The sequence below is a fragment of the Cannabis sativa genome, chromosome X, assembly GCF_029168945.1.
Source record: "Cannabis sativa cultivar Pink pepper isolate KNU-18-1 chromosome X, ASM2916894v1, whole genome shotgun sequence".
Lineage (NCBI taxonomy): Eukaryota > Viridiplantae > Streptophyta > Magnoliopsida > Rosales > Cannabaceae > Cannabis > Cannabis sativa.
In genome coordinates, this window is record NC_083610.1 from 6,244,248 (window position 1) to 6,316,336 (window position 72,089).

Genomic DNA, 72,089 nt, shown 5'->3' on the forward strand with positions numbered 1-72,089 from the left:
CTATAATTCAATTAAAATAATAATAAAAGAAAATAAAGAAATTTTAAAAGAAGAAGAAGGAAGAAGAAAGAATCACCACTCTACAAAAATATTTAATCAAAAACCATATTTACAAATCTTAATATCAGGAATTGGACAATGAAGTAACATAAGATCATTTAGAATGAAAATTAAAAAACAAGTTTAAATGATATAAACCAAAACCCAAAAAGGATACAATTACAACTCTTTTTGTCCATAATAACTTCAACTCTCATTATTCCTAGCTGCATAAAAGAAAAAACCACTAAATTTTATTTATTAAAAAAAAAAAGGAAAAAGAAAAAAGGTATTTATAGTATAATAATTATACATAAAAAAAAATAAAGGAAGAATAAGAAGAGGAAAGCATCATAATTTCTTTTTTTTTTTAGAGAAAAACATACTAATTAAAAAAAACTTTATACTAGAATTGGCATGATAAATTGACCCAATTTAACATAATATATTTACATATAAATGAGTTCATTTTGTAAAAGGAAAAAAAAACAAATAAATAAAAAAAGGATACAAATACAAATCTTTTTCTCCCATTTGCAACTTCAACTCTCACCATTCCTAGCTGCACAAAACAAAACAAAAAAAACTACAAATTCCAATTATTTATTAAACATCAAACATTAAATAAAAACAAATAATAACAATAACAATAACCACAAAAACTTAAAAATCAAACCAAACCATATTTTAAAAATTTAAATACCAGGAATGGCAAGGCAATTAAGTTGCAAAAATATCATTTTTTTTTCAAAAATAACACTAGAGAAAGAAAAAGACTTCATATTTGGGCCGGGTTTGGGCCGGGCCGGGTCGGGTTAGGGTGTGGACCTTAAATAACCCATTTGATCAACCAATTCTTGCAACTCCTCATCTCCCCACTCATCTGGATCGGCGATCAAATCCTCAACCGCCACCGCCGCCGCCACCTCCTCCTCCGCCTCCGAAACCCCGATTTCGGCTTCTTCAACACTCAAAAACTCATCCCACAACCCATCATTCCTATTCCCAGAGCTAGATTCCTCATAATCATCATCCATAACAGCCGAAAACAGGCTCTCAATCTCAGTCTCCGCCGTCGCCGTCGCCGGAAGCCTCCTCTTTCTTACTCCGGCGCCGGCGCCGGCAAGGTGATTTCTCTTAGAAACGAATTGCTGTATAAAAGTTGGGGTTTTTAGAGCTTTGGCTAGAAAATTCATCATCTGGTGTTGTTTTTTCTCTGTTAAGATTAATCTGTCTTCCATTGCTGTGACTTTTGATAAAGAATCGTTTTGTTGTTGTTTGAGTTTTACTATTTCCGCCATTAAAACAGCTCTGTCTCTTTTGAGTCTTTCTAACTCTGTTTCGATTCCGAATTGACCCAATTCGATTCCTCCGAACTGATTGTGATGATGGGGTTGTTGAGAAGGAACGTTTCTTCTTCTTTTGATTGTTTTAAGGAGGTGTTTTTGTCCTCCTAAGAATCCTTCGTTTGCAAATTCCCATCTGTCTGGATCGACTTTTCTAAACCCCTGAAACAAAATTAAGAACAGAGTTAGAATCTTTGATTAAAGTTTTGATTTCTGTTCTAATTAAGAAGAAATTAGAGTTGGGATTTCAATAAAGTTCTGATTTTTAACTTCTAAAGTTTTGAATTTTGACATAAAAGAGAGTTAAAGTTTGGATTTTTAACAGAGACAAAGAGGAAAAAGAAGAAACATTGTTAGTTAAGTTTTTTCAGAAATACCATTTAGTTTTATTAATTTAGACAATTACAGTTATAATGTGAAAAAAGTTTCAATGTTTAACTAAAACAGAGCTAAATTTCGATTTTTAACACCAAAATTACCATTGAATCTACTAACTAACGATTTTTACCACTTTTTAATTTACTAGTATAGTTTTATCTTTACACTTAAAATGTCAAAAAAATTAAGAAAAATGGTAATAATCATTAAATGTACACTCAAAATGGCAAAAATCAGATTCAATTTTTAACAGAAAATGAAGAAGAAGAAGAAAAAGTAAGAAATGAAAAAACTTACATAAGTATTGAGCTGACGAATGAAGCTGGAAAAGTTACCATGTTTGAAATAACGAGGAAGAAGAGTCATTGAAAACTGATGAGAATCCCAAACAACAAAGCTGTTTCGAGCTATGCTCCAAGAAACAATGGCGTCTGTAGATGGGTCTTCAACCATTTCAAACGTCTTAGTCAAAAATGGAGGTGGACCCACATCGTGTAATCCTTCCATTGGTTGAACCATTATTGGTGGTGGTGACTGGTTATTTGAACTCGAAGAAGACGATGAACCAGTTCCCACAAACGTCGTCGTTTCTTCTTCCTTAATTATAACCACTCCTTCCATTGTTTTAAAGTTTCGATCTTTGACTGTTTTTATGGTTAAAGTTTCGATCTTTGGTGTTTTTTTTAATTGGGGTTTGGAGATTTTTGAGGTTTTGGGTGTTTTTTCTGGTAAAGTTTTGATCTTTGGTGTTTTTTTTGAGAAGATATTTGTGTTTTGCTATAAGTAGAAAGTAAGTAGGAGAGAGAGAGTGAGTGAGGAGTGAGAAAGAAGAATGTTCTAGAGAGAGAGAGTGTCTCAAGTTTATGAGAAGTTTCTTCTGCCACTTGTCTTTAACTGTTGTTTTTTTGTCTCGATTTTCTAGAAAGTTCTTGATTAGTCTTATTGCCATGTGGATATGACTGAAGGTAGATTGGACACGTGGACGGTTTAGGTTTGTTGAAGTTGGATCTATGGTTGTTGGATCTTGGAACTTATTATTATCATTATTTTTTCGATTTATTGTGGGAATTGGATGTTGGAATTTTCTTGTTTTATTAGTTGGAATATTGAATGTTATAACTAACTAGGTGGCAAAGGTGTTATCGTATTTGTATTATATTTTATCTTATTTGTTTTTATACTTTGTGTCATGTTAATTTATTTTTTAACTCATGTTTAATTTTTTTAATTCTAATCTAATTTGTAAAAAATCGTGTTGTGTTTGTCTCGACTACTACAACTCGTTTTGTTATTATTTAAGTTGAAATTATAGAAAAAATAATAAATTTAAATTCTATTAAAAAAACTATATTTATGTATGTGTAATTTGTTATATATATAATTAAAATTTAAAGTATTTTTAATTTTATGTTAAAGAAAATTAAATTTAATTTTTTTTTAACTTAAATCACTAAATATATATTTTTATATAATTATATTATTATTAATAATTTTTTATTTTATTATATTTAAAAAAATTGTGTCAAATGTGTCAAATTCATGTTAAATGGGTCATACTGTGTTTGATCCGTTTTTTTTTTATCAAGTGGTGTCGACCCGTTTTCGACCCGCGTTTAATTTTCCTAACACTAATCCATAAAATTCGTGTCGTGTTCGTATTCGTGTGTCGTGTCAAAAGACTCAAAACTCATTTTGCCACCCTTACTTAAATAGAAAGTTCTTAATTTTTTTTGGAAAATCATAATTATAATAATTTATTAATGTCCAATTATTATTTTATTTTTTTTTGTGCATTTCTCACTATAACGATAATAACAAGGAATTAGATTGAATTGAATTAATTTGTAGAGAGGATTATTCACACTTTAAAAGTATTATTTCTTACTATTTAAGCATTAAAAAAAATAGACCCTTTACAATAAATATCCTAAACCTCTCAATGTAGATAACAAAAAAAAAAATATTTTAAAATCAAATAAAAAATCATATCAAGCTTAAATTATATACATGTTCTTGAATAGGTTCTCCTTAAGAATTCAGTTATGTATTTTTCAAGCCATTTGTAGAATATACTGTTGTAGCCCAGCCCAGCAGCCCTGGCCCAGCCCAAATGAGTTATTAAAATGTAAGTAGAAAAAGAGTTTCATCTATAATTGAAATAACTTTTATTTTTGGATTTTCGGATTAGATGTGAATATAGTTAATTATATATACAAGCTTATTATTTAATATATGTTAGATGTTGTTATAGCTTCAAACTTTTCCCTAAAATATAAATGATGGTGTAATTTTATATAAATAATCAAAGAAGAAACTTCAGAGGCAAAATCCTTTAAAGTATGTTTTTTTTTTTGAATAATTAATAAGCAAAAAATATGGTTTTTGAAAAATTAAAATTAATGTATCATTTTTGTACTATGTTAGAACCTTCACTCCATGTTTATTGCGTATCACCCTTTTTAATTTCATTTGACCCAAAAAAAAAAGAAAAAAAAACTTCGTTTTTTCATTTTGATGTCGTTTTCACTTTTTAATGTAGTTTCTCTAAAGAATTGTGGTGTTAACAGCTTGCATGTCCTTGTTCAATAAAATTGTCGTTTAAACAATTTATTGTCGTTTTTATGTAAATGTCGTTTATATTTGTTATTGTCGTTTTTTGGATTTAATTTTGTATTTCAATTACATGTCTTGTTCACTACTTATCGTCGTTTTTTTCATTGTATACTATTTTGCCATTAAATATCGTTTTTTAATTTTAAAATAATAATAATTATTATTTTTTGTCTCTTATATTTAATTTATTAATAATTAGGGAATTAAGCCGCGCTACGCGCGGTGTTGCCTAACTTTTATAATTTTTATGTATTTATATTAAGTGATATAATTTAAAATATAACATTTTAACGTGTATATTATAAACAAACCCATATAGTGTTGAAACTAAAAATATAGTTTGCTATTTTCAAATATATTAGAAAAGTAAAAATTTCGTAACAAATATTATCGTTATAATTACTAAAAAAATAAAATTTATTTTATGATTATTTTTTTGTATTTTTGATTTCATAAATTTATATTCTAATAAATAATTATAAATATTTTTACTAAATAAGTAAAATATTATAAATTATGATCGTTTGTTATTTTTTAATTATTTTTAAATTTAAATAAAATAATTTTTTAATTCCTATTCTATCACCATAATTTTCTTATTGCTTCATTTAATTATTATAAGATATTATTATTAATTACAATAAAAAAATTGATTATATATTCATTAATTAATCATAATATTTAAATTCTATTATATCATTATTTATACTTTATTGCTGTAAGTATATCAAACGTCACTTAAAACAGAAATGAATAAAAAATATGTAAAAGAAAAAAAGATAAAGAAAAAAGAATCATAGAATAATAGGATGCTGCATTTCAAAAAAAAATAAAAATAAATAATAAGATATTTTGTGGCTTATAAATATATAGATATATTATATATATATATATAAATTAATATAAGAGTACTTTGTTAGAATAATTTATTTATTTTTTGTCCATATATTTTTCGAACAAAAGTTAGTGTAAAAATACTTTATTTATAGTTTAGAAGTATACTAATCATGTAGTTCTTAATCCATGTGAGATTTTATAAATAATAATAAAAAAACTTATTAAGAAGTTATATATCTCAATTCTCAATATCTACAAATATATCAAAAAAATTAAATTCATTAAAATCCTTTTAAAAGTAAAAATGGATCAAAATATTGTAGGATATTACCTCATTCCCCCCCCCCCCCCCCCACAATTTTATGATAGGTAATGGCTATTGGTTTCTGTAATGTATTTAAAAAAATATTATATATATGTATATGTATATAATGAAGATGAAGTGAGTTGAAAAGTCAAATCCAAAATTTATATCTACTTAATAATCAAGTAAATACGTGGATAACTAATGAGATGTATCTGTGAAATATATATTATTTTAAAATAAATACTAAAAATAAAAATAAGGTTTTTTTTTTACAAAATGTGAGTTAATGTTAATGCTAATCAATTTTTATAATAAATATTATATGAAATTTTTGTAGGAGACCTTAAGGATTGTTCTGGTTGATTTTTTTATCTGTTTCGACAATTAAAAAAATATTTTAGTTCAATTATTTTTATGATTGCGTACGGTGTAATATATAAGACCACTTGTAAGTTTTTAAAAAATTTCGAATAGTTTATTTGTCGAAAATAAGGTTTAAATAGTTACATACCACACGTATAAGAAAAAACAGTTGTGCATGTAAATTTTATTTTCGGCATTGTAAGCTACTCAGAAATTTATGAAAAATTACAAGTGATCTTAAATAACTATAACGTACATAATTATGAAAAAAAAATTATATTGAAAAGTTCTTTTGTATACCAAAACAGATAGAAAATTTACTGAAACACTCCATAAAAAAAGCGTACTATAGTCATAGACTTATTCTATATTATTGTATATTCATAAAAAAAGAAAATAAATATAATTATGAGTCTATCATACTAAATAAATAAAATAGTTATAAAAAAAATACATATATAAATTAGGTGTTTCTTATTATTAATTTACCTATATATTATCATCTTTCAACCATTTCATATAGTTTTATTTTTTTTATTTCTTTGTTTAACACTATTCACATTGTTAACCACTGATTATCTTTAAATATACTCTACCATCAATTTAATCATTTATTTTAGATATTGAAATGATATAAAATATTTTCTAGTCAATACATGTTGATAATTAATCTCTTATGAGTCTTATTAATTATTGGATTATTTGATTAATGTATTTTACTTTACTGCTTAAAAATATTAAATAAAATTTTAAATTAATCTAAGTGAATTATATTAGATCACTCATAAATAGTTAGTACCATCCAGTAAGAATGTCGGCCATTAAAATCATTATATATTAAATCTTATCACCGTACACGTGCTTGTGCTATTGGCCCCCCTACAATTCAATCCTGGCTCCGCCCCTGGATATAGATATTGATTTATTTGTTAAAAACTAATTTTTTTTTATTTTAAATATTTTGCAAAAATTGAAAAATGTAAGAATATGTGTAAATAAATAATATCTATCACTCACATATTTGATGAAAAATATATATAACTTAAAAGTTTAACATTTACAATAGTCTCATATCACTGAAGTATATAAAAAAAATATATATTTAAAGTGTCTTATTATTCTAATAAATATTATATATTAATAAATCAATATAGTTTTAATTATTTTATAGTTTTAATTATTTAAATAAAATTAAAATAAAAAATAATAAGAAAATATTTTTTAATATAAAAAATAATTAAATTAATTTTTTTATAATCATTTTAAACTTGAAAAAGATTGAAAAATACAAAAATGTACTTTGCATTCACTTTAAAAAAAATTGTAACTTATTGGGCAAGATTAAGTTCATCAATCACCCATAAAAAAAATATTTTTTAGACAAAGGAAAGTAATATAGTAAGAATATTATTTATAACCTACATATATTAAACCTAAACAATCTTTAAACAATGTGGGACTTTTAGTTTGTACATATGATTTGGTTTTCAAACAAAATAGGAAAATGTGATAAAAAAAAATAGGAAAAATGGAAAGAAAAAATTATAAGAGGACACATAGACACTCCTTATTCTTTCCTTTATATATATATATTGATATTAACTGTTTTAAAAATATGTATACTTTTAAATAAGTTGGTGTGTCACTTAGAACCTATAACTAAGGTTTAGGGTTTGGGAGTTTTTAAAACATGAAGCTTGGTATGGATCCAGAAAAGTCTTAGGCAGAAGTCTTTGTAGAAATTTAAAAGGTGTTTAGAGATAAAGCTTGCGTCTCTCTGGATAGCTTGTCATTTGTTCAAAGATGCCCTTTCGAATAGCTAACTATCAATCTTGGTTGTTCATCTAGGATTATGAGCAATTGTACGTATTCATATAGCTTGTTTATATTATTTCGAATTGAGTGTACTAAAAGCGCGTTATTAAAGCTGAAGTGGATTATTATTGCTGGAGATGAGCTGAATCATTTAAGACGGTATAAATGAGCCACAATATTCACGGAGTTAATTTAGGCAACAATGTAAATTTATAAATGGCTAGCAATCCTTATAATCAGTAGTGAATCATATCAATATAGCTTGAGTGAAAAATGTAATAGTGTAAGGTTGAGAGAAAGAGAGTCTAAACTAAAGAGAAAAATATTTTCTCGTAATTTCTGAGAGTTTGTGAAGATTTTAGTAATCTTGTAAACACTGATATCAATAAAGATATGTTTGTTGTTGTTTTGACCGAGATGTAGAGCATTGTACATGCTTTGAATTCCTTAAATCTGGTGTTATTCTTTTTTTATTTTGTTGCCCCTGATTTTGTCCAAAATATGTGGACCAACTGGACCGAGACACGTAGACTAAAAGGGTTTAACGTTTGAATAATTAGGCTAAGTCCCTTTGATCAAAGGGATCAGCATCTAACATGCCTCCCGGAGAAGGCCTGTGAGTTTCACATACTCCCGGAGAGCAAAGTTACAACAAAGCATCTTCGGGAGGTGTCAAATCCTACCTGAACAGTCACCTCGCATTTAATGCCGCATGGGAGAAGGCGTATTGAAACTGCCATATGTTTTAAAGTCTGACGACGTAACCCCCTCTCTGCAGATACTATGCTATGATTAATGAGTCTAGTGACAGCTACTTTATGAAGAATCACATCAATTAAGAAGGATAAAGGACTGCGTCCATAAAACCCCTAAAAAGCCTAGGGGTTAGACCATGCATTTCCTATGATGTATCCATTGGGAATGTGTGCCTTTACTTAAAATTACAGAAATACATGTACCTCAATTCTAGGGATCACCCCACAAAAAACACTATAAATACCCCCCAAACTCATTAAGGCAGGGGTCGAGAATTCTAGGATTCATAAGAACTAGAGAAAGGAAAACCACCAAGAACATTCTCTGTAATAAATACTTTCATAAATACACAGACTCGTGGACTAAGGCTCATTAATGTCCCAACCACGTAAAAATCTCTCTCATTAATTCCTTATAGCTTTCGTAAATATTATTATTATATTGGTTGCCGAAAACTTCGGTCAACAATTTTATTGCTCAATTCATTACTTGAATTATGTGATCTCTTGATTTATTGTTTCTTGATTGTGTTTCGTGTTTGTTGGTTTAGTATAGTGAATCGTAGGTTATTAATTGTTTTCGTGTCGCACGAGTAAACTTTATACATTTTATCATACACGAGATCTCATGTACTTTCTCCAATACACTTGTGCAGTTAGAAGATTACCGAGAGCAACTTTTGTAATCTTAGTTTGTTGCTTACATGACTCGGTAGGCATGACGAATTCATTTATAGTTAATTTCATTGTATTATTTTTATGAATAAAAATAAATAATGTTGGAAAAGTATATAGTACACATTTTTAAATAAGTGTTTTGAAATATTTAAAAGAGTTTTTATTTTAATTATTTTTCATAGATGTCGCAATTATTTAACATGATATCTAATAATTTAGAAAATTTGAAATTTACAAAACTAGTTGGAACACTAAACAATCCTAGCTAATTAGAGTGTTGTTATTAGATACCAGTGGTACTTAATACCTTCTAGACATGTCGCTTTACAATTAATTAGCGATACTCATTAAAAACTATTATATTAAAATATGTGAGATCAGATACTTAATTAGACCAATAATAATATGAACATATAAAAAAATAATAAACACCATTAATATCTTTTAGCAGATAATTACTATAATCTATAACTACTATAAAAGTGAGAATTAGGGGTGTTCATAAAAACCGAAAAACCGAAACCGACCATCAAACCGACCAGACCGTAACCGAATTTTCGGTTCCACGTCATCACCGAATTTGGCGGTCGGTTTCGGTTTCGGTTTTTTTGACACGGCGGTCGGTTTCGGTTCTTGAAATAAAAAAATAGTTTAACCAAAAAACCGTCAAAACCGCCAAAAACCGCCTAAAACCGCCAAAAACCGCCTAAAACCGCCTAAAACCGCCAAAAACCGCCTAAAACCGCCAAACCGAAAACCGCCAAAAACCGTACGGTCGGTTTTATACGGTTATAATTTCTAAACGGTCGGTTACGGTTTTCGTAAAATAAAAACCGTAACCGAACGGTCGGTTATAAAATTTTAAAAACCGACCATAACCGACCGATTTTCACCCCTAGTGAGAATATTGTTTTGGGCTTCCACATATTAAATTACTAAAAAGTCCTCACTTCTCACCTTTAATTTATTATGTTGAGGTTAATCATATACAAAATATGTGGTGATTAATTGCTTTTTTTATTTTTTATTAATAACTACTATAAAGGTGACAATTTTGTTTTGGGCTTCCACATATTAAATTTATTATGTTGAGGTTAATCATATACAAAATATGTGGTGATTAATTGTTTTTTTTTTTTGACTAAATTATCATTTATATGTGAATGATTGAGTTTAATTGATTAATAAAACTAAATTTTACTCAATATATGTAAAAACATGTTTTATTGTTTTTTTTTTATTCAATATAGTTGCATATATATATACTAGTAAAAAATTACGTGCGAGACACGTACATTAAATTTTAGTTAAGTATTTTTTACTTTATTTAAAAATAATATAATTAATTATTGATAAAAAAATATTATTAGTTATTAGTTATTCAAGGTATGCATTCCAAGCATCCTCTTGCATGATAAGAGCATCAATTGGTTCAAAAGTAGTAAACCAAGTAGAAACCTTACTGGAATGAGAGTACAAACATAAGAGACTCAAATGAAAACTTCGTTACACTGTCTTTGAAGCAATATGGTATAAATAAAACAACAGATAATTTGTGGAGATACAGTCCCAACAGTGGAATTAATTAGCAAACTTTTATTAAAAAAAAAGTTTAACAGCTGAAAACAAAGTTAACAATAAGATTAGAAAACAAAGGAAAAGAGATTAAAACAGCATTGTTCACTTGACATCAACTAATATATAATTCATTAATGACATCAACTTTTCCTTGCCAAATAATTTTAATTTTATAGTGAATATCTTAGTCATATATAAAAATCACACATATAGCACCAGAGAATTAATTCCTTACTTATTATCAATTCCAGCTACAACAATCATGAATTTTCCTAGAATGAATGATATTAAGCATGTGCTAGACTAATTTCACATGCCAATTTTAGCCAATATCAAATCTTTGAATATGTAATGTCTATCCTTAACTTATCTTTGTAGATGATATACTTTACATGTATACCAGCCTTTCCCAAATACATCATCTTCAAATGACTTGTTCTCTAAAACTTCCACTCCTCTACCTGCAGTCATATTTTATTGGTGCATCTTCAAGACCACGTGTATTTAGACTATTTGATGTTACATTTTGAACAATTACTTTGAATTATAGGATATGGAATTTTAAACTAAACTAAACTGAGCTGAAAAACTTTTTTAAGATGAATAGGCATAAACTTGTTAACTGAATTTACCTCTTCTAAATACAAAGGCGTCACAATCTGACTTCAAGAACTTGTCCCATTAAGTTAATAAATGAAAACTCTAAATAAAGGAAAGCAAAAATTTCCTGCGATTAAATTATGAATAATTGAGAGAGATTACAGAGTGACTGATGAGGGAGTGAATGAAGGAGCTACCCACATATTAAAAATTATTCAATAAATAAATTATATATGTATATATACTGCAAATACAGCTGGGGCAGAGTTGGAGAATGGACGATTGAGGGGGTCGACAACGATTGTTGTTGCCGAGGACGATGGCCAATTAGAGTTATTGATGACCCTACAAAGACCCCTTTAGAGATTAATTTTTTCTCCTCCCAATTGTTCAAAACACTCCCAAAACCAAGTTTATGATTCTCCATACAAGAAATTCTCTCGTATATTTGACAGTTTCAAATTTCTCTCAAGAAAAAAAGTTAAGACCGCTCAACGATTAAAACTGAAGAATGATGTAAAGAACATACCTTTTTGCTTGGTTGTAGAAGAAGTTTGGAATAACATCGTCGTTTAAGGGAGTTGAGTCAATAGTGGCGGCGGGGCCAGAATTATTAACTTTTTGCAAGCGAATGGCTCGAATTTGGAGAACACAAATCTGAATTTGGAGAGAGGGTTAAATCTGAATTTAGAGATAAAGTCGTATTTTTTGTTATGTCATTCATTGAAATCGGATTGGGAGTGGGATTGGCTGCAAGACTTTATTTTCAGATTATAAGCGGCACGTTAACTTTACGTTTGGAGAACACAAATCTGAATTTGGAGAGAGGATGAAATCTGAATTTGGAGATAAAGTCGTGTTTAATTTTGTTATGCCATTCACTAAAATCGGCCAAAAATTTATAAATATGATCCTATTATTAAATAGCTAAATAAATTGATTAAGAGAATTTGTTGGAAAAAATTATTATTTTTAATAGAAAACTTAAAAAAAATAAAAAAATTGACCCATGAATTTCTCATAAACCAAGAATTCTGTTATATAGGCACACTTTATATAGAATAGATATATATATATCACATTTTAATTTAAGCTGATTTTTATTTTTAAAGTTATATATATATAAAACAGAACTTAAAAAAAAATTATAACTTATTTTTTATTTCACTGTGTACTTTTTAGTTGTATTAGATATCTCTCATTGAAAATTTTAAAATAATTTATAATGTTAAACAAGATACAAATATAATTGCATACTTACAAATATAATTCATTTTTCGATATCATAAATTATTTAGAATTTTTTTAAAATTAAACGAATATAACACCTACTTTAATTATGATATAGACAGCCATTTAAAAAAAAAAAAACTTAAATTATGATTATTGTTTTTGCTAAATAAATTATAATTTTTTGAAATACTACAAACATAGATATCTCTACCGATAGTACTAAAATTTGTGTCCTTATCAATAGTACTTGTTATATGTTGGATTTTATAGTTTCCTATGTTATAGAAGAGATGCATGTATAATTTATATACTAGCTGATTGTTACGTGCCAAGCCACGTAGTGTTAGTTTTATTTAATATTTTAGTTTTTTATTTTAATTAATAATTAAAATAGTATAATTATTTGAACAATTTGTTTTATAAAAATAAAATATGTGTCAATATGTTTAGTAAGTAAAACATAGTTGTGTTATAATAATGTATGTTATTAATAGTAAAATGTACATTAATCTTCTAATTGAAAAAAAGTTCTATTATCTCATTTCATATCTAATAATAGCTACACAACTATATATTTATAGACTTTTACATTCTTTGCAAATTACTAATAAGTTTCAATAATATTTTCATATTCTAATATTTTTCAACCTTCTCCTCTCGGTGGTAAAATTAAAAATAAAACTAAAAATAAGCACAAACATATAAGGTAAATATTCATATAAAGTCTCACATTTATATTATCTTTTCTAGACATTTTATCTATATTTTTCTTTTTTTAAAAGATAAATAAAAAAAATTATTAATATTCTCCCAAGATAGGTTTGTTAGAGAGAGATGGGGGTAAGATGATTTTTTTAATTTAAAAAGAGATTATTAATATTTAAAAGATTGTTTAATTTTTTGGGTTTAATTATTGGGTTTATTTATTAACGGGAGATCAAACGTAATCGTTAAATTTAACAGAATATTTTTTTAAGTATATTCTGTTAAACCAAGAAATACCGTTAGATAGGCACTTTTAATATATAAAGATACATATTTGTAAGAATAATAGTATGCAAAAATAAATATTTAGAGTTTTTTTTTAGCAAACTTAGCCTTAACTTTATCACCCTATATAATTTACTAAGAATTACATATTATAATTTCACATTAAAAAAATAATTTTAATATTTTTAATTTTCTACTTTTTGTAAAGAATTACATAACATAATTTCACATTAAAAAAATAATTTTAATATTTTTATTTTTTTTACTTTTTATAGTATACATTCTTCTATTTTTTTTTTCTTTTGGTTTTTTTTTTTAAGAAGAGAAAATAAGTGTTTATTAAAGATTTTTTAGGACCACTATTAAATTGTATTTTTTTTTAAGATTATCTTTGAACTAATCCTATTGTTAAATATAAATGAATTATGTTAGATTTTATCGCATATAGTTAATAAAATGTTCAGATCGTATTCAATGAGAAATATTAAAATATTAAAATTGTGTTATATTTTATACAAACATTTAATTTGTACATGACGCATGCTATACTGAATTAAAACTCAACCTTGACAGAAAGTGGAGTTAGAGTCAAATTACTTAGTAGCAGTACAAACTATTAAGGAAGAATCTTATCTTTTAACTGATTTAGCACATTAATAAAAATTATATATTTACTTTCAAAAAGATTACACGTGCGTAGCACGTGTTGTTCCAACTAGTCTAATAAAAAGGATAATAATAATTGAACTATGCTTAGAATCTAGTCCTACTTATATAAATCCATTCAACAACATTGATCACAATAATTTCACAACTGTTCTTCCATCCAACCGTTGATTTAATCCTCATCATCATCACTACCATTCAACCCTACGATTTGCCAGCGTGGACAAGATCAAGGGATGACGTATCAACAATCAATGCATTTATTAATTATCTAGCCTAATACATAATTACCATATTACCCCTCCCATAGCAAAACTCACCCCCGACAAAGATTCAGATCACTACGTCACAGTAAGTGTTTGGGCCCACATCCAATGACACGTGTCTGTCATGTCAGATTACGTCACCCACGTGTTACTATTACTTTAAAATTAAAAACACACTCATCATTATTTCTTACTTAATAGTCTTCTTCACGGTCAACGTAGTACTTCTCTCCTAATTAATTACACGACCCGTTAAATAGGATCCGGGTCGGGTTATGGGATGTGGAAACGGGTTTTAACTTTTAGGAGAAGAAATGAAATGATGACGTGTATCATATTCGGGCATGTGCTTTGCTTACGTGGCATACTTTTAACGTTTATTCCCACGCGATTTATTGTTTGCGTGATTTTCACTCGCCTAATTATTTATCCTACTAATTAAGCACATCATGATTTTCTTGTATAGAATTTTTATGATTAAAATGATAAATTTTTTAATTTTTTTTTTTTTTTATAGATTATGATTTCTTTTTTTAAAAGAGAGATTACATCACTGGTCGTAACAGAGGGAAAATTATTATTATTGTAATAATATTTTCTTGAAAAACAATAATAAATAATAATAATAAAAGGAATAAAACTAAGATACAGTATATATATAGAAATGAAGGCTATATATTATTTCATTCTAATTTACGTTCTACAGATACCAATTAATCTAGGATATATTATATGTATTGTATGTAAATACTAATTAATGGATTTTATCAAAATTTAAAAATTAATAATCATGCTGTAATTAATAACAAAACAAAATATAATCGAAAATTTAGTGAAATTAACATAGCTTTTTTTTTCCCTACTAATTAAACCACAACACTTATACCATTAATAATTAATAAATAAAAAATTATTTATTTTAATATATATAAGATAATTACTGATAAATGAATAACTATATAAGATTAATTATGATCAAAGTAGATTAATTATTTTTTAAAATTATTTTGTTATAGGGTTTCTAAATTAATTAATAATTAATTACTATATATAATACGATAATTAACCAGCAACTATGATCACTACAGAAGATTTATTAATTTTGTAAAAAAATATTTTTGTCTTTATCGCCCAAAATTGTTATAGCTTCTAGCAATATTATAATATTATTCATCCAAGGTTCTTAATTTAATAATTAATTAATCAACTATATCATATTATAAACCAATAAATGAACTAAGATCACAAAAGATTTTCTCTCTAATTTTGTCTTTTATCGCCCACAATTTTTTATTTTTATTTTTATTGCCCACACACGAAAAATTGTTAGCTATACTCTTCTTCCTAAGAAAAAAAAATTAAATATTATTAATTTGTTCTAATCTAGGGTTTTTTTTATTTTTATTAATTAAGTGTGAATGTGATTCTAGAGAGTTAAAATTATTAATGTTCACTAATTAAAATCTCACACAAGATTCAACAAACTATCCCTTCATTAAGCTATATTTTAATAATTTAAAATCTAAAAATTCGCAAGCTATAGCATAAGATAATATACATACGAGAAATGCTAAAGGACACCAGTAGTGCTTAGCATCTTCCTATATGTCAATATCGCTATTGTCTAACTAAGTATCGGGTCCCATATAATTTAATATAATAACTTTTAGGGAGTTTCGTTAGCCAATCGCAACGCGACATATTTAGAAAATGGTAGCACCACTGGTGTCTCATAACAATGTTTTATATATATATAATGAATATTAATTAATCTGTAGCAGTTAGCTTCAATAATAATAATTAATTAATTATATCATTATAATGCGCACGTGAGACACTAAATAAACTTATTAATTACTATTACAACGTTGAAATATTATTACTAGTAATAATAATTGAATTAAGGTTTTTTATTGAACAAATAATTCAATTAAGGTTTATTTCTCTTAAAAAAAAATGTTACTTAGAATTTTTACCTCGAATTATGACATATGTATTATTATTATCTCACTAAATTTTTAGCATGCTATAAATTGTTCCTGAACTATTCACAATATTGTAAATTGGTATCAAATTTTGTCAGGTGATAAACAAAAGGATAACATGACTATTATTTAGCTAATTACTACATCATTGTCACATGTATAATTTTATATTAAAAATTAAAATATATGTATTTTTAAATATCATTAAACTTAAAATCAATCAATAATTGAAAATATTATGTAAAACTAAATTAAAAAATACTACAAGAAATGTCACTTTTGCCAGCACATTTCTGTACTGATAAAAGTTTGGTATTGCGTTGGTAAAATGAAATTTACTTCTATGTGTTGGCAAATCAACGTTGGTATTAAGAACTTTTGCCAGCACAAAATGAAAAGCGCTGACAAAAATAAATTTTTCCAGCGCGTAAATGCACTGGTAAAAGTTAGATTTCAGTCACTGTAAATGTGCGCTGGTAAAACTTTGATCTTTTTGCCAGCGCAGTAGCAAATTGTGCTAGTAAAAGTGACATTTCTTGTAGTGAAAAATTTTAAATTATATATATTTTTTTAAAATTAATTACACACATGACATTGACATGTTGACACTGACGTAGTAAATGGTTAAGCAGATCGTGTCATCATTTTGTTTGCCACTTGTGACAAAATTTAACAAAATTAATGACCAATTTACTGTTGGATATTATTTTACCAGGATCTTAGATCTACTCACAATTATGTTGATTAACACCCTAAATATGAACTTCTAAAACGATTATGAAATAAACACATATAAAGTATCAGAAACCTTACACTGGGTGCAGCGGAATATTATGTCTCCTTCCGTTCAGATCTCTAACCCTTGTATCCTATCTGTCGCAAAGTATTATCAAGATCTGAACATGGATCTCTTTCTCTCCTCCTTTAGTACTGAAACTCCTTCTTGTTGAATGTCTTTCTTCACGATCTTCCTCACTATGATTGAGGTATCACTTGCTGTGTGTGGGCACTACTCTATCACTAAAAGATTTCGAATTTTCAAGGAAGAAGAAGAGAATAGGTGGCGGCTAGGTTAGAGAGAGAAGGCTCAGGTTTTTCTCTGAAGGAAATCAGAAGTAAAAGTGTAATTTTCCTAAAGCCTTCACTATCTATTTATAGCATTCCACTAGGGTTAGGTTTGAATTATTTGGCATTAAAATAATAAAAATATCAGATGATAAACCCTATAAAAGTGGCCGACCTAGGCAATGTGGATTTGGGCCTCACTTTTTGCAATTTTGCAGTTTTATCTTTTCTGCATCTCATTTTCTCAAAAACGCCAATTTTCAAATTCAACCATTTAAATGCCAATTCTAACTATTTAATAACTATAAATAATTATTAAATAATACTGTCATTTATCATATTTATTAATTGAACCATACAAAGTATCATAATTAACAAATATGCCCTAAAAACTCTTTCTTTACAATTTCGCCCTTACTTAGTGAAAAATTCACAAATAGACATAGTCTAATTTGAGAATTATAATTGATTAATCAAAACCAATTATATGAGTCTTACAAGTAATATTGTCTCAACTAGTGGGGGGATCATGGGTCTATATAACCGAGCTTCCAATAAGTAGATCAAGAATTTATAACCTAAATTCACTGACTTATTAATTCTTCGTTGAATATCCACGCATAGAACTTAGAATTGCACTCCCAGTATATAGAATGCTCTATATGTTCCACCATATAGACACATCATTAGTTATCCATTGTTATAATCCTAATTTGATCAATGATCCTCTATATGAATGATCTACACTGTAAAGGGATTAGATTACCGTTACACCCTACAATGTATTTTATCCTTAAAACACTTAACCCCGTATAAATGATATTTCAGCTTATGTGAAATGAGTACTCCACCATTTATTTTCGTTTGGTCAAGCTCGAAGGAGATCATCATTTACTTACTATTCGCCAGATAGAAGCTATAGATTCCATGTTTATGTTAGCGCTCCCACTCAATTGCACTACCGTGTTCCCAAAATGTACGTATCACCCTGACCTAAAAGTAGGCTTAACTAACAAATCAAAGAACACGAATAGCCTCTCGAGATTGAGCCTAATCATAACAGGATTAAGATCATTTGATCTAGGATCAACTAGGCGATATTGACTTGAATAGATATTACGGTAAGTTTAATAAATCTAAGTCAAAGTTCAATATCGGTCCCTTCCGATGCATACTCCATGCATCCAACCTGAGCTTTACTTTAACCAATGCTCTGGAAAGAACATAGCACTTCTCCAAATGCAAGTAAACTCTGTTGTAGATTATCATATCAGTAAAACCCTATGTCTGATAAATCTAGAAAACTTTATTCACACAGTCATGTTTACTTTCCAATGTGTTGACAACACAATAAACAGGATCAAGTATGTGAAAAGGGTTTCAGATGAATTCATACATTATGTACATATAATCATGAAATAAATCATGTGAACCATGCAACATTAAATGTTATTTCTGATCTGTATTAATAAGTAAATCTGATTATATTGAAATAGTTAGAATTGGCATTTAAATGGTTGAATTTGAAAATTGGCATTTTTGAGAAAATCAGATGCAGAAAAGATAAAACTGCAAAATTGTAAAAAGTGAGGCCCAAATCCACTAAGCATGGCCGGCCACTTTTGTAGGGAATTTAAACTGATATTTTTATTATTTTAATGCCAAATAATTCAAACATAACCCTAGTGGAATGCTATAAGTAGATAGTGAAGGCTTCAGGAAAATTACACTTAAATTTTCTATTTTTCCTTCAGAGAAAAACCTGAGCCTTCTCTCTCCCTATCTGGCTGACCACTCCCTCTCTCTTTCTTCCCTCTTGAATTTCGAAATTCTTAGTGTGAGAGTAGTGCCCACACACAGCAAGTGATACCTCAATCATAGTGAGGAAGATCGTGAAGAAAGACTTTCATCAAGAAGGAGTTTCAGCATCAAAGATTCAGAGAAAGAGATCCAGGTTCAGATATTGATAATGCTCTGCTACAGAAAGGAATCAAGGGCTAGATATCTGAACGGAATGAGTCATTATATTCCTCTGCACCCAATGTAAGATTTCTTAAACTTTATATGTGTTTATTTCATCGTTTTAGAAAGTTCATATTTAGGATGTTAATCAACATACTTGTGAGTAGATCTAAGATCCTGGTAAAATAATTTCTAACAGAAAGAGCATAGCATTTCTCAAAATGCAAGTAAACTCTGCTGTAGATTATCATATCAGTAAAACCCTGTGTCTGATAAATCTAGGAATCTTTATTCACATAGTCATATTTACTTTCCAATGTGTTGACAACACAATAAACAGGATCAAGTATGTGAAAAGGGTTTCAGATGAATTTATAAATCAAATAGACAAGCAATTGATAACATGAACCAAAACATACACAAATGAATGAAAAACACTTCTGTTTCTTTATTGATGTTGAATAAAATGGATTACATTGAAATGAAGTTTTATTTAGGGCATAAAACCCAACATTTACAACACTATAAATAGTTTAGAGACTATTTTTAACGGGCTGAAAAATTCAAGGAACACAATAATACATAGGTTATACTATGGAGGACAAAAATCTTAAATAATAAAAAAAAAATAAAACTTCATTCATTCATTCATTCATTATTATTATTATTATTATTATTATTATTATTATTATTATTATTATTATTATTGTATGATGATGTAAAATGAAAAGGACTGAGCTGGAGTACTATTTCCATTTATGAGGGTTTGTAGTGAAAAGACTGAACCTTTTTTTCTAGTTTGAGTAGTATAAATTATATATACATACTACTCTTTATATGTTTAATTATTTAGTTTGATCCAAAATAAATGTATTACTTGTTTCAGTTCATTGAAAGCTTGTTTGGTCTTTTCCATAAATATATGTACATGATCAAAAAAAGCAAATGTTTTATTTTATTTTATTTTAGAAAAAGGAATTTTCTTGTTTAATTAACAATGTTTACTCATCTTCATATCATTACTCTTTAATTAATAAATTGAGTTACTAATAGGATTTAAATTTGATTAAATAGTTGTTGGAGACTTATTTCTTTATATAAATGTGATATAAAGTTAATGTAGAAAGTTTTGAACTGTTAATGCTAAAAAATTGGTAACTGGAAACTTGTTACCAAATTAATTTTGAAATTTTGAAACTTAAAAAGACAGTTTATTTTTCAGCATGTATTTTTTCAATGTTTTATGAACTTTTGTACTCGATTCTATAACTTCCATAACCTCTCAAAAATTACTAATAATAGTCCATAAATGCCCAGTTAAGTAGTTTTTAATAAAATGGTTATTAATTAATTAAGTTAGTATATATACCCGTTAATTATAATTAATAACTCGATTAATTAAAAGGGACCATTTATAGAGTTGCTTTAATAAGCTGAAAATGACAATAATAATAATTGAGTACTTTTAAAATTAGCAAAAGTAACATAAATAATTAACTAAAAGTGTAGATGAACAATTAATTAAAGCTATATATATTTATGCTATCTTACGTACTTTTATTTTAATGCCAAAATATTTCTAGTACGTACGTACGTAATAAATAATTTAATTATATATATATTTTAAAAAAAGTAATTAATAATGAATAAAATGATACTATTTGTTGTTGTTTGTACGTATACAAAAGAATAAATAATTGTCATTATATTTCTTCTTTTGCCATATATATACAGCACACAGTTTTTGCCTCTTCATTTAATGCCACTCAAATATACAAATTAAAAGATTTATAAATATATATTTTTTACATAATAATACTAAGTTTTATTTTTAATATATTACGGTAAATATTTGATCGTTAAGTGTCAATTTATTATTGACGTGTTAATTTATTACTTATTGGTATATTCAAATTACTTTTTAAATAAAAAAATAAAATTTTAATGACGACCAATTAGAGAATTGTCACATGAAAATTTACATAGCATTTTATAATCAAGTACCTACAGAAGTTCCTAGAATTATAACTTAAGTATCACTACAAAAAATTTTATTTTAATAATAATCTTCTAGTCACAACAAATAAAATAATTACTTATGACTAAAACATAGTATTTAAATACAAGTTGTTACTAATTTAATTTTAGTCACAATAAATATTGTAATTTTTGTAACTAATAATATTAGCCAAAGACTTATTTTTAGTCACATATATTTTATAAGTAATCATAAATTTTTTTTTTTTTTTGAGAGGGAAGTAGTCATAAATTTTGTTATAACTAAAAATAATTTTTTATAGTATATTATTACAGTAAAAAATTAAAATTAAATATTTATAACGTAAATTATTCAAATATATAAATATAAAGTGACTTCTTTTTTATTATTTTAGTAATTTTTATTGAGAATGAAATATCTTTATAGAAGAAGAGAAAAAGGATCTACAGCTAGGGCAAAAGAAGGGTTTTTATTAAAGATGCCTTACATATCTGAATGGCTGATGTTGAGCATGACGACATACATTATTATTATTATTAAGTAGTGATTTGATTCTTCTCCATTATTTTACCTACTTTATTTTCTTTTTTTCATTTTTTCCTTTTTTTGATTTTGATTTTTTGTTTTTGGGTGCTTCATGACTAGTACTGCCACATCCTTAACCCTATTCAATAATTTTCAAATTCCACCACCAATCAATCACCCAGGATTGATCAGGGTTTCGAATTGGCAAACGATCATAATTAGGGCCGGACTTCAAGTAGTTTTTAGATATTTATGTATCTGTTTTGGTGATGATGGTGGTGGTTTCAAACTTTTCTTTTCAAGATATTCTCGTATAGTGTAAACAATAATCACAAATTTTTGTTATTAGTTCTAACTGATGTAGCATTGCTATTAGACATCTTAAAGTATCTAGAGATCTATCGATTAGTTGTGTTGTAAGTGTTTAGTGATTTTCTATGTTATTTATTAAATTAAAATGTGTAGAACTCAATATATATTGAATTGAACCAATAATGATATATTTAAAAAGAACCCTCAAATCCTAACATATATAGATATATCTTTATATATTAAAAGTGCCTATTTAACGGCAATTCTTGGTTTGACGGTAATTCTTGGTTTAACGATTCTTTTATTTTTTTTAACCCAAAAATAAATAATTTTTATTTTCTTTAACGGATTCTTTTAACGCCGTTAACTTTTTTTCTTATAAAAATATATAAAAAAAAAAAAAAATCATCTCAATCGTAGCTCTGTTTGCTCTGTTTATTTACATAAATGAATTGTTTCTCTTCTTAGGGCTACCATCGATACCTTCTATGGCTGCTATCTCATTCAACACGCCGAATTTCCCATCTGGGTTTGCTTTTCCAGGTTGAACTAAGCTAATTTTTCACCATTGACATCGTAAATTCAGATTCTGTGTTCGTTTTATAGTTTCAATTCATTCATTTTTGGTCGTTTTGACTTCTTAACCAAGTCGTCTCTCTCTTTCTCTGAAGGTGTTGTGGAAATTGATGATCTGGGTTTTCATCAATCGTTCAACATATTTTGAAATAAATATATTCCGTACATTCAATCTATGAACGTTCCCTTATCGAGATCCATTTTGTCGGGTTTTCATCAATCGTTCAACATATTTTGAAATAAATATATTCCGTACATTCAATCTATGAACGTTCCCTTATCGAGATCCATTTTGTCAAAAATGATTTAGCTTTTCTTTTAAAAACAAATGGAACAGAAACAGCGAAGCTCATCCCTGAGCATATGCTGACGTTCAAGATTGTTGGAGAGCCTGAGGGTCCTCATTACGCTCACTATGGTGTTGTGGGAAGTCATTTGGTATGTGGGCAGTCTATTTCACTTTCCTCTGATTAAACCTATTGGTTATTAGGGCTCATTCTGTTGTTAAATGCATTTCTTTAACTTTGGGTACCAAAAATTGCTGCATTTTTGAAATATTGGTTATAATGGTCACATTTAATTGTGTTATTTATACGCAGGAAAAAGGCCTAGAGATTTACTAAATCCCAAGGCTGTTAAGTATATGCAGTCTGTGTTTAATTTAGCATTATTATTACCTGGCAGGCTTTGAAGTTATTGGGAAGTGAAGTGCTTGTGGGCTAATTTCTATATTCCTTTCAGGAGTTTGACTTCAAAGAGAAGAAAACTTTGGAAGAAAGGAAAATGGCGACCGTCGGTGGAATCAAAGAAGTTGATGGGAATCAGAACAGTCTCGAGATCGAAAGCCTTGCTCGTTTTGCTGTCGATGAACACAACAAGAAACAGGTGCAGATCCTCATTTTCTATCCGATTACAATTTTTTTTCTTATTTAGTTATTCAGATATCGATCGATGACCGATCGTTGTGTAGAGGGAAAGAACTGAGATTGATTTCTTTGTTTTGGGATGCAGAATTCGCTTCTGCAATTTGAGAAGGTTGTAAACACGAAAGTGCAAGTGGTTTCTGGTACGATGCATCATATTACGTTGGAGGCTTTGGATGGGGATAAGAAGAAGGTTTATGAAGCCAAGGTGTGGGAGAAGCCATGGATGCATTTTAAGGAGCTCCAGGAATTCAAATATATTGGTGATGCTCCTTCTGGATCATCCTCTTAATTCTGAGCTATATGGTAAGCTGTAAACGTCTTTGATTTTTTTTTTTCAAATCTATTTATCTAATTCTATATATGATTATGAATACGGGAATATAAGAAAAAGACTCTGTTTTTGCAATCTTACTTTTATTGCAATATTATGAAAATATATATTTCTTTTGAGTAGTATCATTAGACGCTCTGATAAAATTGAACCTCAATTGAGTTGTTTCATATTTCAAAACTGACACAAACAATGATCCTGATCACTTAACTTTGACCCTTGTGCTATTTGGTTACAAGTACTATTGTGTAAACCATTGTTTTCATGTTAGTATTTGCTTAAGTTTCATGAATTGACATCATTAGACTTGATCACTTAGTAGTTAACATGTTATTGATCATTATATAAGAACGATGATGTGTTATTATTATTATTTTCAATTCGTTTGTTAGAGAATTCTTGGTCATGATCTCAGAATCGGTTGATTACGGTAATGGATCCTTATTTAGACATAAACTATAAGATGTCTTTTATCTTGCTATTTTATATCCACACGCCACTTGAGCTATCCTCCAAGTAATTGGGTGTGGGTGCTTGTGGGTAAGAGGTCTGGGGTTGGAGCCCCAGTGACCAGTAGGAACCATCATACTATCGGAGCACTCTGCTAAAATGCTACCTTAAGGCTAATTTTCCCTTTGATTGATATTGAAATGTATCTATATGTTATGTGCCTTACATTATGTCTTCAAATGATTTTAATGAAAATGTCTAATTTAATTCAACTCCTTGCTTTAAGCTTGATTCACCTCCCATAATCTTCACCTCTCTGTTTTGATAGGAAAATGTTGCTGGTAAGTCAGGATTGGCACACTGTATTGACAGATCAAGTTATCAAAAGATCAAGCATTTCTGTGAATTGGAAAACTAATGTTAGAAGATAAATGTTGGGAAAGAATTTATAAACAGAACATAATGTAGGATCTCTTATTATCTTTTTAATACAAGTGGATGTTTTTTTTCTGAACAAAAAAGAAAAAAGGAAAGACAGAAAAGAAAAAGGGAAAAAGACAAAAAGAAGAGGCTGTAGCTACTCAAGGCATTTGATGAACTTATAATAATTTAGTGTATGATCAGAATGTTAACAAAGATGAGGTTATGATTGACAACAATTAGTCACTAACATGGATATGTATTTCAGATTTCCTTAGACTGCTGTGGAACACTCTAATTGTATGAAAATCACAGTGAGTTGCCAGAATTTCTTGGTGGTTCCTGCACCTGTGCTGATGAGGGAGGTTGCCTTCGATCTGATAAGGGTCCGTGGAAGAATCCAGAAATATTGAAGGTTTAAACTGGAATAATAATTTTTCCTGTTGTGTAATATTTTTACAAGCTTTAGCTATGAACCCTTGTATGTCCTTGTTAATTAGAAACCAATGATTGTTATAACCCGTCTTTTTTCACAGATGGTTCACAATGGTGAAGCGCGGCGTGCCAGGCAGATTGTCAAGGTTATAACCAGCGAGGGGAAGGTTACCTATATTAAACCGCACTACCCAGCCAGGCAGATTGTATTCAAATTATTGTTATTTTTTTTATTTTTTTTTTAAGAAACTGAATATTTTTAGTTATGCTCATAAATATCATCGTGAAATAAGGAAGCAGTTTTAATTTGAAAATTGTTAATTTTTTGAATTTGAACTTGGGGATGTGTTTCCTATTTAAAAGTTATTTGAATGTTATTCAAATTATTGTTAATATTTTTTTTTTTTTAAGAAACTGAATATTTTTAGTTATGCTCATAAATATCATCATGAAATAAGGAAGCAGTTTTAATTTGAAAATTGTTAATTTTTTGAATTTGAACTTGGGAATGTGATATTAGGTTAATCATATTTATAATGCAATTTGCTCTCTCCATAGATTTGCTCTCAGGTCTCAATTCCGTCTCTCAGGTTTACATATGTCTATTGTGGCTCTCCTCGTGTTGACTGTAATGCAAACCGAACAATGAGTTCAAAGTACAATCAGTTCACCATTCAAGCAGTTGAACCAATGGAAGATTAGGCAGAAGTTGCCATTTTTCTTTTACAGTAATTTTATTTTATTTAGTGTTAAGACTTTTCTTGGTGCCGAGCTTCTTTCAATTTCTATTGACTTGTTATCTACGGATTTACATGGAGTATTGTATGCAAGTATTTCATATACCCAATTTTCTAGAAGTAAATAATAAGTATCATTTTATTTTGATTTATATATACCTAATTATATTTTACCAACCAATTATAATAGCACAAATATTAATTTGCTAAAACAAATCATTCGTGTAATCATACCTTCACATACAATCTAAATAAGAAGAAAAAAAAATAAACTTTACCTAAAACTAACATTTACGTGCCTCGGCACGTAACTCCTACCTAGTATATAAATAAAAAGCATTGCTTCATCTCTATTATTGTTGTTCATGAGCTATATATAATTACAATTATTTTAGTGTTATATATCATTATGTTAATTTCAAATTCCTTTCTTAAAAAAAAAAAAAATCATTCACAGCATTATCATTTTTATCCTCTGAATATTTTTATTTTGTGAAATGTTTTAAATTATAAAAATTATTGCAAATATCTCCTTTATTTACACACTGCTCATTTTTTAAAAACAATTTACTTATTTACACATTATTATTATGCAAGTATAATTACAGTTCGAGAACTTATGACACTATTTAAAATCTGATTTATTAGTAATATTAGCTCTTCAAGAGTATATAATTTATTATCAAACTGCTACAAATATCATCATCCCATTACATCGATAGAATTAATGTTTAAAGAAATAATTAAGTTAAATATAACTAGAAAATGATATATATTAATCTACAATTTCTTTTTAACTTAGGAAGAATTTTCACAATAAGAAATACTAAAAGAGCAAACTCTATAAATATCATAATTGGAAATAAAAAAATGTTATTATTTTTTCTTATATATGTCAACATCAATTATATATGTAACTATAGGGTATACTATATATGAATGATGATTATAAATGAAATTTATACACATGTATACTATATTGATTTATAGCTAGGTTAGTCCTAGCTAGCAAAAGTGGTCAGTTAAATGTCAATTTCATTAATGTATATATAAATAAAAGAAGAATTAAATAAAACAATTTTTAAAAAAAAGTACAAATATATATATGAGTGGAGTAGCATAAACTATAATGGGATATTCCAAAGAGATTCACTACCAATTCCATCTCTCTCTTTCATCACTTCCACATCATATATCTTTAACCAAAAAGTTAATTAATTAATTAATTAAACATGGTTCACTAATTTAAATATATATATTTATTTATTAAATTTAAGATTAAAAAGGAAAGAAAAAAAAATTGTGGTTTTTTAGCATAAATATATAATTAATTATTTAAATTATCCCATGCAACCCCTCCACTTTTTGAAAGGTTCAATCTCATTGAATGGGGACTTAATTTGTCTATTTTGTCATTGAGATTTCTCAATAATAATAGAGATTTTTACACTAGATACTAAATTTAGCCTTTTTTTTACATTTTTATTCCCGTTAGTTTTTTTAAACTTTTTTATATTTTATGTTTTTCATTTTTATATTTAAAAAAGTTCTTTAATTACAAAATTACCTTTTTGATGATGTCATTCTTCCTCCTCCTCCATTTTCTTTCTCTGTTACATGTTATTTCTCTCTTTCTCTCACTCTTTTTTTTTTCTTTCATTTTTTGTTCATTATTATTTCTATTTTTTCTTCTTCCTTCTATTCACACAGCAGCAACCTTCTCCACCCTTCCATCTCCCATCCAGTCGATCTCGTCTCCAGCCATCTCGTCCCCAGCCCGTGAAACCACTACTCAACCTTCTGTCATGGTCTAGGGAGAAAGAGGCACACTCGAAGCTTATTTCCTTCTTGGTAAGTCATCTCTCTCTTTTTCAAACTTCTTTTTGCTGCTATTAAGTTGTTCTTTTCTTGTTCTTCTTCTTTCTTTTTTTTTTCTTTTCAAATTACATTAATAAAAATTTAAATTTGAAAGTTTAATAAGAATATTGTTTTAGTGTGATTGTTTATTATTGATTCTACTCATTTGTCCTCAAATTTTGTAAATTTTTTCTTCTTCTTTAAGTTGAATTTTTTGTTAATATGTATATAAGGGCACACCTTCTATGTGTTTGAGAAAATGCCTAATATAGTTATTCTTAATCACTAGCCTAAAGAAAGAGAGCATATTTAATTGTGCTATTGTAATTTTTATTCTTCTTTAAACTGGGATTTTCATGTTGTTCCTCTGATGTTATTTATGTTCATTTTGATGTTATGAATTAGTTAATTTATCAATAAATTTGATAGTGTTGTTTATAAGTTGTTTATACGTGTTGTTTTGCTACTGCAGCAGAAAGAAAAAACTTTCATTCCAAATGTTGAAGTACTTCCAAGTTGATTAGGATAGACTTTGTGACAATTTCTATTTCTTTGGTAGAATGAAGTAAGTTGACCACATTGAGAGTTTACAAATGCTCTATAGTTGTGTGTGTGTGTGTGTGTCAAAACACCCATGACATGTGTTTGGTGAAATGCCCGAAAGAATTGAATTTTCACTAACATAAAGAAATAAAACATATTCTTTATATTTTTTCTTCTTCTTTAAGTTGAACTTTTCATATTGTTACTTGTTATTTTTGTTCATTTTAGTTTTATAAATTAGTCAATTTTTATTTATAGATGTTTGATAATTTTGTTGATATAGTGTTGTGTTAATGTTGTTTATAAGTTGTTTATATGTTATTTGTGTAAATGCTTTCAATGATTATGTTGATATAGTGTTGCGTTAGCGTTGTTTATAAGATGTTTATATGTTATTTTATAAATGCTTTCATTTTTTATTTTGTTTGTTTTGCTATTGCAGTTGAATGCAAGAAACTTGATTTTCAGTGATGATGTACTTCAATGTTGATCAGAATAGGTTTGTCGTCCATTTTTATTCCTTTAGTAGAATGAAGTGAGCTGCATACATTGAAAGTGTACAAGAAAAGATTCCAATCTTCCAAGAAAGTTCAAGCTATTGTGTATGAATTAGTGATTGAGAAGTGTGCTTAGTTTTGGTTGTGTGCTGAAGAGCACTATTTTTTTAAGAAACTTTGTTTTTGTATATTTTTTTAAAACTTTTTTAATTAATTTTATATGTATTTTTCACTTGATATTGAACATTATAATTTTATTTAATTTGTTTATATAGTTTAGTACAAAAAAATTATTATTATATTTTTAATTTATACATTAAGTATTTGTATAATTATATTCTTTTTTTTTTTTGAGAAAAAAGACGATAATTGTTAGTAGGTTTTTTTTTAACTGTTGACAATATTTTGCTACGAGTTAAAAGTATAAAAATAATTGTATATGTAATTTAAGTAACCTACAATTTTTAACTACTATAATTTAACGTACAAACAACGTGAAATCAACATATATAAAAAGTAACGAAATTAAACAACGTGTTTAAAACTTGAAAACAACTGTAAAACAACAAACAATGTTATTACTAAATATAAATAATTTTTATTCATATTTACAATCTCTTTCTATCAATGCCCCCACTTGATTAAAAATACACATGATGTATATTCTATTATTTATTTTCTATGTCTGAATATGTAAGAGATAAAATAAATTTTTATTTTAACATGTAAAACTCTATTTGCTTTAATTGTTGAACAACCACTGTAATGTATAAAAAATCCATAACAAACTTTACAACAATATGAAAATAACTTGATTTTATTTTCAATGAGAAATAAGATGTCGCAAAAATAACACAAAAAAACTTCACAGAAGGTTTTCTTTTAGTTGTTTACTTGTTGATGTATGGTTTGATTTAGCTGTCAAAGTATCAATATTAACTAAAATAATATCTTTTGAAATTGATCATCTCCTTAAAGAAGATAAAAGTTGTTTAGTTGTTGTTTCTGTGTTGTTGTTAGGTTGTTGTACATCTGAGTGTACTGAGTGATTGCTATTTTCTTTCATTATCATATTATTGCACACTTTTATTTGGGTAGCTGCCAAAAAAAAATTGTGATTCTGTGTTGCTGAATACGTACACACATAATGGATATTGCGTGAAATTAGTTTCCTTGGTTAATAGCTTTATGTAAAACATCAAACTTTTGTCATCCTTGAATTGGAGTGGTTAGCAACCTTCCTTCAGTTGGTATTTTAGTTGTTTTTGAGTTGTTTCACTACTGTTGCATTGTAGTTTCTCCATTATTATTGGTACTAGTTCAACAAAAGTACAATCTCTTGATACTAGTTCTCCACTTGATTCGTAATCAACATAATGCTTGTTGTTATCTTAATGACTATTGCTCTGTCCAAAATTTGCAGAGGTTTCATAACTGAAACTAATGTATCAATTTTTCAATTTTGTTAAGCAACCATTTTAATACATGAAAACAATGTATAAACAACTAATTTGTGACAGTTTTCAGTAAATAATCTTAAATATATCACTCCTCTCTCTCTCTTATTTTGTCAAAAGCCTATAAAATTAGACTCCTAAGGATCAACCTTAATGTTTCAGCAACACAAAAAAAAGGCCACCAGATTTCTTGCCGCTCTTGCTGAAAAGCAAAAACAAAGAAAAAAGAATAGAAGATAAATTGTTTTTATTTTTTTTTTTTAAAAAAAACTAGTTGTTTCAGATCTGTAATTTTTCTCCTCTTGCTCAATATAAATAAAGGGGCTTGAACTAAAGAAGAAGATAATCGACTTATTGCACACATAAGGGCTCACTACCAACACAAAAAAAAGGCCACCAGATTTCTTGCCGCTCTTGCTGAAAAGCAAAAACAAAGAAAAAAGAATAGAAGATAAATTGTTTTTATTTTTTTTTTTTAAAAAAAACTAGTTGTTTCAGATCTGTAATTTTTCTCCTCTTGCTCAATATAAATAAAGGGGCTTGAACTAAAGAAGAAGATAATCGACTTATTGCACACATAAGGGCTCACTACCTAAGGTGTGCCAAGAATTTTAAGCTTTGTTAGATTAATTACCTACCTGATCTCAAACGTGAAAACATCATCAATCTTGTACGATTTTTGTTTTACGATTGTACCCTTCTCATTAATGATTTTTTTTTTCAGATCTGAAATTGTACCTTGGTTGAGAACAAAAATGGAGGAGATGGGGAAGTTCTGGTGCGGCTGGAAACGAAGGAGAACGAGGGTGAAGGGGACTGTTTTGCTTAGTCCGTATTTTTGAAAAAAAAAGTTTTGTCTTTCCTTTTTTGTTTATTTTTTCATACTAAGATAAAAATGTAAATTTTGGATCTAAAAAGCCTATTAAGGAAAATATCCCATAATAATATTACCCCACAAGGGCACAACCCATCCAATTATTAATTATAAATAATAATGTTTTATTATTTTAATAAATTATTATATTTTTAAAATAATTTTTATATATATATGGTACAAAACAAACAACTAACACCTCCCCCATTGAATTATGGGTGTCCAACCTTGTTTTGACGTTTCTTGCCTTTTTTTAAAAAAATTAAGAGTCCATCGTTTCATTTTATAATTAAAATAAAATATTTTAAATTTGTAATATTTAAATCATATGTATATTAAAAAAAAAAAAGTAAATACCATGTTAGATCCCGTATTTTGTAAAAGTTACCGATTGGACTCTATGTTTTGTTAAATAATAAAATAGACTATATATTTTCTAAAATAGTAAAAATAGAACCATAAGTTTAATTTTCGATAACTTTTTTTTTAATAACCAACTTGAAGACAATTTCTAACACAAACAGATACAAAAAAATATAAATAATTTTATCATAACACTTTTAGATCAGATTATTATTAAATTTTATTTTAACAAAAAATCAATACTTCAAGGTCCTATTTGTGCCATTTTAAAAAATACAGAGTTCAATTAGTAACTTTTACAAAACACATAGTCCAAAATAACACCCTTTAAAAACTTATGAAAGACCTTCATTCATTAATTAGGTGCATTTAGAAAATGGCTTGTCTTGCCTAACGGCTTGACTATATCACAAGAAGGTAAAATCCTAATCTAATTAGCACTCATTTAATTTGTTGACACTAAAAAAAAATTAAATTAAATATTTTTGTTCACACTAACAAATTTAATAATGTTTTGTTAGTTTGATTATTAATGAGTTCTCTAAGTATTTTTCTTTTTAAATTACAAATAGTCTAAGAAAAATGTTAAAGGACATTTATAATACGAGTACTATGGTGCTAATATTCAGAGTCGTCTCTGAGTATTGATGAGTCCAATAATTTTTTTTGTTTTATCTAAAGTGAAGTTTAAGAGTAACTCCAAGGAGATTGCAAATTAGTAGTATGGTGTGTATATATGTTCTAAGGAGGTTGCATATCATATCATTTTATAATTTTATCTACAGTGCACTGTAGTCACGACATCCTTTTTTTTTAATTGTTTTTATAATTTAATTAATATTTATATATATTTATATTATTGTTGTAAAATTAAGAATTATTTTTTGAGAAATTTTACAATACACAATTTTAAAAGTGATGTACGAATCTACTCCTATTTATTTCGGCACCCGACAAACTTTAGTCTATTTTTTTTTTATATAATAGTGTATATTATAATTATTTAAGACAACATCCTGTAAAATTTAGAAAAATTTAAAAAAAAATTAACACGCCGAAAATAATGCACTTCTTTAAAAGTGGTGCACTGATATACTCTTACCTGTTCGGGCATTCGGGAGACTTGTTTAGTCTTTTTTTTTATATGGTCATGTACATTATAGTTATTTAAACATCCTGCAAAATTTTAAAAAATTTAACACGTCAAAAATAAAATTCAAACTTTCTGTCGCGTGACTCTTTTATTGAGAGAGATACATTGTAAAAGCACCTTATTATAATATTTTTTTTTGTGTAAATTTAAATGTGGATACCATAAATTGTGGTAAATTTTGTTAATTAATATGATATTATTTTTTTATTTTATTAAAAAATTAATATAATAATAAAGAATATTTTTTTTAGTGTAATTTTTTGTGTTGTAGTTGGAGTAGAAATACTTTTTGATACCAAATTTAATGTTTCTTTGGAGATGCTCTAAGCATTATTGGACTTATTTTATAAAATTTTACAAAAAATACCCTTTTTTTACTGCATAAAAGTATACTGTATAAAAATTGTAGGTCCTAATTAAGAGTGAACCTTAAATATGGGTCTAATCTACCTTACCTCAGAGCTTGGCCTGTTAATATCTGCTCTTTAATATATAAGATGATTTTGTTTAGAGTTGATTATATTATTATTTCTTAATTAACATATTAGTAATATGCATGGTTTACTAGAAAATTAAAAAAATAATAAAAGTAAAAATGATTACGGAGGAAACTATGGGGCTCGGGTGGCAAAACCCCCAATACTTTCGTTTTGGGGGTTTCATTAAACCCCCAAAACCTAAATTTCTGCGGGTAAACCTTCAAAACCAGAAAACTGTTAGCAATTTAACACTTCCGTCCAAATTTAGCTGTTAAATGCCAAGTTGAATTGTCCACGTGGACACAATATACACATAGCACAATTTTATTGGTCCACGTAAATAATTATTTAAAAAAATAAAAAATTAATTATTTTAAAAATAAAAAAATAAAAAAAATTCTTTTTTTTCTTTCTTCTTTTTTTCTTTTTTTCTTTCTTTCTTTTTCTTTTTCTTTGTCATGAACCCTAAACCTAAATCCTTCCGAGCCACCACCCACCATGAGAACCCTAAACCTAAATCCTTCCCAGCCACCACCCACCACCATTCTCTTCCTTCCCAGCCATCGCCACCATCTTCCTTCCTTCCTTCCTTCATACTGTTACCACCACCACCACCATCTTCTTTTTCTTCATCATCTGCTACCACCACATGCCATCCAAATCACAAAAAAAAAAAAAGAGAACAACAAAACTAAGCTCAAACTAATTCAAACTAATTCAAATCCAACAAATAAACAAACACACATATATATATACACAAAATCTTAACCCCAAAATTAATATTTGAAAACCCTAAATTTATTTCCCCACAAATATAATAATACTAAGTAATAATATAATGTATATTATATTTTTCTGGAAACCCCCAAACAGGAGCAATGAGGTATTCAGAGGAGGAGGATGGTTATTATGATGATGTTTGTAAAGAGAGGAGAGAGAGAGAGAGAGAGAGAGAGAGAGAGAGAGAGAGAGAGAGAGAGAGAGAGAGAGAGAGAGAGAGAGAGAGAGAGCAGATTGACCGGCGCTGGCTTGGTGGTCCCCGACGTCCTCCTCCATAACCACGTCGAAGCTAGTTCACCGGCTTTAATGGCGGATCTGAGATGGAGGAGTTAGAGCCAACATGTTATGGGGCTTCGAAGTCGGCGGAGGAGGACGAGGCCGGAGGAGGTTTTTGTTCAGCGGTGGTTGTGGAGGAGGACGTCGACAGAAGAAGAAAGAGAAAGGGATATGAGAGAGATAGAGAGAGGAGATCGAGTGAGATCTTTCAGAGAAGGAAAAAGAAAGAAAAAGAAAAAAAGAAAGAAAAAAGGAAAAAAAAATATATTTTTTTTATTTTTTAAATTTTAAATTACATTTTTTTAATTTTTTTAATTTTTTTAAATAATTATTTACGTGGACTCATAAAATTGTGCCACGTGTATATTGTGTCCACGTGGACAATCCAACGTGCCAATTAACAGCTAAATTTGGACAGAAGTGTTAAATTGCTAACAGTTTACTAGTCTTGGGGGTTTACCCGTAGAAATTTGGGTTTTGGGGTTTAATGAAACCAAAACGAAAGTATTAGGAGTTTTGCCGCCATTTACCCTTTTTATAATAAAGAAAAATAAAATATACAAATATATATAAAGTTACCTATAAAATTATATGTTTAAATCACAATAAAATTAAGGTAAACATTATATATTAATTCATACCTAATTATATGTACACATAAAAATATATTGTACATAATAATGCGATGCATATTTGGATGTACATATTATTATTGCTCTTTGTCTGTATATTGGATGTACCATAATTCTTCAAACTTTAAAATGATATGGGTTAATAAGATTGGAAAATTTTACAATGTACCCTCTTAAAATAGATACATTGATGCACCCTTATCTATTTTAGTACCCGAAATAATTTTTTAGTCAAATTTTTCTCATGATCATATACGTTATAGTTATTTAAGACATCCTGTAAAATTTTAAGAAATTTAGAAAAGTTTAATACGCCGAAAAATACGTTCAAACAGCGTGTTGCACGCGTGACAATTTTATTTTATACCCGTGTAAAATAGACTGTTTGAGCATTGTTTTCGATTATGTAAGTTATTCTGAATTTCTCAAAATTTTGTAGGTTATCTCAAATAATTATAACGTACATGAATATGAAAAAAATTTAGACTAAAAAATTCTTCTGGATGCTGAAACAAGTCAAGAGTGCATCAGTACATCCCTTTTAAGGGGTACATTGTAGAATCACCCACTAAGATATTATGAAAAATTGAAAGCAGAAAAAATTAAAATAAATTCATACGTAATTATTTTAAATTTTTTAAAATTTTATAAAATATCTTAAATTGTTATATTGTACGTGAATATAAAAAAGATTAAATTAATTTTTTTTTAAATGCTGAAATAAATAAAAAAAAATGTATCAGTATATCCCTTAACCAATAATATTAACCTACATAATTATTAAAACAAAATTTGACTATATTTTTTTTATAAATATCAAAATAGATAAAATTAAAAGAATAATTGAAGTAAAATTTGAGTGTGGGCCGTAGTGAATGGTGGTGATGCAATCTCATATATGGCAGACACCCTACTAACCACCATCGACGGTGCTCCTTTAATGGACTTCATTTTCCATTCATGCTTGGTGGGCCCCACAATCACACAACTTCATGCAACACTTTCGATTTAGCCCACGTGGCCTTCTCCCATTAGCTGACCGAAACAGACCCAAAAGTAGAAGATGGGATAGGATTGGGACCCAATTAACAACACCACCTCCATGCCTGAAGGAAAGCTAAGGATGACGCCACGTGTCATCCAGCTAACGTCATGATGATTGGGAAAGTGTGATTCAGATCCGATGATGATTATGTCACTCTTGTGGAAGAAAATGTGGGACCCACACAAATGTCCACGTCATCTGACATATCTTTTTATTACTGCACGCCCCACCACCACCACCCGTAGTTAAATCTTACCGTTCCACGTCAGCATCAGGTGACGTCACTCTCATTTACTGCCACGTCACTCTCTCTCTCTCTTCCCCATGTGATCTAGTTCACCGGCAAATATCCAGTTTTTCCGAACTACCTGATCGCGTGATCATCCCAACATTAATCTCACGCGCCCTTCCGAGCTCGTGTCTTACACTTTCCAATAATTCAAATAATTATTTATTTTTTAACTTTCTTTCCTCAATTATTTCTTCTTGTTATCTTTTTTTAAGTGTAATTATTTGAGTAAGTGTAGTTTTATTCTATGGTACGTTGTTATTATTAATAATTATCTGTCAATTTTAAAAATTATTCTAAATAATTTATAGTGTAAAAAATAAAATTTACATATTTTAGGGTAAATACTATTTTGGACTCTGTGTTTTGCAAAAGTTATATATTAGACCCTGTGTATTGTTAAATGATGAAATAGACCCTATATTCTCTAAAATAGTAAAAATAGGACCATGAGCTTAATTTTTGACAATTTTTTTTTAATACAACCAACTTGAAGACAATGCTTAATACGAACAGATACAAAAAATGTAAAGAGTTTTGTCATAACACTTTTAGATCGGATTATAATTAAACTTTATTTTGACAAAAAATCAATTCAGGGTCCTATTTGTACTATTTTAGAAAACACAGGATCTATTTTGTCATTTAACAAAACACAGGGTCCAATTGGTAACTTTTGCAAGACAGAGGGTCCAAAATGGTATTTACCCCATATTTTATGCTAAATGTGCCTTTTTAAATTTTATTTTTAGTATAATTAACCATTCAAAACTTTCTCACAATTATCTTAAATTTGTAAGAGGTTACATGATTATAAAAGGGGAAGTTAATCATATTTTAGATCTTGTATTTTATAAAAGTTAACAATTTGATATTTTTTTTTTATATATAATGACAAATTGAATTTTGAACTAAATTTTTAATATAATCAATTTAAAAATAATTTTTAATACGGACAAATATAAAAAATATATTAAATTTTGTCTTAACAATTCTAAATTACCGTATCATAAATTTGTATTTTAACATAAAATCATTTTTGCAGTGCTATTATTTTAAAAAATACGAAATTTAATTTATTATTTAATAAAATAAATAGTCAAATCTATAATTTTTACAAACCACATAATTCAAAATAACATTTACTTTTTTTTTAACTTAAAAGCTATCCTAATCACCATAACAAATATAAAATGTATAACAAAAAAAAATCTATTTATTAATTAACTTTTTTTATTGATAAAAGTAATAATTTATTTTCCTAAATGCATGGGATTGATGTCGTTCTAAAATTCTGTACTGGTTTTCTGAGGTGTGGTGACAATTTGAACAATTTTTATCACTTGTCAAACTCACTACTGTTATATCATTTCAATCAAATCAAAATTGATGAAAACTATTTAGAATTATAATAATTATGCTATTAATGTTAAAGAAATTCATGAATTCCAATGATGAATTTAATAATATATATAAAAGCCAAATCAAACTTTGGTTTTTACAGTATAATTATTAATTTAAGTAATTACTACACTACTAGACATGTCCTATGTATTAATAATAATAATATAATAGCACAAATGAATGGATTCCACGTACACTTAATTATTTTAATGTTTAAAGTGATTAAAAATTAACAAAAGTATATACTATGATGATATTTCTAATTTTATTAGTATATATCTCATGCACACATTCAAATATATGTACATAGCTTTGAGTGTTTTAGACTTTGTCTTATAACAATAAATTTGTCTTATTAGGTTGAAACATAATTAACAAATATATATATAAATATTATGAACTCTAAAACTATAAATTTAATCTTTCAATCAATCGAGTTAATTTTATTTTCAGTTAGGTTATTGTCAAAAAAAATTATAAAGCTCCTTAATAATTAAGATCTTTGTTTATTTTTTGAATGATAATAATTAAGATCTTTATTTAGTGGAATTTGAAATATATATTTATTAATTTATTTTATAATTAATGGTCTCATCAATGTCTTTAAATTTCTTTTTTTATAATCAAATTTAATTTCGCATAACCTTGCTAAAATGGCTATTTTTATAGATATGACGAGAATTTAGTGGCAGAGATTACGAATTTTGTGTAAATTTTTAACTTGTATTTAGCAAATACTTAATAAAGTGTTTCATTTTATTATTCAAAAATAATAATAAATAAAAATCGATCGAGTCACCTATTAGACTTAAGATTAATTTAATAAATTTTATCATGGTGATAAACAAACATATTATTAAGAAATTAATTAAGACATTAATAATTTTTATTTATGTTTTGAATATTAACAACATGAATAGATGAGCTGCCTCTCAATTAAGGTGATATAAGAAAGTTAAAGAAAAATAGTAAAAAGTACCATACGTTCTAATATCATTTAAAAAAACTCCATAACTACTTGTAATTAAGATACTATCATTCTGCAATAGTGGTACCACATTTATTCTAATAATAATAATTATTATTACTATTTTAAATAGAAAATTTCATTAATATGAAAAATTAATTGTTACAGGAGAATTTATATACAAAAAATAATAATTTGTTTTTAGCTACACATCAGCATCCACCACCGATAAGAAATATGCAGAGATAGAGTGAGAATAAAGATAAAAAATTCATAAGAGAAACATGAACGGAAGAGAATTCATACCAATTTCCAGTCCTATGTGCATCCTACCTTCTCAATTTTTTTTTTATTTTTTAGTTTGTAATAATAACGATATATAGGTAAAACATTGCTATAAAACATCGTTATTAGTACTATTTAGTACTATTTAAAAGTGACATCTTTCGATTTGTTATATTGATATTTCATAAATTAAAATAAAAAAAAAATTTCAAAAAATCGACCGTAATAAAAATAGAGCAACGATTCAACAAATTGAACTAGAAGAATCACTTATGATTTAAAGATATTAATTAGCAAGTAAAAAAGAGTTATTGAAAATCTAAAAAGTAAAGCAAAATAATTATTTGTGATTTGAGTATAATAAATAAAAAAAATGTGTTTATGGTAAGAGAAAAATAACTACCATCTTAGTAAATATTAAAGAGTCTCATATTAACCATTTGAGGCTAGCTCAAGTGGTTATAGCTAGGTGTGTGTTGGAAATTTTGGGTTCAAGTCTTATATAAAAATATGATTGTAATACATAATCGGTTAAATAAAAAACAAAAATCTCAAGTTATTTTTTTAATAGTTTATTAATTTTGAGATAGTTATTTTTGTAGCACTTATATGATGCAATAAATGAGAAAAATGAAATAAATAAAAAATAAGCGCGTGGGGAGGTGAGTAATAAAGAAGTCCCCAATTCCCAAACCTACGATTCCAAAAGCACCTATTAATATTATTATTATTATTATATAAATAATAAATGTAAACAACAGTAGTTTGTGATGTAAGCAACCACACACTACTACTCAAACCTCATTATCATTATTATTATTTATTTTTCTTTTTTTAAAAAAAAAATTAAAATTAATTTTCTCATTTATATAAACTCCTCTTTCCTTTCCCCCAAAAACACCCCCCGCGTTGACATCAAACACTTTCTCTCTCTAAACTCACACTCTCTTTCTTTCTCTCTCTCTATAACTAACTTCCCGAGATGCAAGGCCTACGGCGGTGCTCAAACGACGTCGTTCACCTCGACCTGGGTCCCACCACCACCACCACAAATCTAGTCCTCTCTTCCTCTTCCTCATCAACTAATTCCTTATCAATCGACGATGAGGAATCAATCGACACTCGAATCCAACGGCTCATATCAGAGCATCCTGTAATCATCTTCACCAGAAGCTCTTGTTGCATGTGCCACGTCATGAAGAAGCTTCTAGCCACCATAGGAGTCCATCCAACGGTTATCGAATTAGACGATCATGAGATCCCCTTCTTACCCTCACCACCACCGCCTCCGCCCTCCGATGATTCTTCCGATAACGCCGCCTCCGCAGGAGGACACCATGGATTCGCGGCGGCTCCAGCCGTTTTTATCGGCGGCGTTTGTATCGGCGGCTTGGAATCTCTAGTCGCTCTACACCTCAGTGGCCATCTCATCCCTAGGCTCGTCGAAGTTGGTGCTCTCTGATAATTAATATTAATTAATTCGTAATTAATTACTACGAACTTTTTTTTTAAAATATATATTATATGAAATATAGTTTTGTAATTTTTATGGGTTATTTTATTTTATTTTGAAACAAAAATGAAGAAGAAAATATAATAACCCTCTTTGCTATGTTTTGTTTTGTATAAAATTTCAATTGCTTTTGTTTTTCCTCTTTGAATTTTGGTCAAAATGATCTATATTATATGAGATGGGAAAGTCAAACAATCGTGTGGTTAGATTGATTTGTGGTCTGATCATCTAGTTTAGTTTAGTATTGGGCAATCTGGATCGTCTAATGTGTGGACTTTATTCCCTTGACTATTATTGTAGAAGGTTAGTTTAGAAGATATCGATCTCTCTCTTCTTATGTTTTTTTTTTACATTTTTGTTTATAAAAATATCATGCTATTAGTAAATTATTTCACTAATTTTCAATTTTTTTTAAGAAAATTAAATCCCTCTCAAAATTGTTTATTTATTTATTTAAAGAAATTAAAATTTAGAAATAATTCCTTAACTAAAAATAATAATTATATTTTACCTATTTGGGTTAAGAAGAAACGTTCCACAAAAAAATGGGTCCCACTCACAATTATTGAGAAATGGTATGATTCTTGTTAAATAGGTTCTAAGCTATTTGATTTCTATTTTCATTTTTATTTATAATTTTTTTTATTTGAAAATAGAGGATCACATGTGGAAATCCATTCCCTCACTTTCGATTCTTTTTGATAATTTTCGGGTGACGGTTTATAATTGGATAGTGATATTTTTTAAAATTATTTTTTTAATGGAATATTTACTAATAAGTAATAGAATTAATGGTAAGGTAATCATTCTTTTATATTTATATTATTAAAATTAATAAAAAAAGAGAACTTAATTAAATAAGGGAGAAAAAAAAAGGGACAGTTTCTCTCACTAATTTTGTAAGCAGGGTAATGGATTTTAGTTATTTTTATTTTATTTTTTAATATTAAATATATAATAATGGAAAATTCTACAATGCACTCCCTTAAAATGGATACATTGATGCACCCTTATCTGTTTTAGCACCCGAAATAATTTTTTAGTCAAATTTTTTCTCATGGTCATGTACGTTATAGTTATTTAAGACATCCTGCAAAATTTTAAAAAACTTGGAAAAATTTAACACGCTGAAAACTACGTTCAAACAGTGTATTGCACGCAGGGGCGGAGCCAGGTTTAAAAGTGAGGGGGGGCCAAATTCACTACCACCAATTAATTATATATGTGTTATTTTTTAGGGGAATTACTCCATATATTTTTTTTAAAACTTTTTATTTTTTCAAATTTATAGTTTGGGTTTCTATAGTGGTTGCAGCACTAGTTGTAATAGAGATTTCTATACGATTTTTTGTTGGAACGCTAGTTGCAACAGAGTTTTTTACGTAAAATTCCGTAAAAATACAAAAAAAAAAATGTTTTAAAGTGTAAAAATGAAAAAGCCTCTATATTTTATCTTAATAATAAAAGTATATTTATACGTATAGGATCAAAATAAAACTTAATGATATATGATCACCTTATTTATAAAATGGTGACTCGTGTGACTTGCTTTGAAATAAAATAGAAAAAAAAAAGTTACCATGATATTTGATTATTGTAAGTGTTTTGATATTTTTTTAAAAAAATTAAAGAGTAATTTTGCTAATCATTTATATTATTAATTATTTACAAAATGGAAAAAATAAATAAGGAAACTAATTATTTTTTTGAACATTTACTCTACAAGTAAAGTTTGTTTTAATATTATTTGAAAATTTTTTTAGAATATTTTACTTTGATAAGGGGGGCCACTTAGTAACAAACTCTTAAAATTAGATTATATATAATAAACATTAACAAAATAATGCATGTATACAAATTGGGGGTGGGGGGGCCAAGGCCACCCTTGGCTGCAATGTACCTCCGCCCCTGATTGCACGCATGACTATTTTATTTTATACGCGTGTAAAATAGATTGTTTGAACATTATTTTCTATATTGTAAATTATTCAGAATTTCTCAAAATTTTGTAGGTTATCTTAAATAGTTATAACGTACATGAATATGAAAAAAAATTAGACTAAAAAAATTTTCTTGAGGCCGAAACAAGTTAAAGGTGTATCAGTACATCCCTTTTAAGGGAGTGCATTGTAGAATCACCCTATAATAATAATTTTGTCCTTTAAAATATATCTTACAAAATAATTACCATATAATATAGTTTAACTAAAAAAGGTAATTTAGTTAATTTAAGTATTCCGATTACGTTTCCTAATAAAGTAAATAAGATAAATCACAACTATTCCATTTCCAAAAAAATTTAGTAAATAACATATTACAAATATTGATTTTGATTAGTTTTCATTTATTTTGTTATATTTTTTTACTAATTTATTCCGATTTTGAATAATGTATAGTAAATGTGTCATAAGTTATACTTCATATTTAATTATACCAATAATAATAAAACACTAAAAATAGTACAAAATAAGTGTTTAGGAAAAAAAAAAGTTTTTTTAATTAAAAAATTAATTATTAATAATAATATTGGAATAAGGAAGTACTTTGATGACGATGACAAGCTAATATGAAATATCAAAATGAGACTGTTAGATATTCTGACAATGTTACTCCAATTATTGCAAATATCTTCTTCTACCCAAACACGACTCTATTTTTTTACTTTATTTTTTTAAGAATAAAATTAAAATATATATTTTTGTAAGTTAATTAGCATAAATATAAATAAATATGATTTTGTTTTTATATATATTTTTGTTACGTAACTAAAAAACGTAATTGAATATAAAAATTGACTTTGAGGTCCTAATTTAAAAGAAATGTGATGACAAAACAAAACCTCAAATTCTTTCACAATGTTATTACGTGACGATTGTATGTAGGCACCTCACAATTTATTAATTAATTAATTAATTAATTATTTGTATTTTTATTGAACAAATTCAAATAAATATAAAGTTCAAAATTACTATTTAAAAAATGTTCGCATTTTTTTAGAAAAATATAAATATTTATAATTCGTTCATTAAAAAGTAAAAAATAAACCATTTACAAGGAAGAAAATTTTAATAGCACTTTCAACTAAATAAGGTATAAGTCATTATCTAATTCTAATAATTTGAGTAATATCCTTCAAGAGATTTAGACATGTGTAATGCTTTTGATAATGTTTCTTTTGTGTATTTTTTCAGAGTTGTGGCATGGTTTTCTATTGTGTATTATTAAGCACCTGGTTGAGAGAGTAGTTGGCTTTAAAATTTAGTAGGTCATGAGAAAAATAGAAATTTTTGGTCCTTATTTAGAAAAAAAATATGTTATTTTCAAAATTAATAAAAGAAAAAACAAATGCGTAATTTTAAAAGAATTTTTCTTTCGGCCCTTAAATTGGGTGGGGCCTAGGCACAGATCTAGCCGCCTATACCTAGGGTTGAGCCTGCTAATTGAGATTGAGCCCTCTTTTAATTAAATCTCTTAATTAAGTCGTCTCTTTGAAATGACATTCCCTTTCAAAAAAAAATAAATAATGTGACGAATGTTAGATATTCAATCTGAATAAACAAGTGACAAATCACATAGTGAAATATCTTTTAATAAACTTTTTTTTTGAATAATTTTTTAATAAACTTTGATTAAATAATAATCTCATCATTCAAACTAGAATAAATAAAAATAACAAAGCTAACCTTATCAAGAACGATCCTAATGAAAGAACAAAGAATATGAGATGAATACAAATTTAGAATCCCTCGGAATCGACCACGGAGAAAAAATATCTAATCCCTGACACAACAAGACATTAAAATACATATTTTTTAAAAGTTAATTAGGATTTTTGTTTCCTGCACTTTGAAATGTACTAAATTATGCTCTTTAAACTTTTCAGGTCATTAAAAATTTCCTCAAACTATTGAGATTGTTGGATTTAAGGGTTTTTGTTTAATTTCATTCAATTTTGCTAATATGACGATTGTCCATATACTAAATTGTGTTCCTGAAATTTGATATTTACAAATTATGCTCCTTAAACTTTAATATGTATCGAATTATGCCCATAAATTTTAATCCACGTTAGACTTTTTTTTAGTAAAATTGGACAATAGTCCTTAAATCCAACAATCTCAATAGTTTGAGAAGAATTTTTAACGAACAAAAAAATTCAGGGGGCATGATTTGGTACATGTCAAAGTTCAGAGGAAAAAATGTCCAAATTAGCCTTTTTTAAATAGAGTATTGATATTAGGTATCAGTGGTGTCTAGGACTACATACTTAAATACGATTAGTAAGTGATACTTCATAAAAAAATTTCATTAAATTATTTGTGATCCGATACTTAATTTCATTAATAACGATATTAAATAACATTTTTTCTTTTAAATAAACTAAAACTTCATAGAAAAACACCCTCATTTTAAATGATATAATACACTATATCTCATTAAATTATTCAATTATTCATTATAATTATAATGTTATAAATAATATTCGTTTTTACATTTATATATTGAGAGAAGGTATATATATGTGAGAGGGTTGGATTGTGTGGTAAAGAAAGAGAGAATTGTTCAAAGATCTCAAAAATCTTTTTCCCAATTAAGGAATGGGAAAAAAAAAGCATGTAAGCTTCTTCTATATAAGATTATTATTATTAATTATTATTAAGAGACATGACCCCACTTTTCACATCTCAATTTTCTTTTTAATCAATTTTTCTAATCTTTAATTTAAAAAATTTAAAATAAAGTTAAATTTTCCTTTAGGTTTGGAAAAGACAGCTTAAGTGATGACTTGATGACAACAACAACAACATTAACAACCACAAACCACAATCCAATTGTGCCTTTTTTTTATTTAAATAAATAAAATTAAAATTAAAAATTGGAGAATCATACGTGGCACACATGCAATGGGTTAGATTGTACACCTAAAGTGGACCCCACCACATAGAATCTTTACAGCCTAACGTAAGAAGAATCTCTTTGTGATTCTTTTTAAAGAGATTAATGGAAAAAATAATTATAAAGTCACATTCAAATAATTTATACCATTTATAATGTTAGAAAGAGTTTTTAAAAGTAAAAGTTTAATTTTTTTACTTATAAAATAAGGAGAAAAATAATGAATTGGACAACCCAAGTTCCTCAACTAAGAGTTCCTTAATGGTAGGGCTTTAGATGCACTTAGTCTAAAAATATAATAATAATAATTAAAATTTAGTCTATAAAATTTTATAAGGGTTTTTTTATTTTTACACTTCAAAATATTTTTTTTTGTATTTGTACGGAATTCTACGTAGAAACCCCTATTGCAACTAGCGCTGCAACCTAAATTGCAACAAAAAATCGTATAGAAACCCTACTACAATTAGCGCTGTAACCACTTTAGAAACTCAAACCGTAAATTTGAAAAAAAAAAATTAAAATAGTATATAAAGTAATTCCCCAATTTTATAAGCAATCGAATAATTATATGTGCCACAAAATAATGGTAAAATTTTAATAATTATGTTGATTAGAAAAAATTATTGTATTGATAAATGTAATAAAAAATGTTTAAATAAAAGTAAAATACTTAATTAATACTTTTTTTATATAAAAATTTATGAAATACACAAAATGTTTTGGGTAATATTAAAAATGTAAAATTCTATAAAAAGTTTTAATTTTTCTTAATATTTTATTTTACTACGAAATTACGAGTTTCTCAAACTAAGTTAATAAGAATTTGGATGACAAACACAACAAATGAGAGGTGCTCTATTCATTTCCATTCCCAATTCGGCACCACCCTTACATATTTTTCATTGGAGGTAGGTAGAGAATCCACGTTAAGGCAGATAATTTCTACGAGGATTCATTTATTAAAACCATAATACTAATAAAAAAAATTATTCCCATCTCCATAGCACGTTTACTGCACAATATTCAGAATCAGAATAAAATAATAAAAAAATGTAACTAAATGAAGAATAATCCAAATCAATATTTTTAATATGCTGTTTACTAAAATTGTTTGGAAATAGAATGATAATGATTTATCTTGTTTGCTTTATCATGAAACGTAATCAAAATGTTTAAATTGATTAAAAAATTATTTTGAATTAAATTTTTAGTATATGGTATTTATTTTGTAAGACATATTTTAAAAGACAAAATTATCATTATAAATTTAATATTTAAAAAGTAAAAGCCATTACCTTTAATGACATTCCTTAGAAAATTGGTGGGAGAAGTACTCCTTTTTTTTTCCTCTTCCATATTTAATCAAGTTCTTAGTTTCCTAATTTTAATAAATTAATCTTTTTGGCTCACTCACCCCGAATCACAAATAATTTTTTTGGCTCATCCTTTTAGATTAATTTTTGGATTTAGATTGGATACTCGTTAGAGTTTAGTTTGGCTCTGATACCATGTTAGAATTTAGAAGTGTCTAGTTTAGAAAGTAAGATTAGGTAGGTGCATGGTAAGGTGTATAGGATACTAATTCAAAACCAATTAGCAATGAGAGAAGTAACTCATACATCTTATATGTGGTAGTTTTCACACATTATACAAATATAAGAGAATGACTCCCTTACTATCGATTCTCATTGCTTATTAATAAACATGCTATTAAGTAAAAAAATACTCATCCCAATAGAGGCGAATACCCACTAAACTCATCTACACTAATAAAATTTTTATCAGTATAACACTATCTCATATTATGAGTTAGGTCTGCTACTTTTTATTTAAAGCGATACATAGTATACATTAGAAAAATATAACATTATGTAACAATTTAGTACACATTTATGTTATTATTACTCTTAAAATAATATCAAATTACCATTACTTAATGTCAAATTACTATTCTTGTAATAAATAAATAAATAAATTATATTATTATAGGTTTTAATTATAAGTTGAGTGGTGACTCTTCTTGAGTGATGGGGGTCGTTCATTATCTCTTGACTGTGGAACACTCACCCCTAACTCATTTCATTGGACAAAAATCATAGCATAGGGGACCTTTTTTTTCCTTTTTCTTCTCCATTATATATGCTTCTTACTTGGATTATTATATCATATTATAATCATATTTAAATATGTATAAATACATTTATATATATTTGACTGTTCAAAAAGTTTTCACTATTGGAATGTTCTCTTTACATTCCATTATTATTAATCATGTAGAATCTCTCTTAAACAATCAATCTTAACCAATAAGTACAAACACTTTAAATGGTTAGAGTGTCGCGTTTATATATTCGTTGTATATTTTCAGAGTCTAATCTTTTTTTTAATATTATTGAAATTATTAAGTTTAAGTTAGTCTAATTAAATAAAATTTACAATTCAATATATATAAAACCTTTTAACATTATCCAAATACTTCAAAGCTAAATTATACGAGTAATGATATCTATAATTAAAATATTCACCAAAATACAACACCAAATGATATAACACATCTAATTTAGACTAATTTTGTATATGCACCGATATGTTTGAAATAATTTGTTGCTATCGTATCTTTTTTATTTTATACATATATAAAATATACTATTTAAATAATATTTTATGTTATAAATTATTCTTGAATTTTTTTAAAATTTAAAATTTTTCTATAACATATAAAATTATAAAAGAAAATACGACTAAATTTTTTTCTTAAATGCCAAAATAAATAAAGATTTATCAGTGCATTCTAAAAAAAGTGTATTGGAGAAACACCTAAACATAATAGGTAATACCCGTTGAAAAGTGCATTGTAAAATTAATAAAGTGTATTCTTAATAGGTATTACCCATAAATAAATAATATTAAAAAAAATTGAATTTTATGATTAATTTTTCTATTTAATTATTTTTACATTATATAAGTTGAAATTGTTCTATCAGTTAAAAAAAAAATTCGACAAAATAATGATAAAAGAAATTAAATTTTACTTAAATATTTTTCATATAAATATATTTTTTAATTAAATAATTAAATTAAATATAGAAATTTAAATTTTATTTTTATTATTCGTTATCAAACTAAAATTTAATGATTTAATATATTTAAAATTAATATTTATAATTAAATTTATTTATTACTCATTAATAATAATATTCATATGCAAAGTATTTCTATATTTATATATAATATATATTTTTTCTGTAGTGTAATTTTTTTTTCTTTCCTTTCATTTTCTTACATTAGCATGTATGGTCAAACCAAAAAGTCAACAAAAATGGTAGGCAATTAAAAGAAAAAAAAAAACTGGATTTCCTCTGCTACAATCTACCCCAGTTCATGAACTTTTTCACCTCATCATACAAAACCAAGATGGCAGCAGCACCTGTACTCCTAAAAATGTTAGAAACCGCGCCTCGATAAAACGACACCACTCCCTCTGTCTTATAAATCTTCCTCCAGCAATCCCACGTGTTGCGATACATGGGTGTTTCGAGCCCCGACTGCATCATCATTCGCCTACGAACGGTATCCAACGGATATGACAACATCCCTGCTGTCGTTGTCACCGCCTGAGCAGCTATCCATCGCTTGAGGAGTGACACCTCGGGTTTGGATTCGTTGGACATCATCTCCTTCATTGTGTCAAATCCCCCAAAGTAGATACCTCGGTGGATGATCATTCCATGTAGGGAGGCGGGAAGGCCACGGTAGATCCCCCGAACACCATCTTTCCTACCAACGGTTGTGAGAAAATGACATATGCCACGAAATTGGCGAACATCGTTCCTCCCAATATCTGCAGCAAGGCGAGTGTGAGCGATGTCAAGAGGGTATATAAGGACTAACGTGGTGCAACCGGCTGCAGCTCCAGCAATGAAATTGGCTGATGCACCCGAAGCAAAATGACCGGACGTTGAGTTTCCGCTTCTTAACATGTTTCGATACAAATCCTGTGACGGAAATAGAAAACAAATCATTAAAGATTCTTCTCAATACTTTATTGTCTCATACAAAACATCATTACATAAAAGCAACAATCCACTAGTAATATATGATTGCATCAACTAGTACGGACATGATTATTGTTGCTCAAATACTATGGGACAACCTGTTTTTCAAGCCAAAAAAGTAAAAACTTTAATCTAACCACTTGTTTGAATTTAAAAATAAATCCATTCTTGTCTTCAAAGTTTGTCCAATAATGAAAAATTCAATTCACTTTCTTTATTTAATACATATATGTATATAAAAATCTATCACAATCATAATAAAGAAAAGAAACCCAGGTTTCTCAAGAATCCCTAGCCACTAGTTAGTTCCCTTATAAAAAAGGTTAAGGATTGGCAAGTGAAAAAAAAAACCCGAAACTAGCCTTTGAATTGTGAGCTTTTTTCGGCTTTTGGGTACTCTCAACATACAAAAATGCAAACCCCAGATAAGAAATTGAATCATAATGAATCGTTACATCGATAAACATCAGCTAAACTGAATTTTAAACATATTACAAATTGCTAGATTGCATTATCTTAAATAATCAGAAACAGGGGACCATTAGTTTATGTCATTTAATATTAGTAAAAGTAAAGAGCTGAATAGATAAGCATATTAAGGTTTCTTACACATAAAATCTTGAGCTACTTGACTACTAAAATACAACTTTTCCGATAACTATCCACTAATTTGACAGATTAAGTAACAATTTCTTCAGTAACATTCAATACACAGAACGAATTTTCTTTCTGATAGATTTAATAAAGGCTAATTATAAAATAAAACTAACAAATCACTCACATATTATACGAGCAATGTGGGACAAAACACACAATATTTATCTAATTAACAAAACCCAATAAGTATTCAATATCAACCATAAGAACTATTAAGTTTTGAATCACAAGAACTAACTTATTTGGCCCTAAATAGAAAAGAAAAAGATTTTGACATGTACCTTAAGAGAGAAATTGAGAGCAACAGAAGGGTAATATCTAATAACACTACTTCCATTGCCTCTCCACAATGAAATAATCCCTTCTTCCTTAACCGTACGAGCTATACAATCAAACATTCCCTTGAATCTCCTTCTTCCACTTCCAACAATAGCCAAATTACTCTCTTGGGTTTGTAACAAAAGCTTTGCTCTTTCAATTGGTGCAACAATTGTGTGAACAATTCCACCCATAACAGCACCAGCCAATAAATCTCTATGAAAATTAGCCAACCAATTGTATGAACTCGATGATGATGAACTTGCCTTACCTTCATCTTTCTCCTCCTTCATTTTCCCAAACCCTAAAAAAAAAAAAAACCAGAAAAACAGAAAAATAACTCTTATATGAAATTTCTTGGCAAATCGGAGAAAACCCAACTCCCGAAACTCCTCAAAAATGTAACCTTTATGTTAAAATTCTGAAATTGGTGTAAAAATTATGAGAAATTGGGGAACACGCATTTGTACAGAACAGAATGAAATTTGAAGAAATTTGTTTGGAAAGATGAAATCTTTGGAGAAGGGTTGTTGATTGGTGTCGTTTTTTGGGATTTAAGTTAGGAAATTTGAAGGGTTTCTCTTCTTTCTTTGTAATCTTTTTCGCTATGGCTTTCTTTCTCTTCCGAAATGCACAGTGGATTACTTTCACTTCACGCTACGCTTGGTAATGAAATAATGATATAATATAATTAATTAAAATTGAGTTTTTATTATTTAATTCCTAATAATTTTGAAATATTAATTATTATTTTTTGGTTAAGTTTAATAGTATTATTTATAAAATTTTTATTAGTATTATTTGGAGTCATTAGTAATAAATTAAAAGCTAATTTGTTGTTGATTTTTTCATTCAATATTTTATCATAGTTTAAAAATATTTTAAAAATAAAATAGTTGGGATAATTTTTTTAAAAAAAAAGAGTATTTTTAGGATTTATTTTTTAGGACTTTTTTAGGATTTTTTAAGCACTGGCTCTTTTTGATAATGATTTATTAGATAGAATATGAGCAACAAATTTAAGGACTAAGATCCTATAGGGGAAATATTTTATCGATGAAAGTGTTAAAATTATAGAGTTGTGAACTAGCTAATTTAAAATATTAGAGATTTTATTATTAAATTTATAGCTACAGGTTCATTAGTTTAATCTGAGCATAGGTGCAGCTTATTTGGGATTGTATTAGCTATTGCGTTTTAATTTTTACTACTGCGATCAATTAGTCTTATCTCTGTGACATGGTCTTATTTTATTTTGTTTCATTGTTTGTTTTTCGATGGCTCACCATCAAATCGTTGTTATGATGGTCAAATATAATGATTATGAGACTGTGTAAGTATGAGAATACATAGTTAAAGAGAGTTTAAATGAATTGATTGATACTATTTATATCAACAAGTTGCATTTTATTTTCCGGTAGCATATTATGAAAGAACTTCACAGTTAAACGTGTTTTAAAATTTTCCTAATGAATTTGTTAGTTGTGTATATATTTAGCATCATAATTTTTTAATTAAGTAATTTAATAATATTTATTAATTGCTTATTATGAACTTTACTAATACGATAAAATCCTTTATTTTAGTATTATTGTGTTTTTATTAAAAGGAGTAAAAGTTCTACTTTTATGTAGGAAGATATGCAAACATAAAATTTATTTAAATGATAAAACGACATGTCGTTTCTTCAAAGTCATAGTAATTTTTGTCGTATGATGTCACCATATCACATAATGTAAATATGTATTGTCGTTTTCAAATATAAAGAAAGTACAAACAAACATATCATTGATATTTAAGATATAACATAGAACACATCGATTATTAATATATGCATGCATGAAACATTTTCTTCTACGTACGTATATATGTATATTATTTATAAATATTAATAACCAATTAATTATTTTTGGTTTTCTTATTTTTTCTTCATATGGACAGTACAATTTGAGCATTGTTCATATAGTCCAAGCATTAATATTTGAAATCTTAACACTATTTGTTTCATTGTTGAATATGCATATAAATGATCTTCTTGTTAATTGCCAATTTTGGATAAACCCTAGCTGTAATAACACTTCTCCCTTCTCCACCAAATCAATCTACACCAAAAAAAAATAAATAAATAAATAAAACAAGTTTTCAAACTTATTATAAATTAATGATAGTCAAATTATAACTCTTAATTGAAAAAAATAGCAATATGATCGATCTCTTTGTATAGTCACTTAAAATAAATTAAGAGCGTGTTTCGTAACATTTTTTATAAGTAATTTTTTGTTTTATTAATTAGAAATAAAGTAAAAATATTTTCTAAAAACATGTTCTATAAAATTATTTTTATTTTTTAATTTTTAATTGAGAATTAAAATTTTGAAAACAAAAAAAATGTCACTTTCAATTTTTTTTTTAATTCTTAATTAATATTTTGGACTCTGATCCTAATTGAATCTTGGGACCTAGAATCGTACCCAGACTCTAGTCCTGGACCTAACTTCACGATTCAGACCTGAACCTAGAGCTGGACCCAGACTCGGGACTCGGGACTCGAACCTCGCGACTCGACTCAAATCTCGGACCCAAATCCGTACTCAGACCCCGAACTCAGACCCAAACCTAGACTCAAACCTGGGACCTAACCTAGACCCCGAATCCAAACCCACTCCTAAACCCCGGACGCGAGGAAGACATGCACATGCAAATTTATTTTATAATAAGTTAATTTCAAAATCAAATTCCCAATAAAAATAAAAATAACAAAATATAACAAAAGTAAAATAAAAAATAAATACATGCTTTGGTCACTACACATTAGAACAACATACTTCTTCTCACTATTATTGGTTTTGAATATTCGAAAGAAGATTGCAGTTTGTTCATAAGTCATTAGATCACACTTGCATTTTTCTCATCACCAAGTAGTTGGGGATTAACCCACATTGGGGTCTGGATTCGAGTCCGTGTCCAAGTTTGGGTTATGACCTGGGTTTAGGTTCGAGTCAAGTAGGAGTTCAGAGTTCGGGTCCAGGTCGGGTAGGGGTCCAGAGTTTGAGGTTAGGATCTTGGTTCGTGTTTGGGTTTGGGGTCGGGGTCCGAAGTCCGGCTCTGAGCCCAGATCGGTCGAGGTCGGGGTCTGGGTCCGTACCTAGGGTCCGGGTCCGTACCTATAGGGTCCGGGTCCAGGTCCAGGTCGGCCAGAGTCAGGGTCGGGTCGGGGTCTAAGCGCGTACTTGGCGTTCGGGGTCTGGCTCCGAGTCCAGGTCCGGGTATGTGAACAAAACTATAAAATATAATGTGTTAGACAAATAAAAATTATTTTTGAAAACAAAAAATATCATTTTGATAATTTCTATTTTTTAATTTTTAAAAACTCATTTTTTTAAAAGCTGTTTCTAAAGTTTTTTTTTGCCGAAGATCCCTATTAAGTTATGAAGCCAAATAATCCTTAACTTTTTGAGAAGAATTTTTCGATGAATTCATCTTTCAAAATTTATATTTGATGAAATAAGTTGTCAAATGAAAAAATATAATGCATGTCTTGGAAAATTTTTAGTTGGGTTTTGTTTATTTTAAGTCATACAGCTTTCTTCTTTCAAATATATCAACTTTAATTAGTACATATTAAGAGCTTAACTTTCGTAATAAAATTTCAGATGGGGTTCATCTTTTCAAATTTATATATTTGATAAAATTTCTCAACTTTAGCAGAACTTAACTTTCTTAGAAAATTTTAGATGGGTTTTGTTTTTTTAGGTCATTTAGTTTTCTTCTTTCAAAGATCTCAACTTTAGCCTAAAGAGCTTAACTTTCTTAGGGAAATTTCAGATGGGGATCGATCTTTGTCAACTTTAGCATGAAAAAACTTAACTTTTTTAGAAAAAATTCAGATGGTTTCTATTTTTTCAGTCATTAAATGTTTCTAGTTCAAATTCACATGAAAATCTAAACCTTTTTTGATAGTACAAATGAAATTCTCAAAGAACCAAAACTTTTCTATATAATTTCAGATGGATTATTGTGTATTTTCAGTCATTAAATGTTTCAACTTAATCAACTAAAGTGTGTAAGAATTTCACTTGAAGAGAAAACAAACATAGATGAAGAATTGAGTTATTAGTAAAAAACATACCATTAGGATCTGATATATATTGAAGCCAGTCAATCATGTTTCAAATTTCAAAGGACATGAAATTGAAGCCAAAAAAACAGAAAAATGATTCAAATAATGAAAATAAGAGAAGAGAGAGAGAAGAGAACCATTCATCCAATTTTTTTGAGATTGAAAATGATAGCCAGTTCTATAAGGTTGTTCACCATTATTAGGATTTGAATAATTAGCTTCAATTCCATGGCATCAGAAGATGGATTTTGTTAATATATGTACTATTAATCAATTCATTTAAGTCCCCTTACCCTGTGTAGTCTTATACTTACCTAGTTTAAGAATTATCACATTTAACCTTCTCCAAGCAATGTAAAATTATACAGCTCCTTGTCTTTTTTCTTGTAAGTCACATGACACTGCTGTCACAATATCATACATAGAGAAATTTACATTTGATATTATAATATACACACATATAATATTTTTAATATTTTTAGTAAAGGCTGTTAAAATGAATATTTTTAATTACAATTTGTTGTGACTAAATAATGTATTTTTAGTCACAATACTTATTGTGACTAAAAGTAAATTAGTGACAACATGTATTTAAATATTATATTTTAATCATAAGTAACTTTTTGTTGTGACTAAAAGTCACATTTAGTTACAAAAAAATTATATTATGACTAAAAATTTGTCACTAAAAATAGTTATTTCTCTTAGTGAATGTATAATATATCAAAGAAAGATAAAATAAAAAATCATCCATCCAAAACTAGCTAGTTCGCCGTGAGTGTAGAAAGTTATAATTCACGCACAATTATACTAATCGTACGATGAATATGCGAATATAACGAAATGTCTTAGAAAAATAGAACAACAAACTATATATATCCTCAAATAAAGTGATGAAAAAAGAGGTCTTACTAATGTCCTTCTCCTTTCCATGAAAAAAAATCGAGCATTTCTCAAACTCCAAGCATTAAGCTTTGAGAGTTTAACACTATTTGTTCCATTGTTGAATACATATAAATGGGCTCCTTTGTTAATTGCCAATATTGGATAAACCCTAGTTGTAATGCAACTCATTCCTTCACCACCAAAACTCTCTACAATTGAATGATCAATCTGAACAAAAGATTGAAAATCCAAATCATATAACTACTCTTTTTATATAAAATTAATATAGATAGTATAAATCATAAACATAAACATGATACATACCAAAGTTCTTAGTGTTATTTTCTCATGAAGAGGATCGATATCTTGGAAGGCTCCATATGTAGTTTTGTCAAGATCATTCCTCAACGAAGACTTGCTTTGATCACTACACATTAGAACAACATACTTCTTCTTCTCACTCTTATTGTTATTGGTTTTGAATATGCGAAAGAAAATTGCAGTTTGTTCAGATAAGTCATTCGAAGCCAAAACCAACAAACCAAAAGCTCCAATTTTTCCTCTTACACTTGCATTTTTCTCATCACAAAGTAGTTGGGGATCAACCCAACTCGGGTCCATTAACTCGGTCTCTTCTAACTCAGTTACTTCAAATGAAACTTCCACATCCGCCTTATATAATAAATACAATTTTTTTTTAAAAAAAAAAATATATCAAATGAAATTTATCATTAAAACATATGCTCTAAAATATTAATGTATTGTGATCATGACTCTTATAATGAAATTTAAATTCAAATTTTGGTTTTTTTTGTTCATTTATTTTTTTGGCCTCTAACTAGTTTAGGTCTAAAATAAAGAAAAAAAATATATATAATTTAGAAAGGAAAATTTTTGTTCGATAAATTACCTGTGAAGCAGTGACACCAGAAATTTCAAAGAGTGAATCACTGCGAAGCTCTTTGTTTTGAAGACTAACTTTCTCATCATCACTTCGTAATTTTTCAATTTCTTCTATTGGCCATTGTACTAGCTGTCTCCCACTCTTACTAAGAAGAATACTTCTAGGAAAAGACTAAAATATAAAATAAATAATATTCGTTTTATTTATATATATAATAGAACTAATAATTAAAAATTATTGTATGGTTGAAATCAATTAATACCTGAAGCCCGAACCATTTTGAGGCATCAGTTTCGCTATATGACTCGTTGACCCAACCCCATAAAACTCTTCTCATTTTTTGTGAATCATAAAACGATTTCGAAGCATAAAACTTTCCATAATCTAATCTCAAATCACAATTTTGATCCATAAATTCACTCTCAACCTTAAACTCCTCAGTTTTAGGAGAATACTCACCAAGTATATAGTACTCTCTACTAATAAATTGGAAGCTTGCTTTTAAAACATATTTCTTCTTAAATTGATCTTGATTCAAGTAATGATTGTCACCATCTGAGCCCTTAATTCCAATAGGGAAAAAATCAAGACACTCCCACATTACACTATTTTTCTTAGACAAGTAAAGTGGAGTCTCAAACCTTGTCCACTTCAAAAAGTCACTACTCTTGTAAAGTAATGCAACCCCAAATCCATTGATTCGAGCTCCAATTGTGACCCTCCATATGTTGTCAGGGCCCCGCCAAGCAGTTGTAGGGTCCCTAAAAGAACTCGGGTCAATATCATCGATCGGAGTCAGTAAAGGGTTGAGTGGAGATTTTATCCATTCTATGAGAAAAGGGTCTGAGAGGTTTTTGGGTAAGGCTAGGTTTTGGACTTGGCGATTTTTGGAATCACCGCCGGTGTATAAAATAGCTGGCTTGTTGCCCGGGAGCAAGGTTGTTGAGCCAGACCAACAACCGATGATATCGAGATTAGGATCAGTTGGGGATAAGGCTATGTCGAGGTGAATCCAATCGATAAGATTGTATGAAACTGAATGTGCCCATGTTATGTTACCCCATAAAGGACCATAGGGATTGTATTGATAGAATAAATGATATATTCCATTGTAGTACATTGGTCCTGTTTTACATAAATTGAAATGGTTAATTAATATATGAATTTTGTTTTAGTAATTAGATGAGTGCTACCATTAACCTCCTATTATAATCTCCGTGAAATATATGTCATATTTTTTTTCAAGGCGATGTTTTAATTTATAGTTACAATATCATTTTTATAAATTTTTAAAATTTTTTGAATGGTTTACAATGCTGAAAATAGATCATTGAAGTTTTTTAAACAGCACGCTTGGTAAGCTGAAATATCAAGAACTCTGTTTTCGATGCTGTAAACTATTCGAAATTTTTTAAAAATTTACAATAATAATATTGTAATTATAATATACTGCTATGAAAAAAAATTTGAAAAAAAATATCCTGTAATTTTAAATATAAAGATTGACTAAGTAGTTATAATAATTGTTGGTTGTAATTAGCCGTTCTCTAATAATTAATTAATCTTAAGTTTTCATATGCCTATAATTGTTGTGAGGAACTTATATCATAGCATGCACATAAGAAAATTATGGATTCACTTTCCTATAGTTTTTGGGCTTTTGAATGAATTGTTTTATACAGACATGAAAAATATATATATCAAAGCTATTCATAAAAAATTTAAAATTATTTTTTTTTGAAAAAGAAAAAAAACTAATTAGAAAGGCCTAATTATTGCAGTATTATTTATTAAATACAAAAACTCAAGAGTGAACATTATGCAAAATAAAAAATTTAAGGCTGAATTGACAAATAAATAACAAAAAACACAGTAGTCCTTTTGCTTAAAAAAATCTTATTTCATAATTTATATTATTCTTTTTTTTTTTTTGTGTGTGTTAATGATAATTTATATTATTTTTAATATAATTACATGTGAAACATAACACATTAAAAATTAAAGAGAGAACTTCCTTAGTATATTTCATAGAAAATAAATATTTTATGGTGCATTATCAATAACTCAAAAAATAAAATGAAAAAATAACTCAACTACTAATATTGTATAAATATAACTATATATTATCCACTTTTTTATGATTTGCTCTGAAACACGTGAAGCGCACGTGCCTTTGTATTGAGGAAATTAATCATTTCATTTAAATTTTGAACTACACTTAAAATTTCATATCAATTTTTTGTTTGTTTGGAGAGAAAGTTTTTTTTTTTGTTTTTTTTGAATGGAGAGAAAGTTGACCAATATATTTTGGTAACAATTATTTCCTTTTCCCTAAACATAACATTAATTTAACTTTTTACTCTAACTTTGTTATCCTAAAATCCCTAATTAGTTCTAAAAAAATAATTTTTTAGAGACCATTTTACCAATTATTTTTAAAGAATAAATTACAAAAATATATAAAGATAAAAAAACATACCATTAGGATCTGAAGATATATGTATGGATAATCATCATCCATCCGTCCATTTTTTTCAACCACGTGAAAAATGAATTAAAGAAGAATAAAAAAGAACAAAGATTATATCAAATATTAGAGAATGAGAAAATAAAAGTTTCATCTTTTTTTTTCAAAAATGACATTGAAATTTAGAAAAAAAAATTCTAGAATAGTGAGAAGAAAACAAACCGTTCATCCAATTTTTGGGGGGTTGAAAATGATAGCCAGTTCTATAGAGCTCATCTCGAGAAAGAAGACATTCAAAATTTTCATCTTTAAGATTTGAAGCTTCATTTCCATGGTTGATTTGAATAATAACAAGAGTTATTAACTTAATAAAAACCCTAATCATCATACACACCGATCGATCTCTTTTATAAGCTTTTGAGTTTTAAAACTCTAGTTTGATTAGAACCAGAGATTTTGTTCATCTAATAATATCATAATAATATCATGTAACTCAATAAACTTGCTTAAAATATTAAGCAACTTGCATTAAAAAAATTAAGTATTATTATATAGTTTTTTGAAAATTTAATTTAATGGGGAACCGTGCTATGGTGTAGTGTGTTTAAATGTTATTAAATTAATTGACTCATCATGCTAGAAAAATAAACAATTAAAGAATGACTCCATGTATTATATATGGTTTTGATTGGATTTTAGGTGTGACTAATGAGGGATTTATACAATTATTTGATAGATAAGCCATTTAAAATTATTAATAAACACAAAAACAAAATTGATCACAACATCAAATATACAGGGCCGTGTGCAAGTTGGGCCACAGGGCCCTAATTAAAATAAAGGCTCCAATATATTTTTTTTTCTTTAATGCTCTTTAATTACATAAGACACTATTTTTTGTATTTACATTTTTACGATCAAAGACTATTTTTTTTTTACATTTTTACGGTTTTTCAAAAATAACACGAAAATAACACAAAATCAACAAGAAAAATACATACAAGTAACATGAAAATAACATCAAAATAACAACAAAAAATAACATGCAGATAACAAAAAATTAACAACAAATGAACAAGAGTATAACATAAAAAACCGTATTTTCTGTAAATAAAATCAAAAAAATCGTAAAAAATATTTAAAATTCCGTGAAACCGTATTTTTGAAATTTTTTTGTTGTTTTTATGTTTTTGTGAAATAATCCCTTAATTTTTTTTAATGAACCTAATTTTTCAAGGGGCTAACAACTTGTTATTGGTCACTTCCATACCAATTCTCAAAACTCATTTTCAATTTTATTACTTTTTTAAGCAAAAAAATAAAAAATCATTACTATTATTTAATATTTATTATATTTTTCAAACATTTTATTTTATTTTTTTTGTCTTTTTTTTATTGTATTGCAATCAATAACAATTAATAAAATAATTCGTATTTTATAAAATATATAACCATATGATACTATTTAAAAATATTATTTATAAACTACACTTTTTTTTCTTGTAGTGGTCCTCTAGCTAAAATATTGAAGGCAGTCCTACAAATATATAGCAATAATATATATTATAATTCATTATAATGAATAATTCCTTTTCATGATATATAATTTAATAACCCATTACTTGATTGATTAATTAGATTGAATCTCAGGAGTATTTAAAAAAAAATATGAAATTTAAGAAGAGTACTAATTAGAGCATTCTGAAAATATATCACGAAAACTGCATTTTATTTATTTTATAGTTAATTTTTATATTATACCATATATATTTTTAATTTTTTTTATCTCTATTATTTAAATAATATATTTTTATTAATTTCTAATTCATAAAAAATGAAAAAATAAATGAAACTAATTAAACAACATTTGAAGAAACAATAGTATTCTCTACATTTAGGGCTCGTTTGGTACGCCGTATTGTATCGTATTGTATTATACTGTATTTGATTGTATTGTATTGTATTATAGTAGGATTATTTAATACAATACAATGTACAATACAATGTTTGGTATTGACTTGTATTAATTGATCGTGTAAAGTTATAATATATTTTCAATACACTTAACCCCAACATCAACTACGGGTTCAGATTCAGGTCGGAGTCCCGGGTCTTGGGTCAGGTCTGGGTTCAGGTCGGGTCCTGGGTTTGGGTATGGGTTCTGGGTTTGGGTCGGAGTCCCAGGTCGAGGTCGGGGTCCGGGTTCGGGTTGGGGTCCGGGTTCGGGTTGGGGTCCGAGTTTGGGTTCGGGTTTGGGTCCCAGGTCCCAATCTCGGTCCTAGGTCCGGGTTCAGGTCCGGGTCTGGGTTTGAGTTTGGGTCCGAGTCTAGGGTCTAGGTCTGGGTTTGGATTTGGGTCCGAGTCCAGAGTCTAGGTCTGGGGTCTGGGTCCGGGTCTGGGTCTTGAGTTTGGGTCCGAGTCTGGGTTTGGGTCCCGGTCCGAGTCTGGGTCCAGGTCCAGGTTCGGGTTTGGGTCCGGGTCCTAGGTCCAGATCCCGGGTTCGGGTCTGGGTCTGGGTTTGGATACGAGTCCAGGTTTCGGCTAGGTTTAGGTTCGGGTCTGGGTCCGGGTCCCAAGTCCGAGTTCGAGTCGGAGATTAGTGTTAACCCCAAATCATTTGTAAATATTATAATACAAACCATTTGTTATGTATTAAATAATACAACATACATTGTATTAAAAATTTTAGTCGTAATAATTAATACAATACATTTTTTTATCCAAACATAGTGTTAATTATTATTTAATACAATATGACCTTTATACGCTGTACCAAACGAGCCCCTAATCTTCATTTTATTACATCACCTAATGAAAGCATTTGAATGGGGTTGATTTTTTAAAATTTAAATAGTCACAACAAAATATTACTTGTGACTAAAACATAGTATGTAGTACAAATTGTTACTAATTTAGTTTTAGTCACAACAAGTATTGTGACTAAAAATATATTTAATCACAAAAAATTGTAATTTTTGTGACTAATACTTTTAGTCACGGACCTTTTAGTCACAACATAGGAATAATGATTTATAATTAGTTACAATTTTTTACTTTTAATCACAAGTTTTGTTGTGACTAAAAGTAAGATTTTTTGTAGTTAAAACAATTGTTGGGAGTGCTTAATAATCATATCATAACACTTTCTCAACTTGCGCGTTTAAAAATGCATGTTGAAATATTTTTTTTTAAAAATTTTTTATGGCAGTATTTGTTATAGCTAAAACATCATTCTTATAAAATTTGAAAATTTTCAAATATTTTAGTGTTGATAAGGTTTGGAGTTTTCTGAACACGCGTGGTAAATTTAAATATCAAAAATTTTATTTTCGATACTATAAACTATTCAAAAAAAAAAAAACTTTAAAAATTTATAGGGTTAATACTGTAACCATAACAAATCACTACAAGAAATGTTACTTTTGCTAGCATATTTTTGTGCTGACAAAAGTTTGGTATTGCATTGGTAAAATAGAATTTACTTATGATGTGTTGGCAAAAGAGGTTGGCAAATCAACGTTGGTATTAGAACTTTTGCCAACACAAAATGAAAAGTCCTGGCAAAAATGACTTTTCTCAGTGCGTAAATGCGCTGGTAAAAGTTAGATTTTAGCCACTGCAAATGTGCGCTGGTAAAACTTTGACTTTTTTGTCAGCGTAGTAGCAAATTGTGCTAGTAAAAATGACATTTCTTGTAGTAAATATTGTCATACAAAAAAAAAAATATTCTAACATGTATTTTTAAACAAAAAAATTGAGAAAGAAATTGTAATAGAAAATGGTAACTCCTCCAAATTTAATTGTCATGTAAAGAGGTATCACACTACCCTACAATATTATTAGTGGTCATCGAAACAAAACAAATATAGTTTAAAAAAGAGAAATATTAAAAAGTATGATACTTGAGTTGTCATATTATTATTGGTATAATTCACTATCAGTAATTCATAAAATTTAGTTTAATAACTATTATATAATATTAACTTTTCAGTCTAATTTTTTTTTTTAATTTTCAAAAAATTTTAAAATAGTTTCACGATCGAAAACAAGTGGTATTGTAACTTGTTGCTCCAAAATTCGCCCAAAATACGTGGACCAGTCGAGAGGGGACACGTGGATCAGATAACTTGGAAAGATTTGCTAAGTCTTTTTATGCCACCAGGAAGCGCTATTAGCATGGGTCCCGGAGGAGACACCCGGAGTACAAGGTACTCCAGGAAGCTAGTATAGCATGAGGGCTCTCCGGGATGTGTCAGGTCTCTCCCGAGAAATCAAGTCGCATTTAATGCTGCATGGGAGGAAGCGTGTTGGGACTGTAACACGCAATAAAGTCTGACGGCACAACCCCCGAACAGCAGCGCTACAGTAATGATCATTTAAGTCTAGCGACGGCTACTCTGCGAAGAGTCACGTCAATCATAAGACAAAAAGGACATTCTCCATAAAAACCCTACAGCACCTAGGGATTTGACCATGCATCACCCATGGTATATTCATCGGAAATGCCCAACTTTATGGATACTTACAGACACATGTGTAAGAACAATTCTAGGGATTACCCCACCAAAAACACTATAAATACCCCCTCAAAGCTCATTTAATGGGGTCGAGAATCTTGGTTGCAAAAAGAGCAAGAAGAGAACAAACTCACCAAGAACATTCTCTGTATTTAAGAGAAAAACATTCTCTCAAGTGTAGAATCTGTATTAAATACATCCATTAATAGCAGTGACTCGTGGACTAAGGCTCATTAACGCCCCAACCACGTAAAAAGTCTTCATCTCACTTTCTTACAGCTCCTTATTATAATTATATTTTAATAGTTGCCGAAAACCTCGGTCAACATTTTGGTGCTTTCATTGAGAGCTGAGGAAAGCTGCTTCATAACAAGCATTTAACTTCACGACAATGGTGGAGACAAGAGCTACACGTCATCCTCGCCCTCTAGAAGACGCTCAAGACCCTAATGAGGAAGATGTAGCCTCAAGGGCAGCAGAGGAGTCCGAGGAAGAAGAAGAAGAAATAGTTCCCGATGAAAACTACGAGGAACACCTCGACGAGTATGCCTACGACGGAGGAAGCTACTCGGAGTTGGTGCTCCTTAGACAAAAAGCTATCGATCATGAAGCTGAGATCGAAGCTCAGAAAGCGCAAAATCAAAAAATGCAGGAAGTGATGCTAGCCATGCAGAAAGCCATGGAGGCAGCTGGTATCCACGTGCATCCCAAGGCGATGGCCGCTGGGCTCGACGGGGAGCCAGCGACGTCTTCGCCTAATTCCCAGCAGCAAAGGCCTAGGGAACCTAGCCCTATAAGGCACCCTGCTGAGGAAAACCAAACAAAAAACCCTACTTCTGCCCCTGGTCGAAAGAAAAAGGTGCAGGATCCGCGAAAGGTCCGCTCGGATTTCCCTAAAGGGAAAGGTCCGCAGAGGGGCAAGCCCCAAAGAGGGAGTCTTGGCCCTCAGGATCGAGGGGACTGAAAAAGCGTTTTCGTGCACCAGGAACCAGGGGGTAGAGGAAGAAGAGGACAGAGATGTCCACCCATTGATCTGAGAAATCAAATCAATGGGAATCAAGGTGACCTCCGGATCACCTTGACCAAAAAAGATACAGGCCCGTAGTCTCCTCGGGTACTGTAAACGAAGGGATTATGGCAGAACTCGCCATACTTCGAAAAGATATTGCCCGAGTCTCCCGGAGGCAGAAGGGAGATGACTCCGACTCGGACAGTGAGGATCGGGAACCTTGTGCCAAGCATATCCTGGAGGCGGAGCTCCCTAAAAACTTCAAAATGCCAGAAATGGCAGCATATACTGGGAACTCCGATCCCAGTGATCACTTGTCCCGGTTCAACCGGGTCATGACAGTCATGCGGGTCAGCAATGACGCCAAATGCTTATGCTTCCCCCTCACTCTGAGCGGATCGGCAGAGGAATGGTTCAAGAAATTGGAACCAGGATCGGTGGGTTGTTGGAACAAACTCCAAACCAACTTCCGGAGACGGTTTGTCGGCTGCGGGAAGGTCAACTTGGAGGTTAGTGCCTTGACCAACATCAAGCAACTGCCCACCGAGACCTTGAAGAATTACATCAAGAGGTTCCGAGAGGAAGCCTCAAAGACCAAGAAGGTCGACGACGGACAACAGCTTGCGCTTCTCCAAGCAGGAATCCGCACTGGGACTCCCTTCTGGAACGAATTACAGCAAGAAGGCGCTGCTAGCCTTCAGGACTTCCAGAAGCGAGTCCAAAAATATATTAACCTCGAAGAAGCCCAGATCGTGGCTTACGGAGGCTATTATCCCACCGGGATAGCGGGATACATGCCAGGAGTATCGCCTCCTGCACCGTCCCGACCGCGACCCCTCCGGTAAGTGGCATACAGTTCTCTGCTACTCCCGGATACGACTGTGGCCAAGCTTTGCCCCCGGCATCTTCCCATTACGGCAACCCGTCCGGGGTGAATGGACGTACTCCTTCACAAGCTGCCCCGACCGCTAGCTTAACAGGCCCTACCCAGGGGTCGAGGAGCAAAAGGTCTTCCAAAGGCAGCACCCGAACGGGAGAGAAGCGCCAAAAGAAGGGGTACACACCCCAATACACCCAGTACACGGAGCTCACGGACTCTCAGGAACGTGTATATTTTGCCACAAGGCAGAATACGCACTACCGGAGACCACAGCCATTGTACAAAGATAGCTCCCGGAGAGATCCGAGTAAAAGGTGCGAGTACCACAACGACATTGGTCACAACACCAATGAGTGTAAAAATCTCAAAGACGAGATTGAGAATTTGATCCGTTTGGGCCACCTCTACGAGTGGATCAAAAATAGGTTGCCCCACCTTAATCCAGGGCAGGTGGCAGGGGGTATGCCTTCGGGAACACCAGGGGGTACAGCAGGAGTATTGCCTCCACCGCTCCCGCAGGTGACGCCCAGCATATACCCGGACTACCGCCCCGGCCTAATGGACGGGTAGCCATGATCTCCGGAGGTCCCCATATCGGAGGAAACACTCGCAAGGAGTGAAAGAGATATGCCGAGGCCGCAAGACACAGTGAGGTGTGGGAGGTCACTCAACTCCCGGCTCAAAGGCCTCGGCTAATGGACCAACCCATAACGTTCACGGAAGAAGACGCCAAGACGGTGCGTTTTCCTCACCACGACCCGCTGGTCATAGAGACCCCCATCGCAAATAAAGTGGTGGCTAGGGTCCTGATTGACAATGGAAGTTCCGTGAACTTGCTCTTCAAAGAAGCCTTCCTTTGCGATAGGGTTGACCGACCGGGACCTCTCTCCTAGTGGATCGCGGCTCACGGGGTTTAACGGGACAACGCTAATCCCGATGGGAAAAGTCGGGCTCCCGGTTACCCCGTGCCGGATACCCCCAAAGCACATTCAAGTATTGCACCTTCGTGGTGGTAGGCGTCCAACGGCCCTACAACGCAATCTTAGGCGGCCGCCCTCGTCGACTTTGGTGCAATTACTTCAATCCGACCCCTATGCCTAAAATTCCCTACCCAGGAAGCCGGAGTCGGAACGGTGAGGGGAAATCAAGGAGAGGCCAGGCAATGTTACAATGTTGCCACCCACTTGCCAGTACTTATGGTCCGGGGGCCCCCTGAGATAGAGAAGGCTGAAGAGGACGAGTTGGATCCTCGCATAGGGTCCGAAAGGGTCGTAGAACCAATGGAGGACGTCGAAGAAATACCAGTGTGCGACGACGACTCCACTAAAGTACTTCGGATAGGTAAAAGCACGGATCCGGAGGAAAAAGATAAAATAATAAAAACAACGAAGGGCGCCATCGACATTTTCGCATGGCGCCAAGAGGACATGACCAGGCATCGGCCCTCATGTCATTACCCATGTACTCAACGTCAACCGGACATGCCCCCGCATGCAAAAGAGACGCCGCTCGACTCGGTGAAAGCCGAGGCCTTAGAGAAAGAGGTGGACAAACTTTTGTCCAATAGCATGATCCGCGACGTATACTATCCGGAATGGTGGCCAATCAGGTCTGGTGCCCAAGCCGAACGGGACTTGGCGGGTTTGTATAGATTTCACGCATCTAAACAAAGCCGCCCAAAGGATCGCTTTCCGCCGCCCGGGATCGACCAGGATGGTAGACGCCACGTCCGGATTTAAGCCGTTGTCTTTCATGGATGCCTATGCGGGGTACAACCAAATAAAAATGCATACGGCGGACCGGGGGAGTGCACTAGCTTCGGGACCGATAAGGGGGTATAACGTTACCTAGTCATGCCTTTCGGACCGAAAAACGCCGGAGCAACCTATCAAAGAATGGTTAACCGGATGTTTAAAAGCCTCCTGGGACGAAACATGGAAGTATATGTAGACGACATGCTAGTCAAATCCAAAGCATGCAACAGCCATGCAAGCGACTTAGAGGAATGTTTCGAAGTCGTCCGGAGATACGGCATGAAGCTCAATCCGAAAAAATGCACCTTCGGGGTCAAGTCGGGAAAATTCTTGGGCTTCATAGTCAGCCAAAGGGGGATCGAGGCGAACCCGGAGAAAATCCAAGCTCTCCCGGACATGCCATCCCCCAAGAAACATAAGGACGTGCAGAGTTTGACCGGAAAGGTAGCCGCACTGAGCCGCTTTATCTCACGGTCCACGGACAAGTGCATACCCTTCTTCAACATACTGAAGAAATGCCAAAAGTTCGAATGGACAAACGAATGCGAGGAGGCATTCAAAAGGTTAAAAGACCACATGGCCAAACCTCCTATCCTATCAAAACCCGTCCTTGGAGAAGACTTGTTCCTTTACTTGGCCGTCTCCGAGCATGCGGTCGGGTCGCACCGGTCCGGGAGGAAGAAAAAATTCAGCACCCCGTGTACTATGTTAGTAAGCGCATGGTAGGGGCCGAGACAAGGTACCCGGTTATTGAAAAATTAGTATTCTGCCTCCTGATGGCATCAAGGAAGTTGAGGCCATACTTCCAAGCCCATCCGATCAAAATCTTGACCAATCATCCACTCCGGCAAGTTCTCCAGAAGCCTGAAGCATCCGGAAGGCTCCTCAAGTGGGCGATGGAGCTGAATCAGTTCGACTTACATTACGTGCCCGGATTTCCATAAAAGGCCAAGCCTTGGCGGACTTCATCACCGAATGTAATGAAGCCGAGGCGACAGCCCAATACACCGAGCCACCCATCCCCACTTGGAGAGTATTTGTAGATGGAGCTTCTAATGAGAATGGTTCGGGAGCGGAGTGGCTATGATATCACCTACTGGATTGCGGCTCCAGGCAGCACTCCGATTCAACTTCACTGCTTCGAATAATGAAGCCGAATATGAGGCCCTGATAGCAGGGCTAAAATTGGCTAAAGCTGTAGGAGCCAAGAGGGTGGAAGTCTACAGCGATTCTCAGCTGGTTGTAAACCAGGTTTCCGGAGAATACCAAACTCGCGGCGAAAGGATGGCCGCGTACGTAACAATAGTCCGAGAACTACTCCACGAATTCACGGACTATAAAATAGAAAGAATCCCCCGAGAAAAGAACGCTCACGCGGACTGTCTGGCTAAGTTAGCCTCGGACAGCGAAATCGAAGAGCTGGGGGTAGTACCAGTGGAACGCTTGGCAGAGCCAAGCATCAAAATAAAAGAGACCACACAAACGGTTGGGCAAGAACCCAGCTGGATGGTCCCCATCATAAAGTACATAACCACAGGTGAGTTGCCCCAAGAGAGGGCACTGTCTCGAAAGATTCAGTATCAGGCTCATCGTTATGTAATGATGGATCAAATTCTCTACCGGAGAGGACTCAGCATGCCTTATTTAAGGTGTGTATCGGACCCTGAAGCTAGACAAATCATGCTGGAGGTCCATGAAGGGTTCTGTGGAGATCATACGGGAGGACCCAGCCTCTCAAAGAAAATATTGAGGCAGGGATACTTCTGGCCAACAATGAAAAGAGATTGCATAGACTATGTCCAAAAGTGTGACTCGTGCCAAAGGTACGCGAACATACCGAGAGCCCCTCCAAATGAGATCACTTTGATGACCAGCCCCTGGCCCTTCGCGGTCTGGGGAATAGATCTCATCGGGTCTCTACCTACGGGAAAAGGAGGGGTAAAGTATGCAATAGTAGCAGTAGACTACTTCACCAAGTGGACGAGGCCGAGCCTATGAAGACAATAACTCGCTAAGAAGGCGTTGGACTTTGTTATCAAAAACATAGTGTGTCGATACGGCTTGCCTCACAAGATAGTCTCAGACAATGGAAAGCAATTTGATTGCGAGGAATTTACTGACTTTTGCAACCAACACGGAGTGGTAAAAAAGCTTCTCCGCGGTAGCCGGCCTCAAACAAACGGCCGGGCGGAAGCGATCAATAAGATCCTAAAGGTCACCTTGAAAAAGAAGCTGCGGCTGTAAAAATAGCCGGCCCGAAGAATTGCCAAGGGTATTGTGGGCCTACGGACGACCCCAGAACCACAACCAGGTCACTCGCCGTTCTCGATGGCGTACGGTTGTGAAGCAATGGTCCGGTGGAAACATTATTCCCATCCCACGGGAGGACGACTTATGATCCGGCCACCAATCGTGCCACTGCTCCAAGAGGTTCTGGATCAAGTCGAAGAACTCCGGGATGAGTCCCAAATACGGATGGCTGCTTATCAAAAGAAGGTGACCAAGTATTTTAACTCCAAGGTTAAAAATAGAAAATTCGCTATTGGGGATATGGTCCTAAGAAGGGTTTTTCCAGCCACCCAAGAACCCGGAGTGGGGGTACTTGGACCAAATTGGGAAGGACCATATGAAATCGAGGACGAAATCGGTTCTGGCACTTACAAACTGAAAAGAATGGACGGAACTACTGTCCCAAGAGCCTGGAATGCCGATCACCTCAGAAAATATTACCAATAGCGAATTAAACTTAGATTTTGTTCAAAGGGTTTGTACCGTCCAAATGTATGCCTCCTCTATACTAAATAAAACTGAGTGCCTTAAAAACAAAGTTTCTATGCCACTCAGGGGGGTACTAGGGTATACCGCACGGACAAACAAAAACAAACTAAGTAAAATATCCTGACCCAAAGGGCAGGTCAATCTAAGTAAAATATCCTGACCCAAAGGGCAGGTCAATCTAAGTAAAATATCCTGACCCAAAGGGCAGGTCAAAAAATATGCGCAAAAATAAAGAGCGTAAGTATAAAAACCCTGAGCCAAAGGACAGGTTAAAATACTTAAGTGTGACAAATAAAGATCGCATATATATAAGAAAAAAAATATCCTAGCCCGAAGGGTAGGTCATACACATGTAAATGGCCCGGGGACAGGCCTTAAGATATAATTGTCTCCCCTTCAAATAAAAGCTGCCGCCTATATGTAAATTGTTCTAAGGCAGCAGCAAGTATGTACAAACAAAAAAAAAAGTTATAAGAAGAACGGGTAGAATTTGGGTCAATAATACGGCAGCTCAGTCAGCCCGCGGTGGAAGACGAGGTCCAATCCGTGCCTCAAGCTCAGCATCAAGCCTCTTCTTCTTTTCCCGAAATTTGGCAATCATGTCCTCGGGTTTGGGATAAAAAGTAAGCTTGATACTCTGATCATTGGTGGCCCAAGCCATGTAGACACCATCATCAAAGCGCTTCGGGCACCGGGTGCAGAAGACAGGAGAAAGGAGCTCGGCCCTCTTGGCCTTCCTGGTAGACTGATCTTTGTAATCCCTAAGCTCCTTCAATTCCGCAGCTAGAGCGGCCTTGGATTCGATATCCGACTGGTGAGTCTCCTCTAGAGACCTCACCTTGGCGGCCATTTCACCCGAAGCCTCCCTGGCCTCCCGGAGATCTCGCCTGACCTTCTCGACAGCCTCGGTTTGAGCCCTTAGTTCCTCCTGATGATGGGCCTCCATCCTGTCTCTCCGCTGGGCCTCGTCCTAGATCATGGTCTCCGCCTGAGCCTCCCTCCGGTGGGCCTCCTCTTCCTTGGCCTTGGCCGCTGCCTCCTGGCGCTCGGCAGCCTCCTGGTAGATCTGCCTCTCCGCTGTGAGGTCTTGGAGGACCTTCCTGACGTCGTTCATGTCCCCAAAGTCGGACAGAGCGAAGCCATGGTTTATGATGTTCCTTGAGAGGCGACCGGCCTCGGCGGCAAGGCGAACCATAACGAGGTATAAGGAAAAATTTCTCAAAGGAAGAAAACAAAATACAAACAACAAAAAGGAAACGCAAAAAATTGCAAAGTACTTACCACGGTGAGAGAATGGCTGAGGTCCTGGACCTGGAAGATAGAGTTCAGGGAAGCACAAGTGGCAAACCGCTTGGGCGCACAACGTGTAAGCTGAGAGGCGAACTCACCGGTCATCTCCGCGGCAAAGGGAGCCAAAGTGGGCCCTAGGAGGGGACGGAACCAGTCCGTTAAGGGGTCCAGATTGAGGTTCCACGGATCATGATAGTCCGGGTGGTTGATGCTCGCCTCAACCTCAGCTCGCAGAATCCTCCTAAGGGCCTCCACCTCGGCATACCCCCGGGAGTACTCGTCCATAGCATAGTTGTGTTTGGCTATGCGAAGCTCCTGCCTCACCTCATCCCCCGGAATCGGGGTAAGATCAATGTGGGGAGGAGCAGGATTTTCCTCCATCGGGGAAACCCCGCCGTCTAGGCCATGAGCAGGAGTGTCGGCCCTCCGAGGCCTCTTCGGCTCGTCCTGGGCAATCATCTTGCCCTTACGCTTGCGAATCAGAGCCACTTCAGGCTCCTCCTCGTCCTCCTCTGCTACCACTGGAGGGGCTTGAGGCTCTCCAGTACCCTCAGCGGCTTCCTCCGAGAAGTCCCACCCTTTCCCTTGGCCTTCTCCCGGAAGCACCTCCTCGTCATCCACTAAGTCAATGGTTTCGGGGGGAACGCCGGAAGGAACCTTCAAGGAAGGAGCCGGGGGAGAGGGGGTGAAAGCCGGAGGAGCCACGGGAGTATGAACCCCGGCAAGTGTTCCGGGATGGCATCCATGGAGGTACTGTTCCAAAAAAATAAGCAAGTGTTAGAAGTTCGTGAGGAACCGCTTATAAAAGATGCGGCAAATAAGCTACTCCTACCCGAACTTCCTAATTCGGCCCTAGCAAAGTCCGAACTTTAATGCGGCGGCATCATCTCCAAGATAACCGTCCGAGGGCCGAAACCACCGGACGCTATGTAAGCCGACGGACCTAAGGGAATAG

The 72,089-nt window shown here is 30.7% G+C and overlaps 5 protein-coding genes and 2 long non-coding RNA genes across 10 annotated transcripts in view; 3 read left to right on the forward strand and 4 right to left on the reverse strand.

Annotated features, from left to right (window-relative positions):
• Positions 1–2,712, reverse strand: part of LOC115706910 (heat stress transcription factor A-2) — a 3,006-nt gene extending 294 nt beyond the window's left edge. Inside the window, exons 1-3 of one of the 2 annotated variants that reach the window (XM_030634697.2) lie at positions 2,061–2,712; positions 868–1,547; positions 1–601 (exon numbers count right to left, since the gene is read on the reverse strand). The exon at positions 1–601 is cut by the window's left edge and continues 294 nt beyond it. In XM_030634697.2, coding sequence (XP_030490557.1) covers positions 598–601; positions 868–1,547; positions 2,061–2,384 — 1,008 coding nt within the window. In that variant the 5' untranslated portion in view covers positions 2,385–2,712 and the 3' untranslated portion in view covers positions 1–597. Of the gene's footprint in view, positions 1,548–2,060 lie in introns of both variants that reach the window. The other variant, XM_061106716.1, reaches the window with a different exon arrangement.
• An 8,708-nt stretch (positions 2,713–11,420) lies between these two features.
• Positions 11,421–12,428, reverse strand: LOC115707469 (uncharacterized). Its single transcript, XR_004009746.2, has 2 exons — positions 11,839–12,428; positions 11,421–11,654 (listed from the first exon to the last, which is right to left on the reverse strand). It is a non-coding gene; the product is annotated as an uncharacterized LOC115707469 (long non-coding RNA).
• A 10,357-nt stretch (positions 12,429–22,785) lies between these two features.
• Positions 22,786–26,343, forward strand: LOC115706935 (cysteine proteinase inhibitor-like). The gene is made up of 5 exons (XM_030634717.2): positions 22,786–22,855; positions 23,226–23,326; positions 23,630–23,773; positions 23,900–25,430; positions 25,552–26,343. The coding sequence occupies exons 1-4, from the start codon at positions 22,801–22,803 to the stop codon at positions 24,101–24,103; spliced, it is 504 nt and encodes a 167-aa protein (XP_030490577.1). The 5' UTR covers positions 22,786–22,800; the 3' UTR covers positions 24,104–25,430; positions 25,552–26,343.
• A 1,179-nt stretch (positions 26,344–27,522) lies between these two features.
• On the forward strand, positions 27,523–29,640 carry LOC115703184 (uncharacterized). The gene is made up of 2 exons (XR_004009022.2): positions 27,523–28,038; positions 29,030–29,640. It is a non-coding gene; the product is annotated as an uncharacterized LOC115703184 (long non-coding RNA).
• Positions 29,641–39,969: 10,329 nt separating this feature from the next.
• Positions 39,970–40,807, forward strand: LOC115706953 (glutaredoxin-C6). Its single transcript, XM_030634740.2, has one exon. It carries the CDS (start codon positions 40,071–40,073, stop codon positions 40,548–40,550), a length of 480 nt encoding a protein of 159 aa, XP_030490600.1. The 5' UTR covers positions 39,970–40,070; the 3' UTR covers positions 40,551–40,807.
• An 8,030-nt stretch (positions 40,808–48,837) lies between these two features.
• LOC115706944 (probable ADP,ATP carrier protein At5g56450) lies at positions 48,838–51,203 on the reverse strand. The gene is made up of 3 exons (XM_030634729.2): positions 50,937–51,203; positions 50,494–50,834; positions 48,838–49,495 (listed from the first exon to the last, which is right to left on the reverse strand). The coding sequence occupies exons 2-3, from the start codon at positions 50,821–50,823 to the stop codon at positions 48,863–48,865; spliced, it is 963 nt and encodes a 320-aa protein (XP_030490589.1). The 5' UTR covers positions 50,824–50,834; positions 50,937–51,203; the 3' UTR covers positions 48,838–48,862.
• A 3,234-nt stretch (positions 51,204–54,437) lies between these two features.
• Positions 54,438–59,379, reverse strand: LOC115707334 (beta-fructofuranosidase, insoluble isoenzyme CWINV1). Of its 3 annotated transcripts, none has more exons than XM_061106595.1 (5): positions 59,125–59,379; positions 56,702–57,564; positions 56,446–56,610; positions 55,860–56,207; positions 54,438–55,763 (listed from the first exon to the last, which is right to left on the reverse strand). In XM_061106595.1, the coding sequence occupies exons 2-5, from the start codon at positions 57,557–57,559 to the stop codon at positions 55,461–55,463; spliced, it is 1,674 nt and encodes a 557-aa protein (XP_060962578.1). In that variant the 5' UTR covers positions 57,560–57,564; positions 59,125–59,379; the 3' UTR covers positions 54,438–55,460. The 3 variants fall into 3 exon arrangements, with proteins under 3 accessions (XP_060962578.1, XP_060962580.1, XP_060962581.1); XM_061106597.1 differs by having other exon boundaries at positions 58,919–59,379; XM_061106598.1 differs by lacking the exon at positions 59,125–59,379 and having other exon boundaries at positions 56,702–57,856.
• Positions 59,380–72,089: the final 12,710 nt, after the last annotated feature.

What these genes read in the sequence shown, in the direction of transcription:
- LOC115706935 (XM_030634717.2), top strand. Translation starts at nt 22,801, where the DNA reads ATGGCTGCTATCTCATTCAACACGCCGAATTTCCCATCTGGGTTTGCT. An exon ending in ATCTGGGTTTGCTTTTCCAG is followed by an intron (nt 22,856 to 23,225) that starts GTTGAACTAAGC and finishes CAAATGGAACAG; the next exon opens with AAACAGCGAAGCTCATCCCT. An exon ending in GTGTTGTGGGAAGTCATTTG is followed by an intron (nt 23,327 to 23,629) that starts GTATGTGGGCAG and finishes TATTCCTTTCAG; the next exon opens with GAGTTTGACTTCAAAGAGAA.
- LOC115706953 (XM_030634740.2), top strand. Translation starts at nt 40,071, where the DNA reads ATGCAAGGCCTACGGCGGTGCTCAAACGACGTCGTTCACCTCGACCTG.
- LOC115706944 (XM_030634729.2), bottom strand. Translation starts at nt 50,823, where the DNA reads ATGAAGGAGGAGAAAGATGAAGGTAAGGCAAGTTCATCATCATCGAGT. An exon ending in CTCTCAATTTCTCTCTTAAG is followed by an intron (nt 49,496 to 50,493) that starts GTACATGTCAAA and finishes TTTCCGTCACAG; the next exon opens with GATTTGTATCGAAACATGTT.
- LOC115707334 (XM_061106595.1), bottom strand. Translation starts at nt 57,559, where the DNA reads ATGTACTACAATGGAATATATCATTTATTCTATCAATACAATCCCTAT. An exon ending in CAAAATGGTTCGGGCTTCAG is followed by an intron (nt 56,611 to 56,701) that starts GTATTAATTGAT and finishes TTTATATTTTAG; the next exon opens with TCTTTTCCTAGAAGTATTCT. An exon ending in CTGGTGTCACTGCTTCACAG is followed by an intron (nt 56,208 to 56,445) that starts GTAATTTATCGA and finishes TTATTATATAAG; the next exon opens with GCGGATGTGGAAGTTTCATT.